At 38.7% G+C, this 72,089-nt stretch overlaps 1 long non-coding RNA gene across 3 annotated transcripts; it reads right to left on the bottom strand.

Moving 5' to 3' along the window:
- Positions 1–21,588: 21,588 nt before the first annotated feature.
- On the bottom strand, positions 21,589–66,442 carry LOC129057534 (uncharacterized). Of its 3 annotated transcripts, XR_008522116.2 has the most exons (6): positions 66,337–66,404; positions 37,006–37,099; positions 35,787–35,951; positions 24,491–24,616; positions 23,173–23,248; positions 22,667–23,080 (listed from the first exon to the last, which is right to left on the bottom strand). It is a non-coding gene; the product is annotated as an uncharacterized LOC129057534 (long non-coding RNA). The 3 variants fall into 3 exon arrangements; XR_008522118.2 differs by lacking the exon at positions 35,787–35,951 and having other exon boundaries at positions 22,627–23,080; XR_008522117.2 differs by lacking the exons at positions 35,787–35,951; positions 37,006–37,099 and having other exon boundaries at positions 21,589–23,080; positions 66,337–66,442.
- Between the last annotated feature and the right edge of the window lie 5,647 nt (positions 66,443–72,089).

Here is a 72,089-nt window from a genome sequence, read left to right as displayed (position 1 = left end):
ACATGAATCAATGCAGAAAATGAGAGAAGTACAGCGTGCATAATATTACCGTCAGTGTATCGTTCAACTGACGTTGAATTGCCTCAAATTTTACATGAAGAGAAATTAGCTTTCTAATTAAATGACTTTGTGGTGAATTGCATTGTTCTATAGTGCACACTAAGTGAGCTAATGATGTCCCACTTTAAAACAAAGGATGATGTGGGAAGAGAAAGTTGTATTTTAATGGATCCCAATTATGCCTGAGTCACTAGGCATAATTAACCTCATAATTAACTGAGTTACCAGAGGTTAATAAAGACAGACTTATTCTTAGAATATTGATCCTGCAGTTTACAGAAAGCACAAAGATTATGATTTTGAAATGTGAGACAAAAGTGAATATATGATTTTAATTCATATTTCAGGACTTTAGTAGGAAATCATTCAAATTACATATCAAAAGACATTTGCTAGATTTTCCCCAGCAACTTGCCTCCCCTTCATTTGCACAAACATAAAAGGAATGTGCTGTTCTTTTTCTTTTTAGTTTAAAAACAGAAATTGGAAGAACTTGTTGAGATTGTATGAGATGAGAAAGCTCAAGAACAGTTAGAGGAATTGTCTCCGTGAAACCAAGTTTAGTATGGGGAAGGGCTTACTCAGCGAGTCCTGCCACCCCGGGTCCTCAGTGCTCTCCAGAGAGACCAATATCTGCAGGCTGCTCAGTGGGAAGGGTGAGCAACGTCGCTGGTCTCCAAGTCCAAACAAAGGAGCCCTTCAATGGCTATTTTGTTTTCTGCTTTGCCAAATAACAAGGCTAAAGAATATGCTACTCATGATTAATTCTGGAGAAAAAAATTTCATGCAACTAGAATTTTTTCCAAGATTTAAAACAAAACAAACAATATTTTCAACCCATATTCAAAATCTTCTTAGGACAGCTGATATTGTGCAGTGTGGAGAATGCTTAGGAGAATGTGCTATTTTTTCTCACCCTTTTCCAGGCCTAGTCATCATGGTAAAGCTCAAGGCCAACAAAGACAAATGCAGAGGCGAGGCTGCCCCTGGACAAAAGGTGAGTGGGCAGCCCAGAGTGGAACACAGAGGGAGCTGAGGCACGGTGAAGGAGGCAGCTCATCACTTGTGATCTATGGGATTCTGGACCAGTAGCTTAACCTTGTGGAGCTCAGTCTCTTTATTTGTAAAATGGGAGACTGGACTAGATTAGGGGTCTCAACCTTCCCCATCAGGAAAGGTAATCAGCCTTTCCTGATTACCCCATTTATTGTTCTACTTCCTTGTCAACACTCCATCTTTTACTCCCTAGCCATGACTTTTTATTGGGCATAATTCTTATTCAATACTTACAGGTTTACATTTTATCAGCAACTGTAGAATTTCTGTCCCGGCATGTGTACATTGCAGATCATTCCTTCTGTGGATAGCTGAGGGGAGAAAAAAGAAATGGAGGTTAAAAATAGAAAAGGAACTAAAACAGAGATGAAGAGATTTTTGAAATGAAAACTTGGGCAGGACCAAGGAAGACAAGCAGTAATAATCCTGGACTTTGAAAGTATTTTCAGTGGCATCTGTGAGGAGGAAAAGGGAGAGATGCATATTCCTGGCATAGAGTTACCAAAGGCAGATCCAAGCTGCAAAACTCTGGGTATCAGAGGAGATCGATTCTCAGAGGCTTTTCCATCTCAGGCCTCCAACATATCAACCTCAGACACATATTTAGGAAGCAAGGTCCAGAAGGTGGGAGTCAAATTGTCTTAGGATGGGGTTCCCCAACATGCAGACTTAAGGATTTTAATGTGATTATTTTATTTAGACATAATACAAAGAAATAAATGCAGAGTATTAACACATCATTGCTGTGGTCAACTGGGGCTCGGTCCCTCTAGAGACCCCTGGAACACTGTGAAGCATTCTCTACTGAGTTGGTCCACCTGAGGGGTGAGAGCTGGTACATCCATCCACCAACTCTTTTTTGCTCCTGAAGGCATTAACTGTCCAGTACTTCTAGCCTGTTCCTGACCAAATTTGCTCCTGCAGCTGGAAAAAGCCTTTAGGCAGATCACAGATACTTGCAGTGAGAGGCCCTTGATGTATAAGGGATATGGGCAGGACAATGGTGTGTCTGATGGAAAGCACCAAGTCATAAAATAAGAAAGACCATGAATGTTGGAGGAAGACCAGTCTCATCAAGGACTCTTCTCACTGTGGGTATTTTCAGCAATCCTACAGAATCATTTATACATTTCTTATTGAAACTATGGAAAAGAAGGTCCTGAAAAGTATCTTTCTAGTGAGTATGAAATGGTAAAGGGTTGAATATCCATGTTGTAGTCATAATTACTGATTTAAGATGTATGAAACTCATATTTAGTATAAGAAAACACATTTCTAATGGTTTTCAGAAGTGTACTCCAAACATTATTTCCCGTAAGCTGATTCTCACCATATGAGTTTAAATTCTTGAACCACAAATCCCTGGCCTCAGAGTTTTTAAGAACATGGTCTCCATAGTTGAAGAGCACTATTGTATAGCCTTTTGTCATTTCGTTTTTTACTTATATTGTTCAACCCCATTAGAGACTGAATTCTTTCTCTATAATACTGCAGTTCTCTGCCCCCCTCATAGCACCTAGAACAATGCCTTATACATACTAGTTTTTCAATATGCTTGTTGATGCCATCCTAAATTTTTTCAATAGTTGCACAGTTGTATTTCCACAACCATTAAGGAATGAAATACATTTATGGGAAAAATATATTTTGACAAATAGCCAAAGATACGAACAATCCACACAAGAGGAGGAGGTTCACATAAGAGTAGAAAACAGGCCGGGCACAGTGGCTCACGCCTGTAATTCCAGCACTTTGGGAGGCTGAGGCAGGAGTGGATCATGAGGTCAGGAGATCGAGACTATCCTGGCTAACACGGTGAAACCTTGTCTCTATTAAAAATATAAAAAATCAACGGGGTGTTGTGGCACATGCCTGTAGTCCCAGGTACTCGGGAGGCTGAGGCAGGAGAATGGCTTGAACCCAGGAGGCAGAGGTTGCAGTGAGCTGAGATTTATCCACTGCACTCCAGCCTGGGTGACAGAGTGAGACTTTGTCTCAAAAAAAAAAAAAGAAAAAGAAAACACGGAAAACACAACAAGCCTCTCTAATATTAATAATTTGATTTGGTGGAATCTATTGTTTGGTCTGTTCAGAGCTTGAGACCAGCCTAGCCAACATGGTGAAACCCCGTCTCTACTGAAAATACAAAAATTAGCCAGGCGTGGTAGTGGGCACCTGTAATCCCAGCAACTTGGGAGGCTGAGGCAGGAGAATTGCTTGAACTCGGGAGGTGGAGGTTGCAGTGAGCCGAGACTGTGCCATTGCACTCCAGCCTGGGTGACAAGAGCAAAATTCTGTCCCCCCCCCCAAAAAAAAAAGGAGTCTCACTTTGTTACCCAGGCTGGAGTGCATTGGTACAATCACAACTTAACTGCAGCCTCGACCTTCAGGGCTCAAGGCAATCCTCCCGCCTCAGCCTATTGGGTAGCTGGGATCCACAGGTGCATGCCATCATATCTGACTAATTTTTTGATTTATTTGTAGAGACGAGGTCTTGCTATGTTGCCCAGGCTGGTCTTGAACTCCTACGCTCAAGCAATCCTCTCTCCTCAGTCTCCCAAAGTGCTGGGATTACAGGTGTAAGCCACCGCACTCAGTCTTATTGAGTTCTAGAATGCAATAAATGCTAAGACCTTTATGTAATAGTAACTTACATTATTGAATGCTTACCATGTGTTATGCCAGTTCTAAGAGTTTACATATAATTAATTCTCATAATCATATGAGGTGGGTACTATTATTCCTATTTTTTAGAGAGGAAACCATGCCGCAGAGGTGGTAACCCTCCCAAGTTCACATAGATGGTAAGTGGCAGAGTCAGGATTTAAACACAGCCAGTCTGCCAGAGCTCACACTCTTAGCCATACATTATATATTATTACCTCATTAAACTTTGGAAAATGTAACATAAACCAAGCAGATAATTCAAAGGAAAGAAAAGGCACATGGATATGTATAGAAGCACTCATTAGTATTACTAAAAACTAGAAAAAGCTCACATTCACACCTATAGCAAAATAGGTAGACAGCAAGTATGATATATTGATACAATAAAACATTATATTGCTGGTAACTTATGGGACTATAGAAAACAATATCAGATGAGAAAAAGTACAATTTAGAATGATAAAATATTGGTTCATAACAACTGTGTAATTGTTTTTTATGCAAGCAGTAGAATGGAAGAAGACTTTAGGGTTTGTGAAAACATAGGAATTTGAGGGTTTTTTTTTTTTTAGTACATGTTGCTATTGCTATTTAGATTTTTTTCCATTGTAAAGTCGATTAAATACCCAATTAAAAGTAAATTTATTAAATATTTAATATTAAAGAAAGGAAGAGAGGCTTGTGAGGTTAAAATAGATTTTTTATTAGGAAAGTTTCATTTGAAGACCATAAATAAAAATGATAAGGTACTACAGTGATGGTTAATTTTGGATGTCAACTTGACTGGGTTAAGGAATACCCAGATAGCTGGTAAAACATTATTTCTGGGTATGTCTGTGAGAGTGTGCCCAAAAGAGATTAGCATTTGATTCAGTAGATGGAATTAAGAAGATCCGCCCTTACCAGTGCAGGTGGGCACAATTCAATTCATTGAGGGCCCAGATAGAACAAAAATGTGGAGGAAGGGTGAATTCACTCTCTCTTTTTCAGCCAGGACATCCATTTTATCCTGTCCTCAGACATTGGAGCTCCTGCATCTCAGGCCTTCATACTCCAGGACTTACACCCAGCACAATCCCCCACCCTACCTGGTTCTCAGGCCTTTGGCCTCTGATTGAGAGTTACAACATTGCTTCTCTAGTTCTTAGGCCTTTGGGCTGAATTATACCACCAGCTTCCCTAGTTTTTCAGCATGCAGACAGCATACAATGGGCCTTCTCAGCCTTTATAATCCTGTGAGCCAATTTCCATAATAAATCCCCTCTTGTATGTCTATATATATCCTTTTGGCTCTGTTTCTCTGGAAAGCCCTGACTAATACATGTACTAATAAGAGAAAAATTATAAATGAAAAAGGTAAACTCACATTTGCTCACGTGTCCCTGATCTGTTGTAATCCTACCTGCCCCCTAAAGCCTTACTCCAGTGCCACCATCCTGAAGCTGTCGACCAGAAGCTTCCTCTGGGCCAATGTGATACTTAATTTGTTTCTCTCTCTCAAGGCACTTGCCTGTTTTCACCTTGTTTTATAGCTGTCTGTGTATTTGACCTCCTCTTAACCATAAGCCCTATAAAGGTAGCAACCATGTGTCTTCATTTTTTATTTTTTTACTGTATTCATTTTGAGGCAGACTCTCTGTTGCCCAGGCTGGAGTGCAGTGGGCCAAGATGGCACCACCTCCCAAGTTCATGCAATCCTCGTGCCTCAGCCTCCCAAGTAGCTGAAACTATAGGTGTGCACCATTATGCTCAGCTAATTTTTGTATGTTTTGTAGAGATGGGGTTTCACCACGTTGGCCAGGCTGGTCTTGAACTCCTGACCTCAAGTGATCTGCCCACCTCAGCCTCCCAAAGTGATGGGATTACAGGACAGGCATGAGCCACTGCATCTGGCTATGTCTTCAGCATCTTTGTAGGCCCCAGTTTTGCCCCACATAATGCCTTACACCTGGTGGATGCCGAACATATGCTTGTCACATGAATTAAATCTTCTCACAAAAGTAAATGAAAGACTTCGAAGACACAGTTTTGAACAATAAGCAACTGTGATCAGGGATATTAGAATGGTTGTCCTTAGGGAAGTTCCTTCTTCTGTAAGATTGAGGACGTAAGTGGTGCATCTCTGATGGACCCCAGAAGGACAGCAGAAACATAGGTGATTTTGATTTCGTGAGCTCTGAGGACAACATGTCTGTTTTTTTTTTTAAGGCATGTTTCCTTTTCTATCTCCTTTAATCATAGTTCATTGGAATGAACAAAGTGGACTGGACATTCTTTTTCTATTTTTATTTTAATTTTAGATTCAGGGGGTACATGTGCAGGTGTTACAAGGGTATATTGCATGGGGCTGAGGTTTGAGCTTCTATTGATCCATCACCCAGATAGCAAACATAGTATCCAGTAGGAAGTTTTTCAGCCCTTGCTCCCTCCCTCCTTTTGGAGTCCCCAGTGTCTACTCTTCTCATCTTTATGAGTATTCTTTCTAACTAATAGAAGTTTTCTTGTCATGCCAATGACTATATTGGTTTTTTACCAAGTAGAAAATAACATACGGTGTCAAAAATGAATTTTTCAAGGCACAAGGATTCTAAACCCTCTTCATGCTGATTGCAACCTTGAAGACAATGTAGCTCTGACTTGGATGGCATATAAAATGTCTGATGGTTCTTCCTTCCCTCTCTGTCTGATGTGCAGGAACACCTTGAAAGTTGGAATTGTAAGCTCTTTGAGTTCAGTAACTAGGTTATAAATTATATACAATATATGAACAATGCCTAGTTAAATTTTAACTGCTATGATTTTATCTACTACCAGTCACAAAGATGTAAATGCCTCCTATACCTACTCACCTGTAAGCAGATAATTCCTCTGTCTTACTCCTTAAAATACATTGAGTCCCCCTTGGAATTTTTCTTTGGGTAGCTTTTAGTTTATTGTCTGTCTTTTCGTGACTAGAATTTAAGTTTCGTGAGAGCAAAGGTATTGTCTGTTTTGTTCAACTGTTGTGTCCTGAAACCCTGTAACAGTGCCTGGTGCTCAATAAATACTGTATGTTGAATAAATGAATGAATGAATAAGTAAGCATTGTTCTGGTTGTGGATTTAAAAGTCTTTTGTATTACCCTGAATATCTTACACGCACACACACAAATATGACTCTGCAGTGACCCTCCCTCCCCTTCTGCCCTTGCCCACCAGCTCATCACATGCACTAAGTAATTGTTGGCTATGCATGAGGATCCATCTGGCTTTCACTGGAGAAAAAATGAAAATAGTTTGCTTTTACAAAAACTTATGTGGGGAACTTACATCTCAAAAAAGATGTTTGTAATACCAAAATGTATTTTGTTTTATTAAACCCAGATTGTTGGGTGGAGTCCCTTAGCTAAAAGTCACTCTCAAGCAAAATGAATTGCTTGTTATTCTCACAAAGAATTTACAGGAAGCAATTTGTAAAGGTTGCCATCAGGCTGAAGTCATTATTGGCACTTGGAATCACTGTGTCATCAACCTCAGAGCAATCATTTAACCTGGGTCTGCTCAGAGAAATCAACATAATGCAAGGAAAATTGAATTCTACTGCCTCAGATTATAATCACTTTTTACATTATTCCAATTTGATCCTGGAGTTTAAAATATTTGGCATATTGGTTTCTCATATCTTGCCACCATGTAGAAAAGTCTTTTTACATGTGCTTAACACTGGTCCCGTCATTACCAGCTAGTTCACAAATAGCTTTAAAAAACCTACTCTTTCCTCTTTGTGCTCTGGAAGTTGCTGTAGGAATAGCTAGGAAACTAATGGTTTGCCATCTATTCAGGCCCATTTCATCCAGTAGCCTGCCTGCTGGTTAAATAGCAAAAATAATTCTACTCCTCTTGAGTGAACTATCCTCCAATCTGACAGATGGGAGAATTATTGTAGGTAGGCCTATGAGGGCATCATTATAGCAGGGAAACACTGAATCCTGGCATGAAATGAAGATGGACAGGCCTGTGCTCCCAATTTCTCCCAATGCATTTATTGTCATCACTCTGGGAAAATAGGACTAAAAAGATGGGAACACAGATTCATATCATTAGCAAATGTTAGATCAGTTCCCTATATTTCTAAAACCAGTTTCCAGCACCAAATTGGAAAACAAGGTTTTGACAAAACCACAATGATCATTTTTAAACCTTATCCAAAAAAGTGATAATTCATTTACTGATTCTGCAAAAATATATGGAATGCTGTGAGCAATCAGCACAAAGTAGACTCTGAAAATAACATAGAAACATTGTACTGCACAGATTCCTCAGCTAAGTGATTTTGAATGAGTGTTTTCCTTACTATATACGTTGAGAACAATCATATACTGACTTTTAGATCCCTTGACTGCCTCAGATGGAAGATGCAGAACCATCAAGTGTAAGTGCTTCAGGGTGTTGCAATTATTCTAGAAAAAGACTGAAGAGAAGTATGTGATTCTCTCCTCTCCAAACACAACCACAGCCTTTGTTTAGCAGCTGAGATTGCTGTTTAGAAGTCTTGTCATCCAGCCACTCTGCTTTTTGGACCTCCCAAGTTGAATAAGATTTCTTAATTGAGTCAAGCCATACATCTGCTGACTGTCTTAGACCAGTGTGGCCTGTTGGCTGTTTTCACCCTCCAACAGCTAATGCTTATGGTGGGACTTGATGTGGCCCGATAACACTTCCATAGCCCACCTGTTTTTCCTATCACTTCTCCATTCCACAGCTGATTAGACAGCTTCCTGTCCATGGTTCTTATGCATCTGGGCCAAAGAAATTAATTTGCACTCATTTCAGCTGACTAATTGGACTCTAGGGTCACTTTTTTTGTCTCATCAGATAATGAAAGTCTACTTAGTTAATTATTGCAATATTTGGTCAACAGATATCTATTGGAAACTTACTATGTGCCCAGTACTGTGCAAGGTGAGTAGGATACAACAGACCATACAAGTTCTAGTAGCCTAAAGAAATTAATATACTTCTCTAATTTTTTCCTAGTTTTGCTATTTTTTAATTTAATTTAATTTTATTTTTGAGACAGAGTTTCACTCTGTCATGCAGGCTGGAGTGCAGTGACACAATTGTGGCGCACTGCAGCCTCAACCTCCTGGGCTCAAGCGATCCTCCCACCTCAGCCTCCTATGTGGCTGAGACTACAGGCACTCATCACCATGCCCAGGTAATTTTTCTGTTTTTTGTAGAGACGGGTTTTGCCATGTTGCCCAGGCTGGTCTTGAACTCCTGAGATCAAGAGATCTGCCCACTTTGGCTTCCCAAAGTGCTGGGATTACAAGTGTGTGCCACCATGCCCAGCAGCTATTTTTAATTTGAATAAATGTTTTAAAAATTATGTATGAAACCATAAATCCTTCCATAAGCTAATGCTTTAAGCTTAAGCAAATTGTCATCTCTCTAAAGGTTTCATTAACACTTACTCACTGTTGTTTTTTTTTTTTTTATTTACTCATTTATGAGTTTAAGAATATTTACTACCTTAGACATCTGGGATATATTTTGGGAAAAGGTATGAAGTATTTGATTTAAAGTAATTTTTTTTTTTTTTTTTTTGAGATGGAGTCTCGATCTGTCACCCAGGCTGGAGTGCAGTGGTGCGATCTCAGCTCACTGCAACCTCTGCCTCCCGGGTTTAAGTGATACTCCCACTTCAGCCTCCAGAGTAGCTAGGACTACAGGTATGCATCACCGCGCCTGGCTAATTTTTGTATTTTTAGTAGAGATGGGGTTTCACCATATGGGCCAGGCTGGTCTTGAACTCCTGACCTCAAGTGATCTGCCTGCCTCAGCTTCCCAAAGTGCTGGGATTACAGGCGTGAGCCACCCCTCCGGCCATCTAAAATAATTTAATTCCAAGTTCTAATGAATGTCTCCCATAAATGTGTATTTTCAAATCTTCATTATTTTATGTTGTATTTTGTCACTTATTTAATCCTTATGTATAACAGTCTATTTCTGGGGTTTCTCTTCTGTTTCCGTGACATATTGTTATTTCACTTGCTCATTTTCCTTTCTCTTTTATAGAATATTTTTATCTTCATCTCTTTATTTTCCTAGATGAATATTACAACATTCTTCTAAATTCTAAAAAGAATCTCATTGTGATTTTGTTTGGGATTGAATTCATTTTTTTAAATAACATTAAGAGTTGATGTATTTGCAATATTTTATTCTTCCTGGATATTATGACCCAACAAGTTTTATTATTTTGTTTATATAGCCAAACACTTATTAAGTCTACTTCTCTCTTTACATATTTTATTGCTATTGTAAATTATACCTTTTTAAAATTAGGTTTTTCTAGATTGTAATTGTTGATATTTAAGAATATTAATGACTTTTCTATATTTTATATTTTATCTGGCTATTTACTGTTCTATTCAGCCTAAAAATGTTAGCTGATTCCTTGGGCATTTTGTTAGATACATAATCGTTTTCAAATAAAAAGGTTTTTGTTTCTTCCATTACTTATTTCTCTTGGGTTTATATTATCTCTTTTCTTACATTGGCTTGAACTCCCAGAATAATATTAAATTGAAATGATGCTAGATGGCACATCTCTAATTATTTTTCTTTTTTAAAAAATTGTTATTGTAATTTTTTTCTTTATTCTAAAAAAAAAAAAAAACAGGATACATGTGCAGAATGTGCAGGTTTGTTACGTAGGTATATGTATGCCATGGTGGTTTGCTACACCTATTGATACCCATCCTTTAAGTTCCCTCCCCTCACCCCACCATGCCCCAACAGGCCCTGGTGTGTGTTGTTCCCCTCTCTGTATCCATGTGTTCTCATTGTTCAACTCCCACTTATGAGTGAGAACATGTGATATTTGGTTTTCTGCTCCTGTGTTAGTTCGCTAAGGATGATGGCTTCCAGCTTCATGCATGTCCCTGCAAAGGATTTGATCTCATTCCTTTTTATGGCTGCATAGTATTCCATGGTATATATGTACCACATTTTCTTTATCCAGTCTATCATTGATGGGCATTTGGGTTGGTTCCGTGTCTTTGCTATTGTAAATAGTGCTGCAATAAACATACACATCCATGTGTCTTTATAGTAGAATGATTTATATCCTTTGGGTATATACCCAGTAATGGGATTGCTGGGTCAAATGGTATTTCTGGTTCTAGATCCCTGAGGAATGGCCATATTGTCTTCCACAATGGTTGAACTAATTTACATTCCCACCAACAGTGTAAAAGCATTCCTATTTCTCCACATCCTTTCCAGCATCTGTTGTTTCCTGACTTTTTAATAATCGCTATTCTTACTGACGTGAGATGGTATCTCACTGTGGTTTTGATTTGCATTTCTCTGATGATCAGTAATGTTGAGCTTTTTTCATATGTTTGTTGGCCATGTAAATGTCTTCTTTTGAGAAGTGTCTGTTCATATTCTTTGCCCACTTTTTGTTGGGGTTGTTTGTTTTTTTCTTGTAAATTTGTTTAAGTTCTTGTAGATTCTGGATATTAGCCCTTTGTCAGATGGATAGATTGCAAAATTTTTCTCCTATTCTGTAGCTTGCCTGTTCACTCTGATGATAGTTTCTTTTGCTGTGCAGAAGCTCTTTAGTTTAATTAGATCCCATTTGTCAATTCTGGCTTTTGTTGCAATTGCTTTTGGCATTTTTGTCACGAAGTCTTTGCCCATGCCTATGTCCTGAATGGTATTGGCTAGGCTTTCTTCCAGGGTTTTTATCTTTTGGGTTTTACATTTAAATCTTTAATCCATCTTGAGTTGATTTTTGTATAAGGTGTAAGGAATGGGTCCATTTTCAGTTTTCTGCATATGGCTAGCCAGTTTTCGCAGCACCATTTACTGAATACGAGAGCCTTTCCCTATTGCTTGTTTTTGTCAGGTTTGTCGAAGATCAGATGGTTGTAGACGTGCAGTGTTATTTCTGAGGTCTCTGTTCTGCTCCATTGGTCTATGTATCTGTTTTGATACCAGTACAGTGCTGTTTTGGTTACTGTAGCCTAGTAGTATAGTTTAAGTCAGGTAGCATGATGCCTCCAGCTTTGTTCTTTTTGCTTAGGATTGTCTTGGCTGTACAGGGTCTTCTTTGATTCCATGTGAAATTAAAAATAGTTTTTTCTAATTCTTTGAAGAATGTCAATGGTAATTTGATGGGAATAGCACTGAATCTATAAATTTGGGCAGTATGGCCATTTTCACGATATTGAGAAGGCAAATCTCTATAACATCATCTCAGATACTTCCTCTCATGCCTTAAGCTAATCAGAAACAGTGAGGAAGAAGAGTAGCACAAAGTTTGGGATCAAACATTGCTATATGGAAAAGTCGGCCTTTCGTAAATTTAATAGCTATGACTAAATTTTCCTTCTTAGTGTTTTGGCTAAGATCTAGTAATTGTGGCACTATTATTAAAATTGAATTAGAAACTGGAAATGTATTTGTCATAAGCCTTATTCTAAAACCTCAGGTTGACATTGCTATAACTGTCACAAAATTATAGTTTGAATGTCAAGTTTCCTCCAAAAATAGTATTTCATGCTGATTTAAAAGGCAATGTAGCTAGTAAGGAATAAATTATGATTTCGAATAACAATATCAAGAATGTTCATTCTTCTAACATGCTAGCTTCTAGAAAAGCTACCAGAAGTCAACATTATATGAGAAGCTGACTTTTTCCATAAATATGATGGTATAATAAATTCAGAATTGAATTCATAACTATGGATCAAATATCCAAATTTCCCTAGCAATGACTACAAACACCATATTAAATAAAATATATAAATGTTATATAATATAAAGCTTTGTTAAGGTTATGTATAAACTAACCTATTAATTTATTGACTAGGGCAACACAGTAACACATCATGTGACTTTAGATTTCCTAGAGTATCATTATGTTTTATAAACATTTCCCATTGTCATTTCTTCCTATTTTAAATGAAGTAAATTAAAATGTGAAGGAACACATTTATCAAGGTCAAAAATTGCAGAAGGGCTTCTTTGGAGTGTTGGTTTAGAGCAAGGGCTTAGAGCAGAGGTTTTGGAGTAAGGCATACTGGACTACAAAGCCTGGTTCTGCCCGTCATTCATTTAAAAGAATTTAGCGGCTAGGTGTGGTGGCTCACACCTGTAATCCCAGCACTTTCAGAGGTCAAGGTGGGAGAATCGCTTGAGGCCAGGAGTTTGAGACCAGCCCAGGCAACATAATGAGGCTCTGTCTCTACAAAAAAATTTTAAAAAATTAGCTGGGCATGGTGGAACGCACCTATGGTCACAGCTACTTGTAGGCTAAGGTGGGAGGATTCTTGAGCTTGAGAGGTCGAGGTTGCAGTGACCTGGGTGACAGAGCAAGACCTTGCCTCAAAAAAAAATTTAGTGAGTTATAGATGCTGGGGATATAACAGTATACAAAACAGAAAATATCCCTGATCTCATGGAGTTTACATTTTAGTACCATTTATTAGTCACTATGTTTAGAAAGACTTTTTTTTATATCTAGGAGCTTCAACTTCCTCGTTTGTAAAGTGAGAATAATAGTATTTGCCTCATAGAATCATTTTAAAAATTAAATGAGACAATGTATGTAAAGCATCTAGCTCATGTAAGAACTCAATAACCGGTAGGTGGTTTTTGTATTTTAAACATCTGCTTTTAAGAAAAATTGTTAGAGATACTCATGGTAGAAAAGGATAACATTTAAATAATTATAATCTTATTATCTAGAGATAACTGCTATATTATTAGTATTTTAATATTTACTTCTAGATCTTCTACTATGCATATATTTTTAAAGAGAGACTCCTATATCCATTTCACTCAATTGCCCTTTAGGAGGGTTGAACCAGTGTATACTCCCACCAGTCATATGTGGAAGTGCCTGTCTCTCTCTGGGGAGATTTAACATCAATTGAAAACTTTTTGAAAGAATGCTGCCCTTATTATACCATGCAAATTTTGCTATAGCTATTGACTATCACTTCCAAGTAAAAAAGACCACCAGGTCTATGTCATAAGTAGAGAACTTGACATGGTGTCCTCCTTTTCCTTTTCCTCTTTCTTCCTCCTCCTCCACCTCCTTCTTCTTTCTTCTTCTTCTTTTAAGAGAGTTAAAGTCTGTCTCTCTCTGTCACCCAGGTTGGAGTACAGTCGCATGATCATAGCTCACTGCAGCCTCAAACTCCCGGGCTCAAGCAATCCTAAAAACAGAGTGTCTTCTAAAGCTATGTATGGACTAGAATCATAACCAGAGCCAGAAAACCATGAGGGCACCAAGAAGTTATTCTCTCTGCCTCCCTCTCACAACCCTCATCAGCAGACTCAGGGCATTTCTGCTTCTCTCAGTGCACCTGCTGACCCCGTCTTCCAGAGCCTGGTTTCCAGCTTGCACAAGGCCTATAGTGGCCACTTCATGACATTTCAGTCCAGCTCTTATGGTCGTTTAACCTCACTTCAGTTTTTCAGTTCCAAATTCCTGAACGAGGAGTCTAATTGACCTGCCTATCTTCTCCTGAATTAGTACATCCAAGTCTGGAGTCACTGAAACAGCCTTGGCTCAAGTGCCTATCCTTTAATCTGATCAGCTGTGGCCAGGGGACAGAGTCATGTGATATAGAGCATGACCATTAGAGCATCTGGGGGGTGTGGGCCGGGAAGGGCATATGAGAAGGGAGTCATACCTGGAACATTCTAACCAAGGGTCTTTGCCAGGATAAGGGGTAGTCTAATAGAAATAATTTTGATGGTCAGATATTTGGAGGATATTTTAATGGTTTATTCAGGTAATAGTTTAGAATATTTGATATTTAAACTGCCCCCTCAAATTGAGAACGTACAGTCACCATTTCTAGAGTAAGCAAGGTGTACTGGAAAAAATCATAGACTCTTAAATCAGATGATTTTATAGTAATTTATAGCAAATACTCAATAAATATTGCATACAAATGATAGAAGGTTTAAAGATCAGGTTACCTGTCATTCTGCTGCCTTGAAAATAGATTTTCTGCTTTCTTGAACTACCCATTTCATCAGCAGTAAGAGCTTCCCTTTGTAATCTGAAGTTATGGAGATGACATTTGTCTTTAAAATGTAGGAACTAATCCTAACTGGTGGTGATTTTTCATCTTTTGATTCTGCTTAGCGTACCGGGTCATCACTGTATCAAAGAGCTTCTGAATGTGGGCTAAAATAATGGCTAAACTCAAAGTCACATAGCCTTGAATATAATCCTGTATCTACAAAATCAAATATCTTCTTATCTTAGGGCCTAGTTCTGATTTTTATCTTATACAAATGAATTGGTGGGAGAAAATATTTGCAAACAACATATTCAGTAAAGTCTTTACGTCAAGAATATATATAAACAGCTCAAAACTCAACAGTAAAAGCCAAACAATTCAATTTTTAAATGAGCAAAAAGCATAAAGAAAAATTTCACAGAAGACAGTGTAGGAGAGGCAAATAAGCACATCCCAACATGATCAACATCATTAGTCATTAGAGAAGTGCAAACTGAAGCCACAACGAGCCATCACTACACACCTTTTGGAATGGATAAAGTGAAACATAGTGATAATAACAGAAGCTGGCAAGGATCCAGAGAAGCTGGGTCATACATTGCAGGTGAGATTGTAAAATGGTACAGCCCCTCTGGAAAGGAGGCATTTTCTAACAAAACTAAACATGTGACTCAGCAGTTGAGCACTCTTGGGCATGTATTCCAGAAAAATGAAAACTTACTGTTCACACAAAAATCTGAACGTAGATGTTTACTATAGCATTATTTGTACTAGCAAAATACTCAGAATAACCCAAATGCCCTTTAATGGTTGAATGATTGAACAAACCCTGGTACATTCATACCATGGAATACCACTCAGCAATCAAAAGGAATGAATTATTGATACATGAAACAACCTGCATGAACCTCAGAGGTGTTATCCTTAGTGAAAAAAGTCAATCTCAAAAGGTTCCATGCAGTAAGACTCCATGTAAATAACGTGTTTGAAGTGAAAACAATTAGAGATTGAGAACAGATTAGCAGTTGCCAGGTGATAAGGAGACAGGTTAGGTAGGGGGCACAAATACAGGCAGATAGCATGAAAGATTTCTTTTGCAATGATGGAACAGCTGTGTCTTGATTGTAATGGTGGTTATACAAATTTATATAGGGGATAAAATTGCATAGAATTAGGCACACATGCACACACCCACGTACATGCAAATGAATGCAGGTTAAACAATGGTGACAACTGAGTAACATAGCAACTGTGATGGGTACATTAACAGTAATGTGCCAGGGGTGGAGCCAAGATGGCCGAATAGGAACAGCTCCAGTCTAGAGTTCCCAGCGTGAGCGATGCAGAAGATGGGTGATTTCTGCATTTCCAACTGAGGTACCAGCCTCATGTCACTGGGGAGTGTCGGAAAGTGCGTGCAGGACAGTGGGTGCAGTGAACCGAGCGTGAGCCGAAGCAGGGCAAGGCATCACCTCACCTGGGAAGCTAAGGGGTCAGGGAATTCCCTTTCCTAGTCAAGGAAAGGGGTGACAGACGACACCTGGAAAATCGGGTCACTCCCACCCTAATACTGCGCTTTTCCAACGGTCTTGGCAAACAGCACACCAGGAGATTATATCCCACGCCTGGCTTGGAGGGTCCCACGCCCACGGAGCCTCACTCATTGCTAGCACAGCAGTCTGAGATCACACTGCAAGGTGGCAGCGAGTCTGGGGGAGGGGTGCCCGGCACTGCCGAGGCTTGAGTAGGTAAACAAAGTGGCCAGGAGCTCGAACTGGGTGGAGCCCACCACAGCTCAAGAAGGCCTGCCTGCCTCTGTAGACTCCACCTCTCGGGGCAGGGAATAGCCAAACAAAAGGCAGTAGAATCCTCTGCAGACTTAAATATCCCTGTCTGACAGCTTTGAAGAGAGTAGTGGCTCTCCCAGCACGCAGCTGGAGATCTGAGAACGGACACACTGCCTCCTCAAGTGGGTCCCTGACCCCTGAGTAGCCTATCTGGGAGGCACCCCCCTGAAGGGGCAGACTGACACCTCACACAGCCAGGTACCCCTCTAAGACGAAGCTTCCAGAGGAACGATCAGGCAGCAACATTTGCTGTTCAGCAATAATTGCTCTTCTGCAGCCTCCGTTCTGATACCCAGGCAAACAGGGTCTGGAGTAGACCTCCAGCAAACTCCAACAGACCTGCAGCTGAGGATCCTGGCTGTTAGAAGGAAAACTAACAAACAGAAAGGACATCCACACCAAAACCCCATCTGTATGTCACCATTATCAAAGACCTAAGAGATAAAACCACAAAGATGGGGAAAAAACAGAGCAGAAAAACTGAGCACTGAGTAAAAATCAGAGCACCTCTCCTCCTCCAAAGGAACGCAGCTCCTCACCAGCAATGGAACAAAGCTGGACAGAGAATGACTTTGACTAGTTGAGAGAAGAAGGCTTCAGACGATCAAACTACTCTGAGCTAAAGGAGGAAGTTCGTACCCATGGCAAAGAAGTTAAAAGCCTTGAAAAAAAATTAGACAAATGGCTAACTAGAATGATGAATGCAGAGAAGTCCTTAAAGGACCTGATGGAGCTGAAAACCATGGCACGAGAACTATGTGACGAATGCACAAGCCTCAGTAGCCGATTTCGTCAACTGGAAGAAAGGGTATCAGTGATGGAAGAGCAAATGAATGAAATGAAGTGAGAAGAGAAGTTTAGAGAAAAAAGAATGAAAAGAAACAAACAAAGCCTCCAAGAAATATGGGACTATGTGAAAAGGCCAAATCTACATCTGATTGGTGTACCTGAAAGTGACGGGGAGAATGGAACCAAGTTGGAAAACACTCTGCAGGATATTATCCAGGAGAACTTCCCCAATCTAGCAAGGCAGGCCAACATTCAGATTCAGGAAATACAGAGAACACCACAAAGATACTCCTTGAGAAGAGCAGCTTCAAGACACATAATAGTCAGATTCACCAAAGTTGAAATGAAGGAAAAAGTGTTAAGGGCTGCCAGAGAGAAAGGTCGGGTTACCCACAAAGGGAAGCCCATCAGACTAACAGCGGATCTCTCGGCAGAAACTCTACAAGCCAGAAGAGAGTGGGGGCCAATATTCAACATTCTTAAAGAAAAGAATTTCCAACCCAGAATTTCATATCTAGCCAAACTAAGCTTCATAAGTGAAGGAGAAATAAAATACTTTACAGACAAGCAAATGCTGAGAGATTTTGTCAAAACCAGGACTGCCCTAAAAGAGCTCCTGAAGGAAGCACTAAACATGGAAAGGAACAACCGGTACCAGCCACTGCAAAAACATGCCAAACTGTAAAGACCATCGATGCTAGGAAGAAACTGCATCAATGAACGAGCAAAATAACCAGCTAACATCATAATGACAGGATCAAATTCACACATAACAATATTAACCTTAAATGTAAATGGGCTAAATGTGCCAATTAAAAGACACAGACTGGCAAATTTGATAAAGAATCAAGACCCATCAGTGTGCTGTATTCAGGAAACCCATCTCACGTGGAGAGACACACATAGGCTCAAAATAAAGGGATGGAGGAAGATCTACCAAGCAAATGGAAAACCAAAAAAGGCAGGGGTTGCAATCTAGTCTGTGATAAAACAGACTTTAAACCAACAAAGATCAAAAGAGACAAAGAAGGCCATTATGTAATGGTAAAGGGATCAATTCAACAAGAAGTGCTAACTATCCTAAATATATATGCACCCAATACAGGAGCACCCAGATTCATAAAGCAAGTCCTTAGAGACCTACAAAGAGACTTAGACTCCCACACAATAATAATGGGAAACTTTAACACCCCACTGTCAAGATTAGACAGATCAATGAGACAGAAAGTTAACAAGGACATCCAGGAATTGAACTCAGCTCTACACCAAGCAGACCTAATAGACATCTACAGAACTCTCCACCCCAAGTCAACAGAATATACATTCTTCTCAGAACCACACCGCACTTATTCCAAAATTGACCACATAGTTGGAAGTAAAGCACTTCTCCGCAAATGTAAAAGAACAGAAATTATAACAAACTGCCCCTCAGACCACAGTGCAATCAAACTAGAACTCAGGATTAAGAAACTCACACAAAACCGCTCAACTACATGGAAACTGAACAACCTGCTCCTGAATGACTACTGGGTACATAACGAAATGAAGGCAGAAATAAAGATGTTCTTTGAAACCAACGAGAACAAAGACACAACATACCAGAATCTCTGGGACACATTCAAAGCAGTGTGTAGAGGGAAATTTATAGCACTAAATGCCACAAGAGAAAGCAGGAAAGATCCAAAATTGACACCCTAACATCACAATTAGAAGAACTAGAAGCAAGAGCAAACACACTCAAAAGCTAGCAGAAGGCAAGAAATAACAAAGATCAGAGCAGAACTGAAGGAAATAGAGATGCAAAAAACCCTTCAAAGAATCAATGGATCCAGGAGCTGGTTTTTTGAAAAGATCAACAAAATTGATAGACCGCTAGCAAGACTAATAAAGAAGAAAAGAGAGAAGAATCAAATAGATGCAATAAAAAATGAAAAAGGGGATATCATCACCAATCCCACAGAAATACAAACTAACATCAGAGAATACTATAAACACCTCTACGCAATAAATTAGAAAATCTAGAAGAAATGGATACATTCCTGGACACGTACACCCTTCCAAGACTAAACCAGGAAGAAGTTGAATCTCTGAATAGACCAATAACAGGCTCTGAAACTGAGGCACTAATTAATAGCTTACCAACCAAAAAAAGTCCAGGACCAGGTGGATTCACAGTCGAATTCTACCAGAGGTACAATGAGGAGCTGATACCATTCCTTCTGAAACTATTCCAATCAATAGAAAAAGAGGGAATCCTCCCTAACTCATTTTATGAGGCCAGCATCATCCTGATACCAAAGCCTGGCAGAGACACAACAAAAAAAGAGAATTTTAGACCAATATCCCTGATGCACATCGATGCAAAAATCCTCAATAAAATACTGGCAAACCGAACCCAGCAGCACATCAAAAAGCTTATCCACCATGATCAAGTGGGCTTCATCCCTGGGATGCAAGGCTGGTTCAACATACAAAAATCAATAAACGTAATCCAGCATATAAACAGAACCAAAGACAAAAACCACATGATTATCTCAATAGACGCAGAAAAGGCATTTGACAAAATTCAACAACACTTCATGCTAAAAGCTCTCAATAAATTAGGTATTGATGGGACATATCTCAAAATAATGAGAGCTATCTATGACAAACCCACAGCCAATATCATACTGAATGGACAAAAACTGGAAGCATTCCCTTTGAAAACTGGCACAAGACAGGGATGCCCTCTCTCACCACTCCTATTCAACATAGTGTTGGAAGTTCTGGCCAGGGCAATCAGGCAGGAGAAGGAAATAAAGGGCATTCAATTAGGAAAACAGGAAGTCAGATTGTCCCTGTTTGCAGATGACATGATTGTATATTTAGAAAACCCCATTGTCTCAGCCCAAAATCTCCTTAAGCTGATAGGCAAATTCAGCAACATCTCAGGATACAAAATCAATATGCAAAAATCAAAGCATTCTTATAAACAAATAATAGACAAACAGAGAACCAAATCATGAGTGAACTCCCATTCACAGTTGCTTCAAAGAGAATAAAATACCTAGGAATCCAACTTACAAGGGATGTGAAGGACCTCTTCAAGGAGAACTGCAAACCACTGCTCAATGAAATAAAAGAGGATACAAACAAATGGAACAACATTCCATGCTCATGGGTAGGAAGAATCAATATCATGAAAATGGCCATACTGCCCAAGGTAATTTATAGATTCAATGCCATCCCCATCAAGCTACCAATGACTTTCTTCACAGAATTGGAAAAAATCACTTTAAAGTTCATATGGAACCAAACAAGAGCCCACATTGCCAAGTCAATCCTAAGCCAAAAGAACAAAGCTGGAGGCATCATGCTACCTGACTTCAAACTATACTACAAGGCTACAGTAACCAAAACAGCGTGGTACTGGTACCAAAACAGAGATATAGACCAATGGAACAGAACAGAGCCCTAAGAAATAATGCTGCATGTCTACAACTATCTGATCTTTGACAAACCTGATAAAAACAAGCAATGGGGAAAGGATTCCCTATTTAATAAATGGTGCTGGGAAAACTAGCTAGCCATATGTAGAAAGCTGAAACTGGATCCCTTCCTTATACCTTATACAACAATTAATTCAAGATGGATTAAAGACTTAAATGTTAGACCTGAAACCATAAAAACCCTAGAAGAAAACCTAGGCAATACCATTCAGGACATAGGCATGGCAAGGACTTCATGTCTAAAACACCAAAAGCAATGGCAACAAAAGCCAAAATTGACAAATGGGATCTAATTAAACTAAAGAGCTTCTGCAGAGCAAAAGAAGCTACCATGAGAGTGAACAGGCAACCTACAGAATGGGAGAAAATTTTTGCAATCTACTCATCTGGCAAAGGGCTAATATCCAGAATCTACAATGAACTCCAACAAATTTACAAGAAAAAAACAAAGAACCCCATCAAAAAGTGGGCAAAGGATATGAACAGACACTTCTCAAAAGAAGACATTTATGCAACCAAAAGACACATGAAAAAATACTCATCATCACTGGCCATCAGAGAAATGCAGATCAAAACCACAATGAGATACCATCTCACACCAGTTAGAATGGCAATCATTAAAAAGTCAGGAAACAATAGGTGTTGGAGAAGATGTGGAGAAATAGGAACACTTTTACACTGTTGGTGGGACTGTAAACTAGTTCAACCACTGTGGAAGTCAGTGTGGCGATTCCTCAGGGATCTAGAACTACAAATACCATTTGACCCAGTCATCCCATTACTGGGTATATACCCAAAGGATTACAAATCATGCTGCTATAAAGACACATGCACACCTATGTTTATTGTGGCACTATTCACAATAGCAAAGACTTGGAACCAACCCAGATGTCCAACAATGATAGACTGGATTAAGAAAATGTGGCACATATACACCACGGAATACTATGCAGCCATAAAAAATGATGAGTTCATGTCCTTTGTAGGGACATGGATGAAACTGGAAATCATCATTCTCAGTAAACTGTCACAAGGACAAAAAACCAACCACTGCATGTTCTCACTCACAGGTGGGAATTGAACAATGAGAACACATGGACACAGGAAGGGGAACATCACACACAGGGGGCCTGTTGTGGGGTGGGGGGAGGGGGGAGGGATAGCATTAGGAGATATACCTAATGTTAAATGACGAGTTAATGGGTGCAGCACACCAACATGGCACATGTATACATATGTAACTAACCTGCACGTTGTGCACATGTACCCTAAAACTTAAGGTATAATTTAAAAAAACAGTAATGTGCCAATGTCAATTTCTTGGTTTTGATATTGTACTATCCCTCTATACGATGTCATCATGTAGGGCACATGGGACTCCTTATACTATATTTGCAACTTTCTATGATTCTAAAATTATTTCAAAATAAGAGGTTTTAAGAAATGAATTGCAACCATTATATAGTTCTGAGACCTTCTTTCTTTTATCAACTATTTTAAAGGATATTTAAGAATTGGATTTGCCAAAGTTAATGATGGTGCTATTTTAAAAACAAGCTTGTCCAAAAGGAGCATTATATTTTTAAGTTGTCATCTTGAAAGTTTGACCACTTATGCGAATGTCTGGGCCATTGCATATAAAATGTTTTAGAAATCCTCTTTCGTAACCACCTTCAGAGATTAGCTATAGGCAAGTATGAAACCTTTTATTTTATAGGACACTCTTTTAAGCTAAGCTATTTTCTTCCCACCTCCCTTTACACAAATGGGGCACTATAAGAAAAAGGAGAAGAAAGTCCATCTGTTTATTCAAATCCAAAGAAGGTCTTTCCTTTCTTTCAGTCACCAGAAATCTGTGCTGTGAACTTCTCAAATGTGGGACATTGTTCGATGTGATGAAGGATTGTAAATTTTCTTCATGTTAATTCCTTTCGTTGTTGCCAAGATGTGGGGTATTTGAAAGAACTTGAAGCAGCATTCATTTATTTTAAAGCAGTTAAATAGCTAAGTCATGGAAACATTAGATTTTTTTAAATTGACATTCTCTTTGCTCTTTGGTCTCTTGGGAGTCAAACACCCCTAAGAGATGCAGCTCCATCATTGCTCATAAGACTGTATTTTCTTACTAATGGGATCAGCAGCTGAGAAAGGAAAAACAAATACATCATTTATTTGTTCAAGGAAGTACAGATATTGAGACTCAAACTGACCATGTGGATTTTACAGAATTTACCTGAAGCACTCATTCATTTCCTATTGAAGAGCTACTCTTGGCTCCATGGAATCACAGATTTTGAAGTATCATATGACTAGTAGAAATAAAGTCACAATTTCAAAAGAGATTTACAAATTTTGATGACATGATTCATACTATGAGTTTCTTCAATTGCGCTTATATTATAAACTCTAAATTAATAAATTTTCTCTAGCCAAGTTGCTCAATTTTAAGAAAAACTCATTAAACTAACAGCAATACCAAATCTCTGAAATTTTAGAGGCAAGCATATGAATCCGAGTATTATACTAAATTTTATGGCTATGGGACCAATTCTGGCTAACATTTGGATTTATCTGATTGTAAAAAAGTATATCTTTTTTTTAAAAGAAACTACTGAAATAAAAGGAAAAAAGTGGCCAGGCATGGTGGCTCATGCCTGTAATCTCAGCACTTTGGGAGGCTGAGGCAGGCGGATCACCTGAGGTCAGGAGTTCAAGACCAGCTTGGACAACGTGATGAAACCGCGTCTCAACTAAAAGTACAAAAATTAGCCAGGTGTAGTGGCGTGTGCCTGTAATCCTAGCTACTACGGAGGCTGAGGTAGGAGAATCTCCTGAACCTGGGCAGCGGAGGTTGCAGTGAGCCGAGATCCTGCCACTGCGTTCCAGCCTGGGCGACAAGAGTGAAACTCCATCTCAAAAAAAAAAAAAAAAAAAAAAAGCTGCTACACTTGATGTTAATCTGGAATCCAAATTGAAACCAAATATACTTGTAATTTTAGACTAGATCTGTAGGCTTATACTGTACTTTGGAAGAATAAATTGTTATTCAGATTTAGAACTATGTTTATATTACTGGTCAAAACTGTTCTTTATTCTCTTCTTCCTTCTCTTTCTCCTCCTCCTCCTCCTCCTCCTCCTTTTCCTCCTTTTTCTTATAGCTGTAATCCCAGCACTTTCTTATAGCTAGGCCTCCTAGTGAGGAGCTCAGATACCCTTGAATAAGATGATCGATCTCTATGCATTCTTCTAATTTGAAAGTTTTAAATTCTGGACCACAGACTGATATATTTCAAAGTCAACTAAACAAACCAGATCAGGAACATTTATTAACCAATGATTCAAGACTAGAGATTTGGAAATTGCAATTTTCCATTAGAATATGTGACATCACAACTTTTAAATGTTTAAAACTGATTTAAAAAAGATATAGTTTAAGCAGCAAATGAGGTTTGTACTGTAATTATTCACAAGGTAGTGCTGGGTTATACTGGTTTCTTAAACAAAGTTTATGCTCTCTTCAAGAGTTTCATGCTTAAGTAAGAGAACTCTACCATGGACCCATATATGAAGTCAGGTGAAGAGAATCATGTGCTTTTCTGTCATCAGGTCACAGAGAGAGATGAGGTAGCTGAGGGCAGGTCCAGCTGGCTGGTATGTAGTGAGGAACACATGTAAGGCTGGAGGGAAAAAAATACCAGAAGTGTTATCCTGGAACAGGTCACAGAAAAGAAAACATGAACACTGATTCAGAAGAAGAGATGAATGGTTGGGAACCAAGACAGGGTGAAATCAAGGATGGCTAAGGAAACAGGGAAACTGAGAATGAGAAGTAACTTTCTTTTTTTTTTTTTTTTTCTAAAACAGTTTCTTTTTTTTTTTTTAATTATGATTATACTTTAAGTTTTAGGGTACATGTACACAATGTGCAGGTTAGCTACATATGTATACGTGTGCCATGCTGGTGTGCTGCACCCATTAACTCATCATTTAGCATTAGGTATATCTCCTAATGCTATCCCTCCCCCCTCCCCTCACCCCACAACAGTCCCCAGAGTGTGATGTTCCCCTTCCTGTGTCCATGTGTTCTCATTGTTCAATTCCCATCTATGAGTGAGAACATGCGGTGTTTGGTTTTTTGTCCTTGCGATAGTTTACTGAGAATGATGATTTCCAATTTCATCCATGTCCCTACAAAGGACATGAACTCATCATTTTTTATGGCTGCATAGTATTCCATGATGTATATGTGCCACATTTTCTTAATCCAGTCTATCATTGTTGGACATCTGGGTTGGTTCCAAGTCTTTGCTATTGTGAATAGTGCCACAATAAACATAGGTGTGCATGTGTCTTTATAGCAGCATGATTTATAATCCTTTGGGTATATACCCAGTAATGGGATGGCTGGGTCAAATGGTATTTCTAGTTCTAGATCCCTGAGGATCACCACACTGACTTCCACAGTGGTTGAACTAGTTTACAGTCCCACCAACAGTGTAAAAGTGTTCCTATTTCTCCACATCCTCTCCAACACCTGTTGTTTCCTGACTTTTTAATGATTGCCATTCTAACTGGTGTGAGATGGTATCTCATTGTGGTTTTGATTTGCATTTCTCTGATGGCCAGTGATGATGAGCATTTTTTCATGTGTCTTTTGGCTGCATAAATGTCTTCTTTTGAGAAGTGTCTGTTCATATCCTTTGCCCACTTTTTGATGGGGTTCTGCATAGCAAGAGAAGTAACTTTCTTGGAGTGAAAAGGTGGATGAACTCCAGGAAAGGCACTGATGTCTGTGGTGTTGTCCGTTTGTGTGGGTGGGCCCAGATCCAAAACAGAATGTGCATCATATCTGAAGTCTCCACTGTTGTTTTGTTCTAGAAAATATACAGCTTTGGCTCTGGTACCAATTAAATCCCTAAATTTTGTAACTATTTTGCAGTTCACACAAATCCATAAACAAAGTTAGGGTTCAAAATTCCTTGTTTAGGATTTGGGGGAGTCACAGTTTATTTCAGTTCTGCTCAGCTTTAAATGGCAAATTCCCATAAAATATATTTTGTACAATTGACCTAGTCTGTTGTATCCCTTTGTATATGTTCATTTTATTTTTAATACAAACTAACTCTGTGAATATGGAATTATTTATAGAATATATACATAAACAATTTATAAAGTAGAAAGTGAAAATCTCCAACTACTCACATACATCCCACACCTCACTACCAATTTACATACCCATTCCCAAAAGGTAGGCACCGTCAAAGTTTTGACATCTTTCTAGACATTTTTCAAAGAACATTCAGGCACATACGTTGTTTCTTTTCACAAAAATAAAATCATACTTTACATATTGACCCATAACTTTATACTAATAATTCATCAGACTTACCTCTAATCTTTAAACCTCTATAGAAGTTTTCATTTTATGACTATTTCAGCATCCATTAAATCATTGCCCTATTGTTGGACATTTAGATTGTCTTATATTTTTAGCGATTACAAATAAAGTTCCTTACACATATATCTTTACACATTTGTGCAAATATTTCTACAGGATGTAAATCTAAAACTACTAGTTGAAAATATTTTAATTTTGATAGTTATTGTCACATTGTAATAATAATTATTTGCCAGTTATTTGTCACTCCAAATTGCTTGTCCCAATTCACTGTGTACCAGAAGTATATGTGTTATGTTCCTGCATATTCTAGGCAAACCTGGAATTTTCAATGTTTAATATTTGGTAATTTGACAGAGAAAGATGGAATCTCATTTTTAATTTGCATTTTCCTAATCGCCAGTGAAGCTGAACATCTTTTCATGTGCTTATTAGGTATTAGCATTTTATTCTTTTGTGAACTACTTCTTCATATTCTTTGCTTTTGTTCCTACTGGGTGTTTGCCATTTATTTATTTGTTTGTTTTGTTTATATTCATTGGAGTTGTTTTATACCAGGTGTAGTAATACTTCTGTTATAAACGTCTTTTACAGAAGTTTTATATCTTTATACAGTCATCTGTATGTTTTTTTCTTTGTGGCTTCTGAATTTTGTCTTATTTAGGAAGACCTTTCCACCCCAAGAGTGTAAAAAATATTTCCTGTATTTTATTCTAGAACTTTTACAGTTTTGCCTTTTTACATTTAGCTATTTAATCCTTTGAATTTAGTTTTTAAAATGTGTTATATGAAGAGAACTCTAAACTCTAATTTTTTTCTTGTAAATAAAAATCCATTCATCCCCAAATGATTTATTAGTCTATTCTTTCCACAAGGCTTGAAGTGACATATTTTTCATATACTAAATATTGAATTTATTTGGATCTGTTTCTGAATCCTCTATTATATTTAATTGCTCTGTTTCTGTACCAATACTACACTATTTTGACTACAACCTTATAGTAAGTTTTGATACCTGAGGAATTCAGTTTCTTTATTTTTATTCTTGTAGCTTGCTTGTAATTGTTACTAATTTACTCATCCAAATGAACTTGAGATTAGTTTGCCAAGTTTCATTTAAAAAATTCGAGACCACCCTGGCCAACATGGAGACACCCCATCTCTACTAAAAATATGAAAATTAGTTGGGCGTGGTGGCAGGTGCTTTTAATCCCAGCTGCTCTGGGGGCTGAAGCAGGAGAATCAGTTAAGCCCAGGAGGTGGAGGTTGCAGTGAGCCAAGATCGCACCCCTGCACTCCAATCACTTAAACCCAGGAGGCGGAGGTTGCAGTGAGCCAAGGTCGTGCCACTGCACTCCAGTCTGGGCTACAAGAATGAAACTCCCTCAAATAAATAAATAAATAAATAGGAGCTTTTGAATTTGAAGTGACTTAGCTTTACAAATTGAACCCTGCCATTTATAATCATGACATGTTTTCCTCTTTATCTGGGTTTTTTTTCTGTTTTTTTTGTTTTGTTTTTTGTTTTGTTTTGAGACAGGGTTTCGCTCTGTCACCCAAACTGGAGTGCAGTGGCCTGATCACCGCTCATTGCAACTTCCGCCTCCTGGGTTCAGTAGTTCCTCCCATCTCAGCCTCCCTAGTAGCTGGGACTACAGGTGTGCACCACCACATATCTGGGTCTTTTAAAATACTTTCTAGAAAGTTTTATAGTTTCTTTTATCTCTTGCATATTTTTGGGTAAGGTTGTTCCATTGACAGTTTCATTGTTAATATAAATGCGGTCTCTTTTCATTTCTTATTGGTTACTATTAGTATCTACTAGTAATTTGTATATTGATATTACACATCTCCTTCTTACTGAAATGTCTTATTAGTTCTAATACTTTGTTGATCAATTCTTTGTATCTTTTTTATTATACTTTAAGTTCTAGGGTACATGTGCAGAACGTGCAGGTTTGTTACATAGGTATACACGTGCCATGGTGGTTTGCTGTACCAATCAACCCATCACCTACCTTAGGTGTTTCTCTTAATGCTATCCCTCCACTAGCCCCCAACCCCTGACAGGCCCCAGTGTGTGACGTTCCTCTCCCTGTGTCCATGTATTCTCATTGTTCAACTCCCACTTATGAGTGAGAACATGGGGTGTTTGGTTTTCTGTTCCTGTGTTAGTTTGCTCAGAATAATGGTTTCTAGCTTCATCCATGTCCCTGCAAAGGACATGAACTCATCCTTTTTTATGGCTGCATAGTATTCCATGGTGTATATGTGCCACATTTTCCTCATCCATTCTATCATTGATGGGCGTTTGGATTGGTTCCAAGGCTTTGCTATTGTGAACAGTGCTGCAATAAACATACATGTCCATGTGTCTTTATAGTAGAATGATTTATAATCCTTTGGGTATATACCCAGTAATGGGATTGCTGGGTTAAATGGTATTTCTGGTTCTAGATCCTTGAGGAATCACCACACTGTCTTCCACAAGGTTGAAGTAATTTACACTCCCACCAACAGTGTAAAAGCGTTCCTATTTCTCCACATCCTCTCCAGCATCTGTTGTTTCCTGACTTTTAATGATTGCCACTCGAACTGGTGTGAGATGGTAACTCATTGTGGTTTTGATTTGCATTTCTCTAATGAGCAGTGATGATGAGCTTTTTTTCATATGTTTGTTGGCTGCATAAATATCTTATTTTGAGAAGTGTCTGTTCATATTCTTTGCCCACTTTTTGGTGGGGTTGTTTTTTTCTTGTAAATTTGTTTAAGTTCTTTGTAGGTTCTGGATATTAGCCCTTTGTCAGATGGATAGATTGCAAAAATTTTCTCCCATTCTGAAGCTTGCCTGTTCACTCTCGTGATAGTTTCTTTTGCTGTGCAGAAGCTCTTTAGTTTAATTAGATCCCATTTGTCAATTTTGGCTTTTGTTGCCATTGCTTTTTGTGTTTTAGTCATGAAGTTTTTGCCCATGCCTATCTCCTGAATTGTGTTGCCTAGGTTTTCTTCTAGGGTTTTTATGGCTTTAGGTCTTATGTTTCAGTCTTTAATCCATCTTGCGTTAATTTTTATGTAAGGTGTAAGGAAGGGGTCCAGTTTGTTTTCTGCATATGGCTAGCCAGTTTTCCCAACACCATTTATTAAATAGGGAGTCCTTTCCCTATTGCTTGTTTATGTCAAGTTTGTCAAAGATCAGATCATTGTAGATGTATGGTGTTATTTCTGAGGCCTCTATTCTGTTCCATTGGTCTATATCTCTGTTTTGGTACCAGCACCATGCTGTTTTGGTTACTGCAGCTTTGTAGCATAGTTTGAAGTCAGGTAGCATGATGCCTCCAGCTTTGTTCTTTTTGCTTAGGATTGTCTTGGCTATGTGGGCTCTTTGTTAGTTCTATATGAAATTTAAAGTAGATTTTTCTAATTCTGTGAAGAAAGGCAATGGTAGCTTGATGGAGATAGCATTGAATCTATAAATTACTTTGGGCAGTATGGCCATTTTCACGATATTGATTCTTCCTATCCATGAGCATGGAATGTTTTTCCATTTGTTTGTGTCCTTTCTTATGTCCTTGAGCAGTGGTTTGTAGTTCTCCTTGAAGAGGTCCTTCACATCCCTTGTAAGTTGTATTCCTAGCTATTTTATTCTCTTTGTAGCAGTTGTGAATGGGAGTTCGCCAGGATTTGGCTCTCTGTTCTATTATTGGTGTATAGGAATGCTTGTGATTTTTGCACATTGATTTTGTATCCTGAGACTTTGCTGTAGTTGTGTATCAGCCTAAGGAGATTTTGGGCTGACACAATGGGATTTTCTAAATATACAATCATGTCATCTGCAAACAGAGACAATTTGACTTCCTCGCTTCCTATTTGAATACCTTTGTTTATTTCTCTTGCCTGATTGCCCTGGCCAGAACTTCCAATACTATGTTGAATAGGAGTGGTAAGAGAGGGCATCCTTGTCTTGTGCAGGTTTTCAAAGTGAATGCTTGCAGTTTTTGCCCATTTAGTATGATATTAGCTGTGTGTTTGTCATAAATAGCTCTCATTATTTTGAGATATGGTCTATCAATACCTAATTTATTGAGAGTTTTTGCATGAAGGGGTGTGGAATTTTATTGAAGGCCTTTTCTGCATCTATTGAGGTAATCATGTGGTTTTTGTCTTTGGTTGTGTTTATGTGATGGATTACATTTATTAATTTGCGTATGTTGAACAAGCCTTGCATCCCAGGGATGAAGCCAACTTGATTGTGGTAGATAAGCTTTTTGATGTGCTGCTGGATTCGGTTTATCAGTATTTTATTAAGGATTTTCACATCAATGTTTATCAGGTATATTGGCCTGAAATTTTCTTTTTTAGTTTTGTTTCTGCTAGGTTTTGGTATCAGGATGATGCTAGCCTCATAAAATGAGTTAGAGATGAGTCCCTCTTTTTTCTAATGTCTGGAATAGTTTCAGAAGGAATGGTACCAGCTCCTCTTTGTACCTCTGGTAGAATTTGGCTGTGAATCCATCCAGTCCTAGAATTTTTTTGGTTGGTAGGCTATTAATTACTGTGTCAATTTCAGAACTTGTTATTGGTCTATTCAGGCCTTTGACTTCTTCCTGGTTTAAACTTGGGAGGGTGTATGTTTCCAAGAATGTATCTATTTCTTCTAGATTTTCTAGTTTATTTGCATAGAGGTATTTGTAGTATTCTCTGATGGTAGTTTGTATTCCTGTGGGATCAGTGGTGATATCCCCTTTATCATTTTTTATTGTATCTATTTGATTCTTCTCTCTTTTCTTCTTTATTTGTCTGGCTAGTGGTCTATCTATTTTGTTGGTCTCTTCAAAAAACCAGCTCCTGGATTCACGGATTTTTTTTGAAGGGTTTTTCATGTCTCTATCTCCTTCAATTCTGCTCTAATCTTAGTTATTTCTTGTCTTCTGCTAGCTTTTGAATTTGTTGGCTCTTGCTTCTCTAGTTCTTTTAATTGTAATATTAGGGTGTTGATTTTAGATCTCTCCTGCTTTCTCTTGTGGGGCATTTAGTGCTATAAATTTCCCTCTAAACACTGCTTTAGCTGTGTCCCAGAGATTCTAATATGTTGTATCTTTGTTCTCATTGGTTTCAAAGAACTTATTTATTTCTGCCTTAATTTCGTTATTTACCCTGTAGTCATTCAGGAGCAGGTCATTCAGTTTTCATGTAGTTGTGCGGTTTTGAGTGACTTTCTTAATCCTGAGTTCTAATTTGATTGCACTGTGCTCTGAGAGACTGTTTGTTATGATTTCTGTTCTTTTGCTTTTGCTGAGGAGTGTTTTACTTCCAATTATGTGGTGGATTTTAGAACAAATGCAATATGGTGCTGAGAAGAATGTATATTCTGTTGATTTGGGATGCAGAGTTCTATAGATGTCTATTAGGTCCACTTGGTCCAGAGCTGAGTTCAAGTCCTGAATATCCCTGCTAATTTTCTGTCTCATTGTTCTGTCTAATATTGACAGTGGGGTGTTAAAGTCTCCCACCAGTATTGTGTGGGAGTCTAAGTCTCTTTGTAGGTCTCTTGCTTTATGAATCTGGGTGCTCCTGTATTGGGTGCATATATATTTAGGATAGTTAGCTCTTCTTGTTGCATTGATCCCTTTACCATTACGTAATGCCCTTGTCTCTTTTGATCTTTGTTGGTTTAAAGTCTGTTCTATCAGAGATTAGGATTGCAATTCCTGCTATTTTTTTGCTTTCTATTTGGTTGGTGAATATTCCTCCATCCTTTTATTTTGAGCCTATGTGTGTCTTTGCATGTGAGATGGCCTCCTGAATACAGCATGGTGATGGGTCTTGACTCTTTATCCAATTTGCCAGTCTGTGTCTCTTAATTGGGGCATTTATCCCTTTTCCATTTAAGGTTAATATTGTTATGTGTGAATTTGACCCTGTTGTTATGATGCTAGCTAGTTATTTTGTCCATTAGTTGATGCAGTTACTTCACAGTGTTGATGATCTTTACAATTTGGTGTGTTTTTGCAGTGGCTGGTAATGGTTTTTCTTTTCCATATTTAGTGCTTCCTTCAGGAGCTCTTGTAAGGCAGGCCTGATGGTGATAAAATCTCTCAGCATTTAATTGTCTGTAAAGGATTTCATTTCTCCTTCGCTTATGAAGCTTAGTTTGGCTGGATATGAGATTCTGGGTTGAAAATTTTTTTAAGAATGTTGAATATTGGCCCCTACTCTCTTCTGGCTTGTAGGGTTTCTGCTGAGAGATCTGCTGTTAGTCTGATGGCTTCCCTTTGTGGGTAACCCGACCTTTCTCTCTGGCTGCCATAAACATTTTTTCCTTTATTTCAACCTTGGTGAATCTGACGATTATGTGTCTCAGGCTTGCTCTTCTCGAGGAATATCTTTGTGGTTTTCTCTGTATTTCCTGAATTTGAATGTTGGCCTGTCTTGATTGGTTGGGGAAGTTCTCCTGGATAATATCCTGAGGAGTGTTTTCCAACTTGTTTCCATTCTCCTTGTCACTTTCAGGTACACCAATCAGACGTAGGTTTGGTCTTTTCACATAGTTCCATATTTCTTGGAAGGTTTTGTTTGTTTCTTTTCATTTTTTTTTCTCTACTCTTGGTTTCACACTTTATTTCATTAAGTTGATCTTCTCAATCTCTGATATCCTTTCTTCCACTTGTGTATGCTTCACAAAGTTCTTGTGCTGTGTTTTTCAGCTCCATCAGGTCATTTATGTTCTCCTCTAAACTGATTATTCTAGTTAGCAATCCTCTAACCTTTTATCAAGGTTCTTAGGTTCCTTGCATTGGGTTAGAACATGCTCCTTTAGCTTGAAGCAGTTTGTTATTACCCACCTTCTGAAGACTCCTTCTGTCAATTTGTCAAACTTATTATCCATCCAGTTTTGTTCCCTTGCTGGCGAGGAGTTGTGATTCTTTGGAGTAGAAGAGGCATTCTGGTTTTTGGAATTTTCAGCTTTTTTGTGCTGGTTTCTCCCCATCTTCATGGATTTATCTACCTTTGGTCTTTGATGTTGGTGATGTTTGAATGGGGTTTCTGAGTGGACATCCTTTTTGTTGATGTTGATGCTGTTCCTTTCTGTTTGTTAGTTTTCCTTCTAAGAGTCAGGTCCCTCTTCTGCCGGTCTGCTGGAGCTTGCTGGGGGTCTACTCCAGACCCTGTTTGCCTGGGTATCACCAGCAGGGACTACAGAACAGCAAAGATTGCTGCTGTTCCTTCCTCTGGAAGCTTCATCCCAGAGGGGCACCCGCCAGATGCCAGCCAGAGCTCTCCTGTATGAGGTGTCTTTCGGCCCCTGCTGGGAGGTGTCTCCCAGTCAGGAGACATGGGGGTCAGGGACCTCCTTGAGGTGGCAGTCTGATCCTTAGCAGAGCTCAAACACTGTGATGGGAGATAATGCTGCTCTCTGCAGAGCCTGCAGGCAAGGATGTTTAAGTCTGCTGAAGCTGCGTCCACAGCCACCCCTTCCCCCAGGTGCTCTGTCCCAGGGAGATGGGGGTTTTATCTATAAGCCCCTGACTGGGGATGCTGTCTGTTTTTCAGAGATGCCCTGCCCAGCGAGTAGGAATCTAGAGAGGCAGTCTGGCTACAGTGGCTTTGCTGAGCTGCAGAGGGCTCTACCCAATTGGAGCTTCCTAGGGGCTTTGTTTCCACTGTGAGAAGAAAACTGCCTACTCAAGCCTCAGTAATGGCGGACGACCCTCTCACCACCAAGCTTGAGCATCCCAGGTCGACTTCAGACTGCTGTGCTGACAGCAAGAATTTCAAGCCACTGGATCTTAGCTTGCTGAGCCCCTCGGGGTAGGATCCACTGAGCTAGACCACTTGGCTCCCTCACTTCAGCCCCCTTCCAGGGGAGTGAACAGTTCTTTATCGCTGGCATTCCAGGTGCCACTGGGGTATGAAGAAAAAACAAAAACAAAAACAAACTCCTGCAGCTAGCTCGGTGTCTGCCCAAACGGCCGCCCAGTTTTGTGTTTGAAATCCAGGGCCCTGGTGGCATAGGCACCCAAGGGAATCTCCTGGTCTATGGGTGGTAAAGACTGTGGGAAAAGCGTAGTATCTGGGCCAGAGTGCATCATTCCTCATGGCAGTCCCTCACGGCTTCCCTTGGCTGGTGGAGGGAGGTCCCCGACCCCTTGAGCTTCCCAGGTGAGGCAACACCCCACCCTGCTTTGGATCGCACTCCATGGGCCACACCCACTGTCTAACCAGTCCCAGTGAGATGAGCTGGGTACCTCAGTTGGAAATGCAGAAATCATCTGCCTTCTGTGTTGATTTCTCTGGGAGCTACAGACTGGAGCTGCTCCTATTCAGCCATCTTGCCAGTCTCTAAACATAACATCTGTATCTTTTTTTAGATATATAATCATGGCAGTTTGTTTCCTCTATTCTAATATTCCCTCTCCTTTTATGTATTAACTGTCTGCAGAGAGAGAGAGAGAATTATTTTTCTTTGCTTCATTAGTTAGGGTTTCTAGGACACTGTTGAAAAATATTAAGATGATGCATTTTTGTCTTATACCTGACTCAAACAGGTATATGTCTCCAGTGCTTTAAGATTTAATACAAAGTTTGCTATTGACATCAGATATATACTCTTTATCAAATTAAGCAAGTTTTATTCTCTTCATAGCTTATGAAAATTTTTTCAAGAATTGGTGTTGCCTTTTCTGAATCTATCAAAAGGAGTAAATGACCTGTAATATATTAATATATATTTATTTTTAGACAGAGTTTTGCTCCTGTTGCCCAGGCTGGAGTGCAATGTCTGGATCTCAGTTCACTACAACGTCCGCCTCCCAGATTCAAGTGATTCTCCTGCCTAAGCCCCCGGAATAGCTGGGATTACAGGTGCGCACCAGCACGCCCAGCTAATTTAATTGTATTTTTAGTAGAGATGGGATTTCACTATGTTGGCCAGACTGGTCTCGAACTCCTGACCTCAGACGATCCACCTGCCTTGGCCTCCTAAAGTGCTGGGATTACAGGCATGAGCCACCACGCCCAGCCTATATTAATATATTGAATTAAAGTAACAAATGTGCTGATGTTGAACCATTCTTCCATTTCTAAATTCTATTTGATGATGATGTATTGTTTTTCATATACTGCTATATTTAGATTTACTAATATTTAATTTAGATTCTTTGTATCTATATTTATGAATGAGACAGGGCTACTATTTTTTCTTTGTTTTCTTTTCTTTTGTTTTATTTTTGGTTTTTGTCTAAATATGTTAACCTCATAGAAGAGATTTGACAGATTTCTATCTCTTTCTAGTCTCTAAACCAGTTTAAATAACATAAGAAGTTTCTCAAATCTTCAAGGTTTGAGAAAATTTACCCACAAAATCACCTAGACCTGGAACTTTGTGGGGAAGAATATGTTTGACTAACTTAAAAAAAAACTAAGAATATTGATCTATTTTTTTTTTTTACCTTTTCTTGTATATAATTTGACAGTTTTATATTTTCTCAAAAACTCTTCAAGCTGAGCATGGTGGCTCATGCCTGTAATCCCAGCACTTTGGGAGACTGAGGTGGGAGGATTGCTTGATTCCAGGAGTTCAAGACCACTCTAGGCAACAAAGTGAGACCTCATCTCTACAAAAAAATAACAAAAATTAGGAAGATGTGGTAGCATGCACCTGTGGTCCCAGCTACATGGGAGGCTGAGGCAGGATGATCCCTTGAGCCTAGGAGGTTGAGGCTGCAGTGAGCTGTGATTGTACATACCACTGCACGTCAGCCTGGGTGACAGTAAGACCCTGTCTCAAAAAAAAAAAAAACAAAACAAAAAAAACAAAAAAGAAAAACAAAAAAAACCCTTTTATTTCATCTAGTTTCTCAATATATTGTTACAAAGTTGCATATACTATTCTAATATTTTTCACATCTCCTGACTATAGTTATGCCACTATTCTATTATCAGTGCTGATATTGTGCTTTTTTCTTTTTTATTGGAATTAGTAAAGGTTTGTTTATTAAATTGCTCTTTTCAAAGAACAAGTTATTTAGTCCCTAGTTTTATTTATATCAAATTTCTGTTTCTATCTTTATTTTCTTCTTTCTAATTTTGTTTTTTTTTTTCCATTTTCTCATATTGAATGCTCTGTTCATCTATAGTCAGGATTTTTCTTTCCAATAAATGCATTTTAAAGACTATACATACTACTGAGTAACATTTTGGCCATATCCTATAGCTTTTTTCTTCTTATCTACCTTATAGAAGTATAATTTACATGGCATAAAACTCATTCTAAGTGGAAAATTCAGTTATTTACAGTAATTATTCTAATAAATTTATAGAGTTGTACAACCATCATCATAATCTAATTTTAGACCATTTCCATCATACTAGAAGGAAAACTTCTGCCCTTTTGCAATCACTAGTCATTCCCAAGCACTTGATCATTTTTTTAAGACACAAGTGTTCAAATTCCACTGCAATGTAAATCAGGATGTGTAAGGATATAGTTCTCATCTGTGTATGTTCTAAAAGATCCTCAGGTGATTCAGCTTTGACCCAGGTTTGAGAACCACCTTGATACAGGCAGAAAGAATTTAAACTGCTTGGTGAGAGAGGAATTAAGGAGAGCTACGAAGTTAAATAATTCATTGCAACACAGTTTAAGGAATCAGAAATTCTTGAAATTACCTTGGTAACACAGGATCCTTGAGTCCAGGGATTGAAGCAATTCATTTTTATATTTCTCACGAAGCCCAGTACGGTGATTTACATAAAGATGACGCTTCAAATATGTTTTAAATATAGAGTAGACTTCATTATATACAGATGTCAAAACTACACAGATTATTCCCTAAAAGTTAACTTTTGACTTAACATTAAAACTTATTTAGAAAACTGTTTGTTTTTCTATAAAGTCTTAAAGTTTATTAAGTCTAACATAACAAAATATCATAAGTGCTGTACTTCCTAAACCAACACATTTCCTATTAGAAAAAGCCAAATTAATTCATCATAATGAACGCTGTATTGCAAACCCTGAACAATAATTAATGACAGATTAATTGCTATTAATATAAAAATGCATTGGATTTAATTCACTTGCAAAAGTATTATCTGTGTATTATAACGTGAGTGACTGTTATTCTTTGGATAATTATTCTTCAGGAGGAAGTATCTTTTTAAAAAAGTATTGTAATATATTATTACCTCAATAATATTAAAGCAGCACACTGACAATTTAATTTCAATATTCCATTTGAATTAAACATTTGACCTCTGAATTATCTGAAATTCTCACATTAGAAATTGATTTGTAATTTTGCCATTTATAGATTCAGTATAATATAACAACCCTAAAGTTTTTTTCACTGTGGTCAAAAACACAAAATTTACCATCTTAACCATTTTAAGTGTATGGTACATTAGTGTTAACTATATGTATGTTGTTATATAACAGATCTCCAGAATTTTTTCATCTTGTAAAACTGAAAATCTACATCGTCTGAACAATAACTTCCCTTTTCTCCCCCACCCAGACCGTAGCAATCACCATTCTACTTTCTGTTTTGTTTTCTTTTTCTTTTTTTTGAGACAAGGTCTCACTCTGTCACCCAGGCTGGAGTCCAGTGGCACAAACATGACTCACTGCAGCCTCAACCTCCCAGCCTCAAGCAATCCTTATGCCTCAGTTTCCAGAGTAGCCAGGACTACAGGCACATGCCACCATGCCCAGCTAATTTTTAAATTTTTTGTAGAGTCAAGTCTGGCCGGGTTGTCCAGGTTAGTCTTGAATTCCTTAGGCTCAAATAGTCCTCCCACCTCAGCCTCCCAAAGTGCTGGGATTACAGGTATGAGCCACCATGCCTGACCTACTTTGTGTTTTTGAGAATTTGACTATTTTAGATATCTCATATGGCAGAATCACTCAGTATTTGTCTTTTTGTGATTGATGTATTTCAGTTAGCATAATGTCCTCAAGGTTCTTCCATGTTATTGCATTTGACAGGATTTCCTTCTTTTTATAGCTGAATAATATTCCATTGTATATGTGTACCACATTTCCTTTATCCATTCATCTATTGATGGACATTTAAGTTGCTTCCACCTTTTAGCTACCGTGAATAGTGCTGCAATGAACATCGGTGTGCAAGTATCTCTTTGAGATCTTGGTTTCAATAATTTTAAATATATGTACCCAGAAGTGGGATTGCTAGATCGTATGATAATTCCATGTTTCCACAGAAAAACACAGAACTGTTTCCCATAGTGGTCACATCATTTTACATTTCCACTAACAATGCCAATTTTTGTATATCCTTGTCAACACTTGTTATTTTCTGTGTGTGCATGTGTTTATAGTGGGCATCCTAAAAGATGTGAGGTGATAGTTCATTGTGATTTTGGATTGCATTACCCTAATGATTAGTGACATTAAGCATTTTTTCACATGCTAATTGTCCATTTGTATATCTTCTTTGGAGAAATGACTTTTCAAGTTCTTTGCCATTTTTAAATTGAATTGTTTTGTTGTTGTGTTGTTGAGTTGTAGGAGTTCTTTATGTATTCTGGATATTAACACTTTATCATTACATGGATTGTGAATATTTTCTCCCATTTTATAGGTTGCCATTTTAACTCTGGTGATTGTTTCCTTTGCTGCACAGAATTTTTGAGTTTGATATGGTTTCCTTTGTAGATTTTTGCTTTTGTTGTCTGTGCTTTTGGTATCATGTTCAAGAAATCACTGCCAAATCCAATGCCATGAACATTTCTCTATGTATTTTCTTCTAGGAGTTTTATAGTTTTGGGCCTTACATTTAACATTTTAATGCATTTTGAGTTAATGTTTTTATATGATGTAAGACAAAGGTCTAGCTTCCTTCTTTTGCATGTAGATATAGTTTTTTCCAGCACCATTTGTTGAAGGAACTATCCTTTCCCACCTTGGCACCTTTGTCTAAGATTATCTGACCATATATGTGAGTGTTTATTTTTAGGTTTTCTATTCTGTTCCATTGGTCTGTATGTGCATCCTTGCGCCTGTACCAGACTGTTATGATTACTGTATGTAGGAGATTGGTCAGAGTGGTGGGAGAAGCTATAGGGAAAGGAGCAGGCTTTCTGAAAGGTCAGAAGGCTCCACATAGCTTCAGGGGAGAATAAGCTGAAGGCAGCTGTTTTCTTACCCTGAGGCAGAGGGCAAGGAGTAGGTACAAGAAAGTGTAGGAGAATTTATCATAAACAGGCTTGTTTACCTATGTTGTCCAGAAACCAAACTTTGATAATCGGCTGTGACCTGTTCCCTAAAAGGGGAACAATAATGTTAATTACCTGCAGATTGTGTTTGCTCCAGGCTTTTGGCGTTATGTTTGTACCGAATAAAAGCAAGCAGCTCCAGCTGTTCGAGGCTGCTCTCTTCTTCAGCCTCTAGAGCTGGCAGCCCCCTAACTGCTCTTTCACTGCATACCTATGTCTGAGTACTCCTTTCATCTGTTGCTCATCCAGGGTCTATGGGACAGACCCGGCAACTATAGCTTTGTAATATGTTTTGAAATCATGACGTCTGAGGCACCCAACTTTGTTTTTCTTATTCAAGATTATTTTGGCTTTTCAAGGTCCTTTGAGGTTCCATATGAATTTTAGGATTTTTCTATTTCTGCCAAAAAAAAATGCCATTGGGATTTTAATAGGGATTGCATTTAATCTTGTGAATCTTGTGCATTATAGATCTCCCATGTTTGTGTAGTATGAACATTTTAACAATATTGTCTTCCACTCCATGAACCAAATGTCTTTCTGTTTATTTGTGTTTTCTTTAATTACTTTCAGCAATGTTTTGCAGTTTTTAGTGTATAAGTCTTTTGCCTACTTTGTTAAGTTTATTCCTATTTTATTCTTTTTGATGCTATTGTAAATGGGATTGTTTTCTTAATCTCCTTTTCAAATTAGTCATTGTTAGTGTATAGAAATGCAACTGGTTTTTATGTATTTATTTTGTTTCCTGTAACTTTGCTGAATTCAGTTATTGGTTCTAACCATTTTTTTGTGTGTGAAATCTTCAGGTTTTTTACATACAAGATCATGCTATATGTAACAGATAATTTTACTTCTTCCGTTCCCATTTGGATGCCTTTTATTTCTTTTTCTTGCTTGATTGCTTCAGCAAGGATTTCAGTACTGTTGAATATAAGTGGTAAGAGTGAGCATCCTTGTCTTATTCCTCAGAGGAAAAACTTTCAGTTTTTCACCATTTAGCTCTAAAGTTTTATCGTTTTGATATCTAATGGACATGTATAATCAAAGATTCCCAGTTTATTAGCACCAGTTCCATGAGAGTGAGGACTAGCCACGATCTTAATCAAGGACATGAGAAAAAATACAAGCGCTGATACACTAGGCAACAGCTCAAATTCAACAAGCTTGTGTTTTACTCCAAGTCAGTCACTAATTTGCAATGTTCCTGTAGGCAAGCTTTTATTCTCCTCCAAGAATCTGTTTTATCTTCTATGAAAAGAAATAATATTGGAAGATAAATTTTACCTCCTAAAGGTACTATGATACTATACTAGCCTAAAATTTGTATGTAAATTACATTATGCTAATTGGTGATAAAAATAACTTTAGCAAAATGTGGGATTACAGCATAATCTTTTTATGGGAAAAGATTATTGAGAGCCTCATTTTTATTCTGAAAAGAAAATTAAACTTTATAAAGATGATAATTTTGGGATTTGCATTTATACTGATCTTTAAAAATCATAATGGCAACTACTAGCTATATATAAATAATATAACTGTATATTTAAGCACAGTGCTTTGAACAAGTAAGCATGCAAGAAAGTCTGTTGAATATCTGTTAAATAAAAAGATAATTTTTTAATTGTAGGCTTTATTATATTTTCCTTATATATTATATTACTTTTTCTATTACTCATCATCTAAGTATCTAAATCAGGTATGAATGGATGAGGCTCTGGGTATAATCCTTGCTGGGGCACAATTTTTCTTCATCTGTGGACATGTGAAACTAGAAAACAAGTTATCTGCTCCTGATACAATGGTGGGCACAGAATGACAATGAAAGATATTCCAGTTCAAAAAATAAGAAAATGAAGAAAAATAAGGGGTTACTGGTCCCAAGCAATTTTGAAATCCAGCTGGAGAAACTCCACTAAGTTTCAAGATCTGGGAATTATCCTCAATGGTACAGAACATTTTTTTAAAAAACTTTAAAAAATCATTTTTAATGAAAGGAAGCACATGTTTGCATCTGTATAATCTTATCAGCCTGTTTCCCGCTTGTAAAATTTTTGAAATCTGATCACCTTCTTTCTTTCATACTCTATTTCTTTTGGTCCAGGTTGACAGTGTTTCTGCAGATATAAAATTCTGAAGAACCCTGTGGATCTCCCATGTATGTCACAGGAAAGAGCCTCATCCACAGATTTCCTAGATAATCTCATCTCTATTTTTAGCTTTTGCTAAAAGATGTCTGAAAGACAAAGTCTTTAAGCTTCCTAGAAGCTCTCTGGTTTGAGATCTATGATTAATACCCTTAATCTTTTTTTTTTTTTTTTTTTTTGGAGATAGAGTCTTGCTCTGTTGCCAGGCTGGAGTGCAGTGGTGCGATCTCAGATCACTGCAACCTCCGCATCCTGGGTTCAAGCAATTCTCTTGCCTCATCCTCCTGAGTAGCTGGGACTACAGACATGTGCCACCGCGTCTTTAGTAATTTTTCTTTTTAGTAGAGACAGGGTTTTACTATGATGGCCAGGATGGCCTTGATCTCTTACCCTTGAGATCTGCCCACGTTGACCTCCCAAAGTGCTGGGATTACAGGCGTGAGCCACCGTGCCTGGCCCTTAATCTTTCAAAATAACATTTTGTGTGACTGAATACTCTGACATTTTGATCTTTCTGAGATATTAATAAAAGATACTCTAGCCACACCCTTAACTTTTTCTCTAGCATACACTTCCCTGACAGTGAATCTCTTAATTTTCATGTCTTTTATAATCTGGATGGTCTGAGAATTTCCCAAATCATCAAATCCTGGATTGTATTTGTTTAATTATTCTTTCCTCAATTTATTTCTTTCCTCTTCATTTCACTATAAGCACAGTAAGAAGAAACCAAGTTGTACTTCAAAATACTTTACTTGGAAATCACCTCAGCTAAATGTCCAGTTTCATTGTTTCTAAGTTCTGATTGCCACATAACTGCAGGACACAATTTCTTAAAGTCCATATTTCTACTAACAGTCTGTTCAATGCAATATAGACTTTTTAAAAATCATGATCTTCAGTATTTTTCCAGCTTCCACCAACTGCCCAATTCCAAAGTCACTTCCACATATTTAGTTATTTGTTACAGCAGCATCCAATTTCAGCTCCCCTAATCTATACTAGTTTTCTATTTTTGCCTTAATAAAGCACCACAAATTTATTGGCTTAGACAACAAGCATTTGTATTTTTATAGTTCTCTGAGTTAGAAGTTCAACATGGGGTGGCTGGCAGGATGGCCGAATAGGAACAACTCCAGTCTGCAGCTCCAAGTGAGATCAATGCAGAAGGCAGGTGATATCTGCATTTCCAGCTGAGGTACCCGGCTCATCTCACTGGGACTGGTTAGACAGTGGGTGCAGCCCATGGAGGGCAAGCCAAAGCAGGGTGGGGCATCGTCTCACCCAGGAAGCACAAGGGGTCAGGAAACTCCTTCCCTTAGGCAAGGGAAGTCATGAGGGACTGTGCCATGAGGAATGGTGCACTCCGGCCAGATACTACACTTTTCCCATGGTCTTTGCCACTCACAGACCAGGAGATTCCCTTGGGTGCCTACTCCACCAGGGCCCTGGGTTTCAAGCACAAAACTGGGCAGACATTTGGGCAGACACTGAGCTAGCTGCAGGAGTTTTTTTCATACCCCAGTGGCACCTGGAATGCCAGCAAGACAGAACTGTTCACTCCCCTGGAAGGGGACTGAAGCCAGGGAGCCAAGTGGTCTAGCTTAGTGGATCCCCACCCCATGGAGCCCAGCAAGCTAAGATCCACTGGCTTGAAATTCTTGCTGTCAGCACAGCAGTCTGAAGTTGACCAGGGACACTCGCGCTTGATGTAGGGAGGGCTGTCTGCCATTACTGAGGCTTGAATAGGCAGTTTTCTTCTCACAGTGGAAACAAAGCTGCGGGGCAGTTCCAGCTGGGCAGAGCCCACTGCCTGTTGGCAAAGCCACTGTAACCAGACTGCCTCTGTAGATTCCTACTCGCTGGGCAGGGCATCTCTGAAAGAAAGTCAGCAGCCCCAGTCAGCGGCTTATAGATAAAACTCCCTGGGACAGAGCACATTGGGGAAGGGGTGGCTGTGGGCGCAGCTTCAGCAGAGTTAAACATTCCTGCCTGCCAGCTCTGAAGAGAGCTGACGATCTCCCAGCACAGCACTTGAGCTCTGCTAAGGGACAGACTGCCACCTCAAGTGGGTCCCTGAACCCTGTGCCTCCTTACTGGGAGGCACCTCCCAGAGGGGTTGACAGACACCTCATACAGGAGAGCTCTGGCTAGCATCTGGTGGGTGTCCCTCTGGGACAGACCTTCCAGAGGAAGAACAGGCAGCAATCTTTGCTGTTCTGCAGCCTCCGCTAGTGATACCCAGGCAATCAGGGTCTGGAGTAGCCCTCCAGCAAGCTCCAGCAGACATGCAGAGGAGGGGCCTGCCTGTTAGAAGGAAAACTAACAAACAGAAAGGAATAGCATCAACATCAACAAAAAGGACGTTCACTCAGAAACCTCATCCGAAGGTCACCAACATCAAAGACCAAAGGTAGATAAATCCACAAAGATGGGGAGAAACCAGTGCAAAAAGGCTGAAAATTCCAAAAACCAGAATACCTATTCTCCTCCAAAGGATCACAACTCCTCACCAGCAAGGGGACAAAACTGGACAGATAATAAGTTTGACTAATTGACAGACTTAGGCTTCAGAAGGTGGGTAATAAATTCCTCCAAGCTAAAGAAGCATGTTCTAACCCAATGCAAGGAAGCTACGAACCTTGAAAAAAGGTTAGAGGAATTGCAACTGAATAACCAGTTTAGAGAAGAACATAAATGACCTGATGGAGCTGAAAAACACAGCTTGAGAACTTTGTGAAGCATACACAAGTACCGATAGCCAAATCAATCAAGTGGAAGAAAGGATATCAGAGTTTGAAGATCAACTTAATGAAATAAAGTGTGAAACCAAGAGTAGAGAAAAAAGAATGAAAAGAAACAAACAAAGCCTCCAAGAAATATGGGACTATGTGAAAAGACCAAACCTACGTCTGACTGGTGTACCTGAAAGTGACGGGGAGAATAGAGTCAAGTTGGAAAATGCTCTTCAGGATATTATCCAGGAGAACTTCCCCAACCGAGAAAGGCAGACCAACATTCAAATTCACTAAATACAGAGAACACCGCAAAGATACTCCTCAAGAAGAGCAACCCTGAGACACAAAATTGTCAGATTCATGAAGGTTGAAATAAAGGAAAAAAAGGTTTAGGGCAGCCAGAGAGAAAGGTCGGGTTACCCACAAAGGGAAGCCCATCAGACTAACAGCAGATCTCTCAGCAGAAACCCTACAAGCCAGAAGAGAGTGGGGGCCAATATTCAACATTCTTAAAAAAATTTTCAACCCAGAATTTCATATCCAGCCAAACTAAGCTTCGTAAGCGAAGGAGAAATGAAATCCTTTACAGACAAGCAAATGCTGAGAGATTTTGTCACCATCAGGCCTGCCTTACAAGAGCTCCTGAAGGAAGCACTAAATATGGAAAAGAGAAACCGGTCCCAGCCACTGCAAAAACACACCAAATTGTAAAGATCATCAACACTATGAAGTAACTGCATCAACTAGTGGGCAAAATTACCAGCTATCATCATAACGACAGGGTCAAATTCACACATAACAATATTAACCTTAAATGTAAACAGGATAAATGCCCCAATTAAGAGACACAGACTGGCAAATTGGATAAGGAGTCAAGACCCATTACCATGCTGTATTCAGTAGACCCATCTCACATGCAAGGACACACATAGGCTCAAAATAAGGGGACGGAGGAATATTTACCAAGCAAATCGAAAGAAAAAAAAAAAGCAGGGATTGCAATCCTAATCTCTGATAGAACAGACTTTAAACCAACAAAGATCAAAAGAGACAAGGGCATTACATAATCGTAAAGGGATCAATGCAACAAGAAGAGCTAACTATCCTAAATATATATGCATCCAATACAGTGGCATCCAGATTCATAAAGCAAGTTCTTAGAGACCTACAAAGAGTCTTAGACTCTCACACAATAATGGTGGGAGACTTTAACACCTCACTGTCAATATTAGATCAATGAGACAGAAAATTAACAAGGATATTCAGGACTTGAACTCAGCTCTGGACCAAGTGGACCTAATAGACATCTATAGAACTCTCCATCCCAAATCAACAGAATATACATTCTTCTCAGCACCACATCACACTTATTCTAAAATTGACCACATAACTGGAAGTAATACACTCCTCAGCAAATGCAAAAGAACAGAAATCATAACAAACAGTCTCTCAGAGCACAGTGCATTCAAATTAGAACTCAGGATTAAGAAAGTCACTCAAAACTGCACAACTACATGGAAACTGAACAACCTGCTCTTGAATGACTACCGGGTAAATAATGAAATTAAGGCATAAATAAATAAGTTATTTGAACCAATAGGAACAAAGACACAATGTACCAGAATCTCTGGGACACAGCCAAAGCAGTGTTTAGAGAGAAATTTATACCACTAAATGCCCGCCAGAGAAAGCGGGAAAGATCTAAAATCAACACCCTAACATCACAATTAAAAGAACTAGAGAACCAAGAGCAAACAAATTCAAAAGATAGCAGAAGACAAGAAATACAAAGATCAGAGCAGAATTGAAGGAGATAGAGACATGAAAAACCCTTAAAAAAATCAATGAATCCAGGAGCTGGTTTTTTGAAGAGATCAACAAAATAGATGGACCACTAGCCAGACAAATAAAGAAGAAAAGAGAGAAGAATCAAATAGACACAATAAAAAATGATAAAGGGGATATCACCACTGATCCCACAGAAATACAAACTACCATCAGAGAATGCTATGAATACCTCTACACAAATAAACCAAAAATCTAGAAGATATTGATACATTCCTGGACACATACACCCTCCCAAGACTAAACAAGGAAGAAATTGAATGCCTGAATAGACCAATAACAAGTTCTGAAATTGAGGCAATAATTAATAGCCTACTAACCAAAAAAAGCCGAGGACCAGATAGATTCACAGCCAAATTCTACCAGAGGTACAAAGAAGAGTTGGTACCATTCCTTCTGAAACTATTCCAAACAATAGAAAAGGAGGGACTCCTCCCTAACTCATTTTATGAGGCCAACATCATCCTGATACCAAAACCTGGAAGAGACACAACAAAAAAAGAAAATTTCAGGCCAATATCCCTGATGACCATCCATACGAAAATCCTCAGTAAAATACTGGCAAACCAAATCCAGCAGCACATCAAAAAGCTTATCCACCAAGATCAAGTTGGCTTCATCCCGGGGATGCAAGGCTCGTTCAACATGCACAAATTAATAAACGTAATCCATCACACAAGTAGAACCAATGACAATAGCTGCATGATTATCTCAATAGATGCAGAAAAGGCCTTCAATAAAATTCAACATCCCATTCATGCTAAAAACTCTCAATAAACTAGGTATTGATGGAACGTATCTCAAAATAATAAGAGCTATTTATGACAAACCCACAGCCAGTATCATATTGAATGGGCAAAAGCTGGAAGCATTCCCTTTGAAAACCTGCACAAGACAAGGATGCCCTCTCTCAACACTCCTATTCAACATAGTATTGGAAGTTCTGGCCAGGACAATCAGGCAAGAGAAAGAAATAAAAGTATTCAAATAGGAAGTGAGGAAGTCATATTGTCTCTGTTTGCAGACGACATGATTGTATATTTAGAAAACCCCATCATCGGCCGGGCGTGGTGGCTCATGCCTGTAATCCCAGCACTTTGGGAGGCTGAGGCAGGCAGATCACGAGGTCAGGAATCGAGACCATCCTGGCTAACACAGTGAAACCCTGTCTCTACTAAAAATACAAAAAAATTAGCTGGGTGTGGTGGCGGGCACCTGTAGTCTCAGCTACTCAGGAGGCTGAGGCAGAAGAACGGCGTGAACCCAGGAGGCGGAGCTTGCGGTGAGCCGAGATCCCACCATTGCACTCCAGCCTGGGCAACAGAGTGACTCTGTCTCAGAAACAAACAAACAAACAAAGAAAAAACATCATCTCGGCCCCAAATCTCCTTAAGCTGATAAGCAACTTCAGCAAAGTCTCAGGATACAAAATCAACGTGCAAAAATCACAAGCATTCCTATACATCAATAATAGACAAACAGTCAAATCATGAGTGAACCATTCACAATTGCTCCAAAGAGAATAAAATAGCTAGGAATACAACTTACAAGGGATGTGAAGGACCTCTTCAAGAAGAACAAACCACTGCTCAAGGAAATAAGAGAGGACACAAACATATGAAAAAACATTCCATGCTCATGGATAGGGAGAATCAATATCATGAAAATGACCATACTGCCCAAAGTAACTTATAGATTCAATGCTCTCCCCATCAAACTACCAATGACTTTCTTCACAGAATTAGAAAAAAAAACTACTTTAAATTTCACATGGAACCAAAAAAGAGCTCATATAGCCAAGACAATCCTAAGCAAAAAGAACAAAGCTGGAGGCATCACACTACCTGACTTCAAACTATACTACAAAGCTGCGGTAACCAAAGCAGCATGGTACTGGTACCAAAACAGAGATATAGACCAATGAAACAGAACAGAGACCTCGGAAATAATGCCACACATCTACAACCATCTGATCTTTGACAAACCTGACATAAGCAATTGGGAAAGGATTCACTAGTTAATAAATGGTGTTGGGAAAAATGGCTAGCCATATGCAGAAAACTGAAACTGGACTCCTTGAGTTAATACAGAAGTTAACTCAAGATGGATTAAAGACTGAAACATAAGACCTAAAACCATGAAAATGCTAGAAGAAAACCTAGGCAGTACCATTCAGGACATAGTCCATAGGCACAGACTTCATGACTAAAACACCAGAAGCAATGGCAACAAAAGCCAAAATTGACAAATGGGATCTAATTAAAGAGCTTCTGCACAGCAAAAGAAACTATCATGAGGGTGAACAGGCAAGCTACAGAATGGGAGAAAATTTTTGCGATCTATCTATCTGACAAAGGGCTAATATCCAGAATCTACAAGGAACTTAAACAAATTTACAAGAAAAAAAAAACCATCAAAAATGAGCAAAGAATATGAACAGACACTTCTCAAAAGAAGACATTTATGCAGCCAACAAATATATGAAAAAAAAGCTCATCATCTCTGGTCATTAGAGAAATGCAAATCAATATCACAATGAGATACCATCTCATGCCACTTAAAATGGCAATCGTTAAAAAGTCAGGAAACAGCAGATGCTGGAGAGGAGGTGGAGAAGTAGGAATGCTTTTTACACTGTTGGTAGGAATGTTATTAGTTCAACCATTGTGGAAGACAGTGTGGTGATTCCTCAAGGATCTAGAACCAGAAATACCATTTAACCCAGCAATCCCATTACTGGGTATATACCCAAAGGATTATAAATCATTCTACTGTAAAGACACATGGACATGTATGTTTATTGCAGCACTGTTCACAATAGCAAAGACTTGGAACCAACCCAAATGCCCATCAGTGATAGACTGGATAAAGGAAATGTGGCACATGTACACCATGGAATACTATGCAGCCATAAAAAGGGAAGAGTTCATGTCCTTTGCAGGGACATGGATGAAGCTGGAAACCATCATTCTTGGCAAACTAACACAGGAACAGAAAACCAAACACTGCATGTTCTCACTCATAAGTGGGAGTTGAACAATGAGAACACATGGGCACAGGGAGGGGAACATCACACACCAGGCCCTGTCAGGGGTGGGGGCTAGTGGAGGCATAACATTAGAAGAAATACTTAATGTAGATGACAGGTTGATAGGTGCAGCTAACCACCATGGCACGTGTATACCTATGTAACAAACCTGCGTGTTCTGCACACGTATCCCAAAACTTAAAGTATAATAATTTAAAAAAAAAGTAATGCTTTTTATGGCAAAAACCACACAAAAAAAGATGTTCAACATGGGTCTCACTGAGTTAAAATCAAAGCATCTGCAAGGATGTGTTCCTTTTTGGAGGCTCTAGGGGAGAATACATTTTGTGCTCACCCAGGTTGTTGGTAGAATCCAGTTCCTTGCATTTGTATGTCTAGGGTCTCCATTTTCTTGTTAGCTGTAAGTTGAGAGTTTTTCCAAGCTTCTAGAGGCTGGTGCATTTCTTGGCTCATGGTCCTCTTGCTGTATCTTCAGAGCTTGCAATGGCAGATTTTCAGGTCACGTTCCTCTGATTCTCTGATTTCTTATATGTAAAGATGCCATAGTCACTCATTTCCAATATTCAATGATCTCATCATTTTTCTTTCTTTTTAATCCATGGGGAAATTTGAAGGCTGTTTTTAAATTTTTCAAATGGTTGGACTTGGGAGCGTGTGTGTGTATGTGTGCGTGTGTGCGTTTTAATTGCAGTACGGTCAGAGAATGTATTACATGGTTTCAACTTTGAGAATTTTATTGAGATTGTCTTTGTAGCTTAATATATGATCAGTTTTTATAAAAGTTCTATAGATATTTGAAAAAACTATATACTTTCTGTTTATTGGCTATAAAGTTTTATATATATATGAGATTTAGTTTTTGAACTGTATTCAAATTCTCTGTCTTCATTTATTTTCATTGGTTTAATCTGTCCATTTTTGAGAAAGATGTAGTAAAGTGTGCCTTCTATTTTAATTGTGAATTATGCTACAATTTTCTGAGAAAGAAGAAACACTATATAGACCTAAATTGTGTTCTATTTAACCAATGTTTCTGAGTTGAAATATAACTAGTGAAATCTGGAGAAATTTATTTACATAGGATCTTCTGCCATTTTCTCTTTTGGCATGGAATGCAATCAGTTGCACCGACCCACTGACACCCAAGAACTAAGTTTGTTCTTCTTTATTTCTCATCAGTTTTCCTAATCATGGAGTACTTGTTGCTTCCAGAGGTCTACAGCCTAGAAATTTGGAAAGAATAATGGCAATTCAGGAAACTGGTTAATCATTCTGAGAGTAATGTGGGATTCTATCGCCAATTTAATCCCCACATCTCAAGTGAGGAAAGGTTAGAGACAGAAAAGCTTCCAGGGGTTATGTCTCTGCTGTGCTTGCAAACTTTAATATGGAATAGACTTTCTATTGACTTGTGTCTTGAGTTTGAACAGTAGTTCAGTACTGACCTGATGAATTAATTTTCTATATTTGTTGGCTGATTTTTGTTTTAATTTTAAATCTTTTAGCTTAGTCTAGTGACCACCACCACAAAGAACTATGGAATATAATTTTCTTAATGTAAATTAATATCTCAAGTGCCACCGTTAAAAAACTAAATTTAAAAAAATCACATAATCCTTTTCCTAAATGTAGAGCACTTTACCTTCCTATGTCAAGACGTATTCTGAAGACCTAATAAGGGTACACCCACAAAGAATAGCTCCCATTTTCTTTTAAAGAAAAAAATCCTATAAAATTTGTGGGTTTCCATTATAAAAGTATTTTTTCTTAACTTAATCTTAAGGACCTTAAGTGTCCTATACTTAAATATGCTTAGTTTGGAGAGTTAAGAAAATGTAAAACCTATTTTAAGAACCACACTTTGCTAACTGACTTTTTAGGGAAACAAATTCAACAAGGTTTTATGTGATAATAGGCCAGTGAAGATTTACTGTCTTAGTTATTTCAAGGACCAAACCTCTTGGTTTTCTGTGCCTTACTAAGCTAGTTACCGTGCTGAACTTTGAATTAAAATAAAAACCATCAGCAGCACAAAAGGAAAGCTGCTGCAATATCCTCTTATCAGAAAAAAGAGACAAGGCATAAAATCTTCAGCCTTAGGAACAAATAGTAAATCATTTATGCAAGAGAGATTTGGGAGAGGAAATGTGGCATCAGGACAAATAAATAAAATACTGACAGTGCAGTATTCAAATGAATTTAGCTGGCATTTAACCAAAGAGTGAAAATAGCCTGGTTTTAGCTTCAGGCTGTTTGAAGAGCACAAACTTCTTAGGCTGCATACACTGACCTGCAGACAGAATTTTTCTGTCAGTTCACATTTCACAGGCTTTCTCGAGAAAAGCAATGTCAAATTTTAGATGCCTCAAGATTGTGGTTCAAGATTGTGGTGATACGCATTTCTTCACAGGAAGATATAAAAAAGGTTGCAGTACAAGTTCACTGTAAGCAGTGAGATTTATCTGTCCATGTCCTTTCTTGTCAGCTGCTCATTAGTAGTCGAGCTGTAAAATACCTTGTCTTTCTTTTCCTTTTCTGAACTAGAACCCTGGAGACCCCACAAAAGCTCAAGTGCAAACCTTCAACTTTCCCTGACTAATTAATAAGCCTGAAAAGTGCCCCTGACCTTGCTAGCTGGAAGTGGTCTTTCTCTCCTTTTGAATTTTTGTCCAATTAGTACCCATGCATTTACCCACGTAATCATGTGCTGGCTTGTGATTTTTCTTCTACTGTTTTTGAAAACAATTCTTTACTTCTGTTATGAACTTTTAATATCTATATTTAATCATTCATACTTATTTGTAAATTTCTTGAAGTCACAGTCCATGTATTATTTGATCAAGATGGGAAGGAAGGGGATTGAAAAGATGTTTACCTCTACCTGCATTAGGGTTCTCAGCTACTGCAAATCCATGATGCCAAAGAAATACATTCTTTTTAAAATGACAATATATAGCCAGGCTGTATGGGACAGCATGGTCATTATCATGATTACTACTATCTTGGAGATAACCACCAGTGGTCTAGCAGTCATGTCCTGTCAAATACACCTGGTTCGGGAAGCTAAGGGACAGTAAATAAAAAAGGATAAGGGAAAGGTCAGTAAGGTAGAGTACAGGGGCTCGAAGCCTCAAGCAGAGTCCAGGGGATGGGAAGCAGGGCCAGAGAATAGCTAGTCAAGTGAACAAATAGGAAGTGAGCCTAGGGAACATCAAAGATAAGAATGAGGACAGGGTCTGCTCCCTGCACAGTGATGTGTAACTGGATCAACTTAGATGAAAGAACTAGGGACAAAGCAGACATATCTGACCAACAAAAGCAAGTTCAAGGCTTCAAAAAAAACTGTTTCTTCCTATCTACAGAACTTTTATGCTTTAGTTGAGAATAAAATCTGTTCCAGAACATATGACTTTCTCAGTTCAGGTACCATTTCGGCTACTAAGAAAGGTCCCTTTTGCTGTTTCTATTCTTTCTGTACTTTCTGGCATCCTTGTACTTCCTTGGGTCCCTGGAATGGTCCAAACTTGTTCCCATCAACTTCATCTTTCACACCATGTCATTTATTTATATGCTCAGCCTTATTTGAATGCTTCTTCCTGTCTTCTCCACATTCAGGCTGCCAAAACGAATTCCCTACTGCAGAGAACTATATTCTCGGGCACTGGTGTGTTGCACTGTAAGGCTCCCAGCTTTTGGTTGTCTTAGCCTGTGTTTGCAATATCAGTGCCTGGAGTGGCTATAAAGCCCTATTCACAGAAGATGCCTTGTCAGACTCCTACACTGACTTCTTTTATTCCAATCCTTTGGGCTATGTTAAAGAGCTTTATCTCTTCCTCCCACTTTCCCTAGCGTTAGCCATGTGCCCATTTCTCCTGGCTATTTGTTTAAGTAGAGTGTACCTGTTTGGTCTATCTGAACAGGAGTTATGAAGTCCTGTTGATGGTAGCTTACAGGGTTACTTGGGGCCTGTACAGACTTACTATTTCTCAAATTATTTATACAGTGTATTTGTCTACATTCTCTTACCGCTGTATCTCTAAAATCCATCTTAATGCAATAAAGCCCATAGTCCCAAACCAATTTTTTCTAATACATGTTTCCCCTAAAGCCCCAATACCTTCATTCCTTTGTTCTGATTTATTGCTGCTGCCTAACCACAGCTATGAGGCAAATATAATAATAATAATAATAATTTAAAACCCTAGTAACAAGCACATCAGGATTAACATACTAGGTCTACATTAAACCACCCAACAATGAACTAACTCATCTTTAATTTATTAGCTTGATTCTGATATAAATTCTGAATGAAAAGTAAAAGGTTGTGTAGATTAATAATATCAAAGTTGCAAAACAAACCCCTGAAAAATGGGAAACGTTAAGCAAAGAGAGCTGTGCCATCTTTAATTCATTGCCCTGTTTCTAGGTAATTCCTTGCATACAGGAGGCAGACTCATGACTGTGTTTTAAAAAAGAACATGCAGTACCAAAACCATCAGTGCAAGGTATAAATAATCACAGCATACTACTCCAAACTTTAGGGCCTAACTCACATGTATTCTGTGTGATATTGGCCTAAAAAACATTTCATTGTGACCTTTAATTAAGTATCACCTGCTTCTGTAAGTTCTACACAGATAGGTCTATCATTCTAGAGACAAAAATTCTAAGTCCTGAGACTTTGCTGAAGTTGCTTATCAGCTTAAGGAGATTTTGGGCTGAGACGATGGAGTTTTCTAGATATACAATCATGTCATCTGCAAACAGGGACAATTTGGCTTCCTCTTTTCCTAATTGAATGCCCTTTATTTCCTTCTCCTGCCTGATTGCCCTGGCCAGAAATTCCAGCACTATGTTGAATGGGAGTGGTGAGAGAGGGCATCCCTGTCTTGTGCCAGTTTTCAAAGGGAATGCTTCCAGTTTTTGTCCATTCTGTATGATACTGGCTGTGGGTTTGTCATAGATAGCTCTTATTATTTTGAGATACTTCCCATCAGTACCTAATTTATTGAGAGTTTTTAGCATGAAGTGTTGTTGAATTTTGTCAAAGGCCTTTTCTGCATCTATTGAGATAATCATGTGGTTTTTGTCTTTGGTTCTGTTTATATGCTGGATTATGTTTATTGATTTTTGTATGTTGAACCAGCCTTGCATCCCAGGGATGAAGCCCACTTGATCATGGTGGATAAGCTTTTTGATGTGTTGCTGGATTCAGTTGGCCAGTATTTTATTGAGGATTTTTGCATCAATGTTCATCAAGCATCAAGCATATTGGTCTAAAGTTCTCTTTTGTCGTTGTGTCTCTGCCAGGCTTTGGTATCAGGATGATGCTGGCCTCATAAAATGAGTTAGGGAGGATTCCCTCTTTTTCTATTGATTGGAATAGTTTCAGAAGGAATGGTACCAGCTCCTCCTTGTACTTCTGGTAGAATTCGGCTGTGAATCCATCTGGTTGTGGACTTTTTTTGGTTGGTAAGCTATTAATTATTGCCTCAATTTCAGAGCCTGTTATCGGTCTATTCAGAGATTCAACTTCTTCCTGGTTTAGTCTTGGAAGGGTGTATGTGTCCAGGAATTTATGCATTTCTTCTAGATTTTCTAGTTTATTTGCGTAGAGGTGTTTATAGTATTCTCTGATGGTAGTTTGTATTTCTGTGGGAATCGGTGGTGATATCCCCTTTATCATTTGTTATTGCATCTATTTGATTCTTCTCTCTTTTCTTCTTTATTAGTCTTGCTAGCAGTCTATCAATTTTGTTGATCTTTTCAAAAAACCAGCTCCTGGATTCATTGATTTTTTGAAGGGTTTTTTGTGTCTCTATTTCCTTCAGTTCTTCTCTGATCTTAGTTATTTCTTGCCTTCTGCTAGCTTTTGAATGTGTTTGCTCTTGCTTCTCTGGTTCTTCTAATTGTGATGTTAGGGTGTCAATTTTAGGTCTTTCCTGCTTTCTCTTGTGGGCATTTAGTGCTATAAATTTCCCTCTACACACTGCTTTGAATGCGTCCCAGAGATTCTGGTATGTTCTGTCTTTGTTCTCATTGGTTTCAAAGAACATCTTTATTTCTGCCTTCATTTCATTATGTACCCAGTAGTCATTCAGGAGCAGGTTGTTCAGTTTCCATGTAGTTGAGCGGTTTTGAGTGAATTTCTTAATCCTGAGTTCTAGTTTGATTGCACTGTGGTCTGAGAGACAGTTTGTTATAATTTCTGTACACCAATAACAGACAGAGAGCCAAATCATGAGTGAACTCCCATTCACAATTGCTTCAAAGAGAATAAAATACCTGGGAATCCAACTTACAAGGGATGTGAAGGACCTCTTCAAGGAGAACTAGAAACCATTGCTCAGTGAAATAAAAGAGGATACAAACAAATGGAAGAACATTCCATGCTCATGGGTAAGAAGAATCAATATCATGAAAATGGCCATACTGCCCAAGGTAATTTATAGATTCAATGCCATCTCCATCAAGCTACCAGTGACTTTCCTCACAGAATTGGAAAAAACTACTTTAAAGTTCATATGGAACCAGATAAGAGCCCGCATTGCCAAGTCAATCCTAAGCCAAAAGAACAAAGCTGGAGGCATCACGCTACCTGACTTCAAACTATACTATAAGGCTACAGTAACCAAAACAGCATGGTACTGGTACCAAAACAGAGATATAGACCAATGGAACAGAACAGAGCCCTCAGAAATAATGCTGCATATCTACAACTATCTGATCTTTGACAAACCTGACAAAAACAAAACATGGGGAAAGGATTCCCTATTTAATAAATGGTGCTTGGAAAACCGGCCAGCCATATGTAGAAAGCTGAAACTGGATCCTTTCCTTACACATTATACAAAAATTAATTCAAGATGGATTAAAGACTTACATGTTAGACCTAAAACCATAAAAACTCTAGAAGAAAACCCAGGCAATACCATTCAGGACATAGGCATGGGCAAGGACTTCATGTCTAAAACACCAAAAGCAATGGCAACAAAAGCCAAAATTGACAAATGGGATCTAATTAAATTAAAGAACTTCTTCACAGCAAAAGAAACCACCACCAGAGTTAACAGGCAACCTACAGAATGGGAGAAAATTTTTGCAACCTACTCATCTGACAAAGGGCTAATAACCAGAATCTACAATGAACTCCAACAAATTTACAAGAAAAAAACAAACAACCCCATCAAAAAATGGGCGAAGGGTATGAACAGACACTTCTCAGAAGAAGACATTTATGCAGCCAACAGACACATGAAAAAATGCTCATCATCACTGGCCATCAGAGAAATGCAAATCAAAACCACAATGAGATACCATCTCACACCAGTTAGAATGGCGATCATTAAAAAGTCAGGAAACAACAGGTGCTGGAGAGGATGCGGAGAAATAGGAACACTTTTACACTGTTGGTGGGACTGTAAACTAGTTCAACCATTGTGGAAGTCAGTGTGGCGATTCCTCAGGGATCTAGAACTAGAAATACGATTTGAGCCATCTGTCCCATTACTGGGTATATACCCAAAGAATTATAAATCATGCTGCTATAAAGACACATGCACATGTATGTTTATTGTGGCACTATTCACAATGGCAAAGACTTGGAACCAACCCAAATGTCCAACAATGATAGACTGGATTAAGAAAATGTGGCACATATACACCATGGAATACTATGCAGCCATAAAAAAGGATGAGTTCATGTCCTTTGTAGGGACATGGATGAAGCTGGAAACCATCATTCTCAGCAAACTATCGCAAGGACAAAAAACCAAACACCACATGTTCTCACTCACAGGTGGGAATTGAACAATGAGAACACATGGATACAGAAAGGGGAACATTACACAGTGGGGCCTGTTGTGGGGTTGGGGGAAGCGGGGAGAGATAGCATTAGGAGGTATACCTAATGCTAAATGATGAGTTAATGGGTGCAGCACACCAACATGGCACATGTATACATATGTAACAAACCTGCACATTGTGCACATGTATCCTAAAACTTAAAGTATAATAATAATAAAAAAAATTATAAGTCAAGTACTAAATAAGTCCCCAGGTGGCCTAAGGAAGGTATTCCCTGGCATCCATAGTATTCAACCTGCAGCCAGGGATCGAGTTCTGTGGAGTTGAGGAATCTAAATCAGTAATCTTAGAATAAAAAGGGCATCACTGTCAATTGACTTGGGCTTTCTCCAGTGTTTTAATATTCAGCAAAACCTTGTTTATTTAATCTGATTAGAAAGGTCAGCCCAAATCTACGAGAAAGGATCAAGACAAATAAACAACTTCTAGATAATGGAAGTGATTTATTGGTTTCCAGTATGGACTCCAATTCAAGTTCTCAGTACTACCAGATTGGGTTTCTGTTCCTCCTACTGAAGCTGACAAGAAAGAGTGAAATTGGTAGGTTAATTCTACAAACACCAGAAAATTCTTATAAACAACTTACGTAATAATTAGCTGAAACATTCTTCCTTCAATATTTACATCTGCAGGTCTCAACAGGACACACTGATATGTTGCAAGCAACTTCATACCAATCATAGTAGAAGTATCAAAGTTTGCAAGTGATTGACTTTTAACAATAAATCCCAAAAGATTTAAAGTTATCACAATAATATCACAGTCACACGTTTGCATTTCCATGTGCTTTTTAAGAGAAAAGGGAGGGGTGGGTTACAGAGATGGAGTCAGGAAATGCACATGGGTCTGTGTTGCTCGTGCCAACACTGTTCTTGTATTGTCACAGAAAATAAAAAAACAGAGGAGAGAACTGCCTTACATCATCAATTTTCTTAAAACCTTTTATCATATCAAGGTAAAACTAAACCTTGCTCACTCAACTTTCTAATTTTAGGTAATGATTGGAATTAAGTTTAACTTACTGTCTAACCCTCATATAGCAAGGAATGTGGACCTTGAAGACTTATTCACCGCTAAGGTTTTATGAGTATTGTGGTGAAATGAGGCATGGCAGGGAAGAATAGTATAATCTGGACAAACTGTGGCATTCCTGGTAAACCCCAAAGGGTGGCACCATCTTGGTGAGGGCACCACCTTGGTGAGGTCACCTCAGGCCAGTCTTGCAGACTGAGAAACTCACCATTGCTAGGGCCCTAACTCTTTTCAGACTGAGACAACTGACTTGAGCTGCTGTCCAAACTGTCAAGAAGTTGCTGTATAATGTTATTCACTTAAAATGGAGGATACTTCTTTCCAATTACTAAAGCTGCTTTTTTCCTGATCTCATAATACCCGGAGAATTGAATTTATGATTGTAAGGTTGGGAGGGAAACATGGAGTCAGAGAAAAAAGTGGAGAATGGTCTTAAGAATATCGTCCAGGCCATGATGAGGTATGTAGAATTATCCTTGACCCACAAGAGAGAATACTTCTTCAGTTGCCAGACTGAGTGAGTTCCCAGAAGCTGAGCACACTCTCCTCTGAAAAGTGCTGGACAAACATTGCCAGTTTCTAACTCTTATGGTCTCCTTTTTTTGTGCTCTGAGCTTCCTGAGTCCCTTCCACTCAAACAATTGGTTCAGTTTCAGGAAATTACTGTAACAGGGTTCTGTGGTTATGTATAATAGAAAGTGACTTCAGCTAACTTGAGCACAAAAGTGGAATTTATTGGAAGAAGCTGAGAACTATTACAAAATTGAATGAAAAGCTGAAGTCCCAGATCTTTAAAAGAATCCATGTAGCTGCTCTGAGGATGCTTGCTACTTGGTAGGGGGAAGCAGATACTTAAATAAAAAGAAGTGCGAGGTAAGTGAGTGCAGTGGCTCGTGCCTATAATCCCAACACTCCCGGAGGCTGCTGTGGGAGGGTCACTTGAGACCAAGAGTTTGAGACAAGCCTGGGCAACGTATTGAAACCTCATCTCTAGAAAATTTTTAAAAATTAGCTGGGTGTGGTGGTGGAGCTATGATTGTACCACTGGACTCCAGCATTCTAGCCTGGGTGACAGAACAAGATCTCATCTCTTAAAAAAAAAAAAAAAAAAAGCAATGAAATGTGGTAGTATCACTATAGAAATATGCTAAAAATAGAAGGAATTACAAAAGAGGGATTGGTCAATTGTCGCTGGTAAGGGGTAGGGATAAGTTTCAAGGTAAAGAAAGGCGTCATAGTGGAGGTAATATTTGAGTCAACTCTTAAAAGTAGATTACTTTTAAGTAATCTTATGAGTAGCATTGATATTTGCTTGATGGCCAAAGAAAGAAAAGGTATTCAAGGCGCAAAGACACAGAGTTGTGAAAGAGTATGGCATATTCAAAAACATGAATGTCATTCCATATACCTTCAGTGTGGCTTGGTGATGTGGAGTTTCATGAGAAAAATGAGACTGGAGAGGCAGCAGAAGACTGACCGGTCACAAAGAACCATGTAGCAATAAACTGTGGTTGTAGAAGAGCAGTATCAGATCCAAAAAATAAGTTTTATGTGTAAAACTTCTACAAACAAGAAACTTAAAAAAAAAAGTACTCATAGGGATTATTTTTCCCTTCTTCCTTCTTCCTTCCTTCTTCCTTCTTCACTCTGACAACTGATTCCCCCCTCACCAACCTTCCTGTTCCCCATACACACAAATCTACAATCATCCGTGATATTTCATGCCCATAGTTGTTTTTAAAATCTTAGAATAAGGACATCCTTACAAAGTAATCTCATCAAGACTGATCAGACTTCATCTCTTTGAGAACCATTCTCTGAAAATGTTACCCTGGTAGCAGAAGAATGTGACAGTAATAATTTGAGCAATTTCCAGTAGCTAATTTCCCTTGGTAAGAAAAAATATTAAACCTGCTTCTCTAATCCATACTTGGCCTTCAGATATGTTCAAACTAGTTCTTCCAGCTGGAGCTACAGAGGGTAATTCATAGAGCCAAAACTAAGTCTCAGACTATTCTGGACTCCTTTTCCATCATCCTCATGGATACGGTAACGTAACGTGGCACATCCAGACATAAATAAAACTTGGGAAGGAAGAATTCTGAAGGATTTTGTCCATTCTGGGCACAAGAATCTTGACCATAATAGTGAGTGTGCATTCAGCTCAGGTACCTATGAAATTTTAGAGTCTTTTAATTTTGGAATTTATGAAGACAAGCAATGGATTTGTTGAGAACAACTAAGTCTTCTTTCTGAAACCAGAATTTAATACTTAAATATTTTCTCATATACAGTTAAATGTAGTAAAGGGTGTTTTGTATTTAATATATTATTTATTGTGTTTTCCGCAGTCTTTGTCCTTTTCTTACTGACTAAGGAACTAGAGAAAGCCCCTAATTAGTATGGCCTAAGAACTGTTCTTGTTCTTGTAGGTTTTGGAAATCCTCTTGTCTCAGCTCTCTGTGCTAGTATTCCACTTCTCTTTTTGAGGCCTTCAGTTCTTTTTAATTTTTCTCTTTTATAAAAAGAGACAGGGTCCTGCTGTATTGCCCAGGCTGGTCTTGAACTCTTGGCCTGAAGGGATCCTCCTGCCTCAGACTCCCAAAGTGTGGGGATTACAGGGATGAGCCACTGTGCCCAGCCCAGGACTTTAGTTCCAATGGAAGGTTTATAGGTTTTGTTTATGGTTCTTCAAAGTACAGTCTTTAAGTTTTTGCTGGTTGTTTTCTACAGAAGGCTTTGCTTTCTTTCAAAATGCTCTGCAAAATGCCAGCTGCCTGCTTTACTGATTGGCAGGAATGGTTACATGTTGCAGCAGCTTTCCTTCTATCTGTCTCTCTAACCTGAATGTTCTGGGGTCACACTGTGTCTGTACCAGTCGTGTTCTGTGATATAGAAAATAGGGAGCAGGAGGACTGGCTGTGTTTCAACACCATTGATGTCCCTGTTTCCCTTTTTCACATTGCCTCCCTTCCCCCAATAAATAGCAGCTCATAACATTTTGCCTAATAGGATATAACATTAATATCTCTGCTAATAGAGAAAATAAATAAAACCAAACACTACTTTTAATTTCGTACATGATTATAATTAAAATCTCTAATAAGGAAGGGATTTTTAAGAAGACCCTATGATTGTTTGTAAATTTTGATTCTCCGCACTATTTCAGATCCTTATTACCATAGTGCTTTTCAACTGTGGCAGATGGCATTTTCCAAGCATGGCTGCAACAATATCTCCCATCCCACATGTTCTTCTGTAATGTGGCATTGCTACCTTCCATCAAGAGGTGGCTATTTCTCCACCCCCTTGAACCTGGAAGGCCCCATGCTTTCTTTGAAAATAGAATACAATGGAAGTTGTGGTGTACAGGTTCTGTGCATAGCCATGAATTGGGCTTGCAGTTTCAATTCCTGTCTCTTAGAAGACAGCTGCTGTGTAAGAAATATGACTACCCAGATATCACCATGCTGTGAGAATCACAAACCACACTAAAAGGCCCTGGAGAATGAGATGCCACATGGAGACAGAAAGAATCCAAGGATACCTGAAGTGCTGGACAAGGGAATGAAGAGGCCATCTTGGACATCCAGCCCAACAAAGCCTTCAGATGGCATCATGACTGTTACTGCATGAAAGACCCCAAGCAGGAACTTCCTGGCTAGGCCTAGTCAACCAACAGGACCAAGAGAGATAATAAAGTGTTGTTTTTAGCCACTAAGTTCTGGGGTGGTGTGTTAAGCAGCAATTAATGGCTGGAACACAACCCATGTTGTCTACATTGGAGTCTAAGGGGAATCTTCTTCCCAAAGTTTAAATGGAGTAGCTCTGTTTTTAATCTATTTCACATTTTGGGGTTCTTCATAAGAAATTATTTATAAAAAAGTATTTCCATGTCTCAAAAAGTTTGACTGTCACTCCATGGATAATTGAGAGTTGGCTAAATAAATATGGGCCACCCTTGCAGACCGTAAAAAGCATATTGTGACAGCAAATATTTTGTGACTAGATTCCTTCAGACAAATATATTTAGGCCATTCTGAATGGATGTGTGTTTTTATGTGATTTCTAAAGCCCTGTCAAAGGATTCCAATCCCAATTTCTAACACTCCTCACCATTAGGAAATCCTTTTTCAGAGACTCATAGACTCTTGACTATGCTCTACTCCAACCCCTGCCCTTGTTTGAGTTCAAAAAAAAAAAAAAAAAACAGAAACTCATGGCATCTCTCTTAGTGATCTGGACTGTAGCTCTTGGAAGAGAGCAAAAACTACTTCCCTTGGTGTCATTGTCTTGTGTTAGGCATAAGATGATGAGAAAATGTGTCTGAATATTATTTTAATTGGAAATAATTTTTGTAAAATTGTACACCTATGGCCCTGAGCTTTGCCTAAAGCATTTGAAGTGCCCTTGCCAATCAACACCATTTTTACTTCAGCACTTAACAACGCTATATGTAGAAAGATTTCCTTAAAGGCTTTCAGCATGCTCAGCTAAGAGCAGTGTTTTTAGTCTTGCTACACTAGTGTGCTGGTTCCTTTTATCATTCAGACCATCTGTGATGAAGTCTATTTTGTTAACTCAGAAAACCTCAATTTCTGTGAGACTTTAAAATGAGGCATTAACATATATTTATGGATTGTGCTACCATTATGGTTTTGGAGACTTCTCATCTCTGTTATTAAAAAGAAAAATCCTGCCATCTAAGCTTCTCATAAGAAACTATTTTTACATTCATAATCTTTAAAGATGCTTATGGAAAGAAGTGCTTTGAACTCTTTCAGTAAGATTTTAGTTCAGCCTAAAGCTTAACAATAATGTAATTTGAGTGAGGGTGGCTGATCCCCACCTGTCAGTGATGCTTCAGGAAGATACATAAATCACAGCCAGCATCTCAACTGAAACCAGTTTAAAAATTCATGCGGCTAACAGTCATTCCTGTGTGATCTGGTTTCTTAATACCTTATTACACCCTGCATACTGGGATTTTAGGCCTGGAATGTACCTTTAAAATTATCTTATTACACCCCTTTCTTCTACAGATGAGTAAACTTAGGTCAGAGATTGTGACTGGAAAGCATACTTTCTTTCCACTATCCCTTTGCTGGTCAAAGTGTGCTTGGACCAGTAGCACCACCTAGGAGCTTGTGAGAAATGCAGGGTCTTGGGCATCCCACCAGACCAATTGCATCAGAATCTCCATTTTTATAAGGTCTGTACATGATTCCTATAAGTACATTCATGTTTGAGGAACCCTGCTTGATACCACATCTGTTTCCCAAAAGCAGTGCAAGGCTCTGTAATCCAATCAATCCAGATTCAAAATCCAGATTTTCCACTTTCTAACTAAGTGAACAAATTACATAACCTCTCTGGTCCTGCTTCCTCGGTAGTTAAATGTGGGTATTAATACGTACTCTGAAAGGTCATCATGGGTTTAAATGGAACAGTCTTTATATAGTTTCTATTCAAGTGTCTGAGGATAGACTGCTCAATAAATGCAAACTGCTGCTATTGCTGCTACTATGGCTACAACTATCGCTCCTTTGCTACTATTGCTGCTGCTGCTGCTACTGTTGCTCCTGCTGCTGCTGCTCCTGCTGCTGTTACTACTTTTACTGCTACTACTGCTATTGCTACTAGTACTACTGCTGCTACTACCATGGCTGTTTGTATCATTGCTGTTCTGCTTCTATCACTAATTCTACTGCTATTACTGCCAATAGCTGCTGCTGCCACCACCATGGTTATTAATATCTCAAAAAGGGAAAGTAACCTTTCAGACATTGACAAGTGTCCAAAGTGAAACTGAAGCCCAGGTACACCTCCTAATTTCCCGTCTGCTTTAAGTATAGCTAAATACTAGAGCCAACATTCTTGTTTAAGGCCTTTTCAATCCTTGGAGTAAAATGTAGAAAAAGGAGACAGCTTTTTAAAGATTTCTATTTAAACCTCCTGGAACAGTAAAGTCAATTTGCTCAATTCTGTGTCTTCTCAAACTATTATAGCTTCAGTGGGTCTGAGTTTCTTCTAGGTGGCAGCTTCTGTTTCCTTTAACTATGGAATACTGCCTTTCTCTAATTTTGCTTCTGGCATCCAAAATATTTTCCACAGAAAGTTTTACTGGATCTGATAGTACATTTGTTTTCTTAGAAAACAGGATATATGTTAAACTCTGAGGTGACCTGCTAATTTCAGTCTTTGTCCTTTCAGCACTCAGCCCTATGCTTAGATATACTCACCTTTCCTTGCTTACATGACTCTATTTTGAATAATTGTAAAGGGGGAAACACCCTCATTGTATACAAATAGAATTTTGCCATTTTGCAAACTGAAATAGATGTTGATTTTCTTTGAGGTCCCAGAATGACTTCTAATCCTTTTTCTTAGAACTGAACATATGTGACTCAATTTGAAAACAATGGCTAAAATGTTAACCTCTTAGCTCCAGATAGACTGGATTCCAAAAAGTTATAGATCCTCTGGGTAGTGGAATAGCATATTTGTTTGGAATGCACCCAAATATCCTAACAAGATTTGTGAAAGCATTTTGCAACCATTGACACCTAACCACAAAATGTCTTCACATACTCAACTAGTGACATGTAAACAGAAGAACAGGATTGTGTAGCAGAGCCAGTTTCAGGCAGCCCCACAACAGAAGATAATGCATCTCCACATTTTGTAAGAAATGGCATGGCCTTATATGAATGGACACCATGAAAACTGTGCATCTGAGCACATGAGTGGGCTCTTCAGTACCAGTGGAGATCTAGGATGAAATGGAAAGCCCTTGAACAAGCCATGGTAGAAATGATACAACCCAACCTGTTACGGAGGTGAAAAATTGCTGGGCTTTCCATCCCTAGGAGGCTGAGACTGCTTGGCTACTGCTAGGAGAGTACAGCGATGGGTATCTCAGCATGGGGTGGCATCTTATGCTTGCTCAGTTTAGCAAGCACTGTGCTTTGTGCTTGTAATGAACACTTAAGCATTTGAAGAGATCTAAATTAATCAGAAGATCTAGTATGTATTTCTCAAAGCCCTCCCCCTTGCTCACTTACAAATTGGCTAAATTCACAAACAAACTGCTTTATCAATTCAAGGAGCCTTGCATGACTCCAAGTGAGTTACAAGTCTTAGGTGTAAATAAGAAGTTTAACATTTTCTGAGTGGGAATATAGATATAGAAATATGCTGTGCTGTCCTGAATTCCAAAGGTGGCATTTCTCACTATCAAAAAAGATTTAAATTATTTAAAAAACAATTTTAAATTATTTATTTATTTACTTATTTATTTTTAAGCACTTACATGATACTAACCAAACACTATTTTAAGCACTTTACAAATATTAATTCACTTAATACTCCCAATCATCTTTACTAGGAAGGTATTACTCTTGTCATCATTCTATACAGGGGAAATAAAGTCATAGACAGTTTAAGTAACTTGCCCAAAATTACACAGCTAATAAATGGCAGGATTGGAACTCAAGCAGTTTGGCTCTAAAGTCTATGCTATCACTTACTATGCTACATTATGAGGTTATTATTTTGGAATTTTCTTTATACTTAACTAGTAGATAAAATTTTTAGCTTGCAATACTAATGAAACCATGATGGTGAATTCAACAGTTGAATGTGCTAATTATTGGAGCTCTGCATATATAATATATAAGCTATAGGCTATATTTTTAATATCAAAGTCTTTATTAGCGAACTTTTTCAGTTTACAAGATTATGATAGCTTTTCCTTTTAGGATCATGTGTTATTATAAACTACAAATACAAAAAGCAAGCTAAGCATTATTTTAAAAAACATCCTAAAGGTACAATCCAAGGGACCAGGTACAAATGCCCAGAACCTGCTAGAGATTTGTAAGAAATCATTTAAAAGAGACTGGAAATACATTATTTGCCTGTTGAACACTTCAGTGCTTCCTTTCCATGCTGCTATTTGCATGAAAATTTGCCGCTTAGGTCAGGGCTTATGATAGGTTAGAAAAGTTTCCAATAGCCTAACACAAACCCAGGAATCAAAGTCCCCCAGATATACACAAAGGAAAAAAACACACACACAACCTACCTAATCTGTAGCCAGAGTGCTTCTGGGCCATGGAACCACCCCATTGTGCCTTGGCCACTCCAGCTCAGACACCAGAGTGTTGCCATGGTGGCAGGCACCCAACTGTGAGGGCTGGTTTCAATACCCAGCAGCTGTTCACTTCAGAAAAAGCAGGATGGCAGCCCACTTCTGAATGAGCATTTTTCTCTAGGCTTTGACCTGACCTGAATATTGTTTCTCATTGAATTTCCTTTTATTTATTTCTTTTTAGATATCAACTTTCCTTGAACTTTTCCTGTCATTTGTGTTGCAGTTGGCAGAACTACAGAACTTCTCTCTTCTGCAAAAAATGTGGTTTTTTTTCTTTAACCATTTCTAAGGTTTTCCCTGTGTTGTCTTTATCTCCCCACTTCCATATTTTACACACACACCTGTGCCTCATTATATGAAGACCCAGGACAAATTCATCAGGTTTGTTTATTCCAAGAAGTGTGAAGGCCCCAGGTAGCCCCCCAAAAAATCCCTCCATGACTCACCTGACAGCAGAAATTTGTCCTATGAAACTTTGGAGCTGGAGTAGAAAATATGACCCTTTACTCTCTTCATTCTGGCCATGGTCATAGAATCTGTGTTTAATCCTAAACACATTCTCAATTCACAGTTGATTCATAACCTGCTTTTTTCTTCTCTTTATTTACATGTTGGCAAAAACATAAGGAATGTAAAAATATAAAAACTATTATGAATTATGACCCCTGCTCACAAGGATTGTAGAAAAATTGTTCTTGATGCAGAAAGGAGCTGCACTATATTTAAGGTGAATTTATCCCCCTCCCGCTCTAAAGGAGTTTGGAATAATTTATAAATGAGATTGTACTGCTGCTGAATATTTTTTTTAACTAGAAACAATTTGTTTACAAGTTGTTACTAAAGATTGTCAGAAAAAAATGTTTGTGGACATGGTATCCAAAAGGCTGACAGAACCCAGAACTTGCTTGGTATTCAAAGGAGAGCTCATCCAACATTATCCTGCACAGTGTATAATTACTTGCATGTTGGGAGCCAAAAAAGGGAATGTAACCCTGTGAGTGTGTGTTTATACTGAAAAGTTGGAGAAGCAAAACAATTCAGCAGCATTCTTCATCCCAACATCTGGGAATAATTAATTTGCTTGCTATGATGTATAACATGAAGTTGATAAAGTTGCCTGAAGCTCTGCGTTTAGACCATTTGCCTTATTTAAAGCTTTCTGCTTTAGGGTTTAACATTGTGGCTAATTTTAGTTAATCTTTTTCTTTTTATTCTTGAAATGCTGTGACAAGGAGGAACCTTCTGCTTATAGTTTCTTGATCGTTTTCTTTTTGCTCTTATTGTCAATGTGTTCAGGAAGCTGACACTCACAAACTTCGCCTCCTTCTTCCTCTGCAGTGCAATGCTGCAAGAAAGAGTTCTAGAAACTGATGGGTTTTTACATCTCTCTCTCTTCTCTCTCTCTTCTCTCTCTCTGTCTCTCTCTGTCTCTCTTTCTCTCTTCTCTCTCTCTCTCTCTCTGCTAAACACATATTTGAGCTCTGAAGAGTTTCTCTGGAATAGAGAATGTGTTTTTGTTCCATTTTACAAATCTTAGGCTGGGATACTGGAGACTGTCATGTGAGACTCTGAGTATATTACATATGGAAGGTATTGTGACAAGTTCTGATGGTTTATGTTAGGTGCTACATTCCCTTGATTGTGACTTTTAGAAAGAAAGCACAATATAAATACAATGTCATCTTATTGAATCTAACAGTTCAAGGTGGTACAGGGGGCTTTTCAGTCCCAGGGCTGTCTCCTCCAGTTTCTCACTGAGGCATGCTAGAATGAAACACAGTTGTTACTCTGACCTTAGTTTGTTTAATTTGGGATTTCAGAATAAGAGCAAGTATCTTATTTTTATTGGCTGAGTGCTCCCAGCTTTGAACAGTGCTAAAAGTTTTCTATAGCACTTTTGAAAGCTCATATTTCACAACATCCAGCTATTTTCTTTGGAATCCTGGTGAGAAACAAACTGAGGAACTCCCAATATAGTCAGGCTGAGACTATCTCATTCCCCTCTGTCTTTTCTTAAGGCTTATCTCCACACTTTGACAACTGTTTCAAATCACTTGTGCCCTGTATTTCAGGATTCTTTGGACTAAATTATATGTTGTTGTCCTTCATGGTGAAAAATGATAACTTCTAGAAAAATGATAATTTTCTATTTATATAGGGGTTGTACTCACAAAGAGTAATGGCCTGAGGGCTTGTCCTCAGCCCAGCGCGCTCACTGGCGCGAGGGAGAAGATGCTTGGGCAGAGTTGCTGCTTTTGCCCATCTGCCTCTACACTCCCAGTCTCTGCATATTGTGACAGCTTCCTGCTTCCTCCTTCAGAGCTTAGAAGCAGGGACTAGACCTTCTTATCAGTGTCTAAGTAGTCATGCCGTAGCTCTCAGATGCCTGTGCAGGGGCCAGTGACTGGGTTGACACTGGTTGGTTATGAGGTTTCCATAACCTGTTTTCTGATACAAAAAAAAAAAGAAAGAAAGAATTTAAGCTCCCTGAATACAGGGACCTTCCCTGTCATGTTTACCACCTAGAAAAATTTCTGGTGCATATAATTTAATAAATATTTGGCTAATGAATGAAAAAACAGATAAGTGGAAGAGTAAGGTGAGTTTTTCCTGATACTGAATATACTCATTTTCAGAATATAAACTTCTGATATTGTGTCCTTCCTACCTTTTTGCTTTTACAATTTATTTATTTTTGTTAACAAAATGATATAAGACTAAAGAGTTACTAGGAAGATTTTGGGCAAAAAGGAAGTATTAAGCAACCTGATGTCAGTTTCCAAAATTCTTGCACTGGCCTATAAAATTCAAAATTTGGAAATCACTGCCCCTATGCATGCTTTTTCTTGCTATCGCCTTGTCTTTCACAATGTACGTTTTCTTCATAACATTTGCCTATGAAGGGGAAATAAAAGGTTAATGCCTATGAACCAAAATGAAAAACATAATTCTAAATCCATATCACCAACATTGAGCATCCACTTTGTGCCAAGCCCTGAGTTATGCACATTCACACGCTGTCCCACAAAAGTCCTGAGAGGCATGTGTTATTACTTCCCTTTTACAGATGAAGTGACAAGTGAGCCAGATTTTGGATGATCCAAGGAAGTTATGGGTGGCTGAGGAGATCCAGGAGAGGTTAATGGAAGGTGTGGTACTGAATTGAGTCTTGCTAGTCAAAGATAATTTGGCTGAAGAAGAGGATGGCATTCTGGCAAGAATAAAGATGAGGAGAAGGAATGAGCACCACATTGTTTGGAACAGAGTCCAGACTGACCTGAATGGAAAGCAAGCTGCAGATAGGAAGACTGTGCGCACATGGATAATTGGACAAGATCCTCATTTTGCAGGTATTTGGTTGGTGTCTTAGTCCGTTCAGGCTGCTATAAGAGAATACCATTGATTGGGTGGCTTATAAACAATGAAATTGTATTTTTTACAGCTCTGGAGGCTAGGAAGCCCAAGATCAAGGTATCACCAGATTCAGTGTCTGGTTCATAGACAGCTTCATTGTGTTCTTACATAGCAGAAGGTGGTGAGGATGCTCTCTGGGGCCTCTGTTATAAGAGCTCTAATCTCATTTATGACAGCTCCAGTCTCATGACCTAATAACCTCCCAAAGGCCTTATCTCTAAATGCCATCACACTAGGCATTAGGATTTAACATATGAATTTTGAGGGGACAAAAACATTTAGTCTGTTTGTCTAAAACTTGCTGACAATTTGGCTTCCCATTCAATGAGTCAGTGTCCTTAAAGACGTATTTGTCTCTTTGAATTTGTTTACTTGACTGTTTTGGGCTCCGGTGATGCTGCCTGGGAATATTCAGAAGCTGGGTGATTGTGCTCTTAACTGCCAAGAATGTTTTCCTGTAAGGAAGATTCTCTTCAAACCTTAGTACACAATCTGAGGGTCTTTAAGCATAATCAGTCAATAGCTCTGTTGCTGAGTGTGCAATGTATTCTTAGTTTTCTACAAGAGCTCGGAACTTTCCCAAAGGAGCAGAAGCCTAGCCTATTATAAGTTTCAACCCCACTAATGCATGCATAAGCTTGATATAAATATTGTATGAGGCTGGGTTCAGTGGCTCACCCCTGTAATCCCAGCACTAGTACTTTGGGAGGTCAAGGCGGGCAAATCACCTGAGGTCAGGAGATCAAGACGAGACTGGCCAACATGGCAAAACGCTGTCTCTACTAAAAATACAAAAATTAGTTGGACAGGGCTGCAGGCACCTGTAATCCAGCTATTCAGGAGGCTGAGGCACAAGAATCGCTTGAACCCAGGAGGCAGAGGTTGCAGTGAGCTGAGATTGTGCCATTGCACTCCAGCCTGGGCGACAGAGCCAGACTCCGTCTCAATAAATAAATAAATAAATATTGTGTGACACTAATCTTACTAGAAAGTCCTATTTTTTTCAATGGTGATAGCCTATGCATTTAAGGATATGCTCACCATATTAACTCTATGTCATCTCACTCATTGAAGAATGAAAAGTTGGTAAACTTGGCAACATATGTATTTCTAAAGCACCTAGCTCAAAGCCACATGGTAGGTGTTGAAGCTGCAGTAGATTCTTATTATTCATGGATTTCATATTTAGGGATTTGCCTACACACTAAAAGTTATTTGTGGGCTGGGCGTGGTGGTTCACGCCTGTAATCCCAGCATTTTGGGAGGCTGAGGTGGGGGTGGATCACGAGGTCAGGAGATTGAGACCATCCTGGCTAAGAAGGTGAAACCCCATCTCTACTAAAAACACACAAAAAATATTAGCTGGGCGTGGTGGCGAGCACCTGTAGTCCCAGCTGCTTGGGAGGCTGAGGCAGGAGAATGGTGTGAACCCGGGAGGCGAAGGTTGCAGTGAGTGGAGATCACGCACCACTGCACTCCAGCCTGGACGACAGAGTGAGACTCCGTCTCAGAAAAAAAAAAAAAAAAGTTATTTGTAACCCCAAAATCAACACTCATGGTGCTTTCATTGTCATTCATGAACATGCACAGAGCAGTGAAAAATTTGAGTCATCTGACATACACATTCCCAGCTGAGGTTAAACAAGGTGATGCTGTGCATTCTTGTTCCAGCTCTCATAGTATAAACAAGTGTCCTTTTTGCAGTCTATTTAATGTCATGTTTTTCATATTTGTGTTTTTCTTGATAGTTTTGCTTTTTTTTTTTTTGAAATGGAGTCTTTCTCTGTTGCCCAGACTGGAGTGCAGTGGCACAATCTTGGCTCACTGCAACCTCTGCCTCTCAGGTTCAAGTGATTCTCCTGCCTCAGCCTCCCGAGTAGCTGAGATTACAAGTGTCTGCCACCGCGCCTGGCTAATTTTTGTATTTTCAGTAGAGATGGGGTTTCACCATGTTTGCCAGGCTGGTTTCGAACTCCTGACCTCAAGTGATCCACCCACCTCGGCCTCCCGAAATGCTGGGATTACAGGCATAAGCCACTGAGCCCAGCCAATTTTGCTTTTTAAGATGGACCCCAAGTGTAGTGCTAAAGTGCTATCTAGTGTTCCTAAGCACAAAAATCACCTTACAGAGAAAATATGTGTTAGATAAGCTTTGTTCAGGCATGAGTTATGGTGTTGTTGGCCATGAGTTCCATGTTAATCAACAATATATATTAACGTAAACAAGGCATCTTTAAGCAGAAACACACATAAAACATGATTATGTATTG

The sequence above is a fragment of the Pongo abelii genome, chromosome 12 (assembly GCF_028885655.2).
Source record: "Pongo abelii isolate AG06213 chromosome 12, NHGRI_mPonAbe1-v2.0_pri, whole genome shotgun sequence".
NCBI classification, from domain to species: Eukaryota; Metazoa; Chordata; class Mammalia; order Primates; family Hominidae; genus Pongo; species Pongo abelii.
Note: the sequence above shows the minus strand (reverse complement) of the source record. Positions and strands in the feature narration are given on the sequence as shown.